The sequence below is a fragment of the Cavia porcellus genome, unplaced genomic scaffold (genome assembly GCF_034190915.1).
Source record: "Cavia porcellus strain 051 isolate PalLab524CR breed Dunkin Hartley unplaced genomic scaffold, mCavPor4.1 scaffold_5, whole genome shotgun sequence".
Classification (NCBI taxonomy): Eukaryota; Metazoa; Chordata; class Mammalia; order Rodentia; family Caviidae; genus Cavia; species Cavia porcellus.
In genome coordinates, this window is record NW_026947488.1 from 22,697,010 (window position 1) to 22,769,098 (window position 72,089).

Below are 72,089 nucleotides of genomic sequence, written 5' to 3' on the forward strand. Positions count from 1 at the left end.
TTATTTCAATTGATTCAGAATTTTTTCTTAAAAAAATACAGATAGTGAAAAGTGCCCCTTCCCTTCTCTCTCTCCTTATTTTCCATCTTCTCACTAATTTTCCTTAAACCTTTCTGATAATCTCCTTAGGAGCTTCTCATGTGCCTTTACCACAAATACAACTCTGTAAAGAAGTTCAGAAATGTGCTTTTATTATCTTCATCCTTGTTTAAAACACAAGATAGAACACTCTATACCTGTTGTACACCTTTTTTGTTATTTGTACACTTTTTTGTTACTCTCTTTAGATTCTTTCACAAAAACTACAGAAATTATTCAGTATTTTAAGGACCCAAGGATAGATAGCCCTCTCCATTTATTTCTTCTTTTTTTCTCTGAAGTTTTATATTCAGCAGCTCCTCCAAATAGACATGTCATTCATTTGCTCATTTGCTCATTCATTTCGTTAGACGGCATTCTATGACATGTTGCTCTCTCCTGAGCCCCATGCTCGGTGCTGGAGTCAGAAATGAATTATCTCAGCCTCTCTTCCTTACGGTTCAGAGGATGAAGCAGCCCCAGCAATCTAACAAGCTTGAGATGAGGAGGGAGTGATCCCTGTCTTGCTTAGTGTCTGTGCCTTGCCTTTTGTACGTCATTGCTCTGAATGAGTTCTTTTCTTTTCTTTTCTTTTCCTTTCTTTGCTGCTTCACAACACTGTGCTTGCCAACCTGCCCATCTGGGTGTCCAGGGACATCAGTTACTCCCATTCAGAGGCAGTAATTTTTCAACTAGCTTGGATCCCTAGTAGGGGAGTGTGTCTAACTTGTAGAAAAGCAAATTCCTCATCAGAATTTCAATGCCTTTTCTGGAAACGAAAATTCCCTTCAATATAAAGAACAACAACAACAACAACAAAAAACCAATACCCACTCAGCTGAGCTTGTTGGCTGGGAAGGAGGCATTAGACAAAGTTAGAGAATTCAGAATGTGCCTGAAATTTTGTGAATGAAGTCACGTAGTTACTTGTGATGTTTGTCATGCACATTGAGGCAAATGGTATATACCTGCTACAAGCACCTAAACATTTACAATTCTCCTGTTACTTCAGATCAAGGCCACGACAGCACCTACACTCTAAAAATGCACTCCCTCTGTTTTGATGCTTCACATCATACTCTGTTCTGGCAACTTTAGGCAGATAATACCCATCATCAGCACTTTATAGATGAGGAAATCGAGGCACAGAAACATTGAGTAAGATGCCTAGGGCAAATGACATAAGTGGATATATCTGTTCTAACTTGTCTCTTGTCACCCTCTTAGAGCCTATTCTCTGAACTCAACATTGTTCCTCAGTAAAACAGGCTTGTAAATCATATCAGATGACTGCTTTGAGGATTTAAAGACAATTCTCGTAAAACATGTAGGATACTGCATAATGAACACACTGCTACTAATATTATCAAAGATTAGTATCAATAATACCATTATACTCAGACTGCCAGGGAGGGATCACTTGGGGACAGGAAAGTGAGGGGTGAGGGACCAGGAGCCAGAGGAAGCTCATTGTCTTAATAAACTCACTTCTGCGTCTCTCCTCCCCCCTTCTCCCTGGAGCTGATCCTTCCTGGGTGTGCCAGGCTCCCTCTGGGCAGTGGAGTCTGTTTTGGTCCCATTTCCATTACACACTCGGCTGAGCAGAGGAGAAGGGGAGCCGTGGGCCAGCAGGCAGTAATTAATTGCCTATTTGGATTCCTGCTGTTCTCTGGATGGGAGGGTGCAGGACAGCTCCGCCTAGACTGGCAGATGCTGGGAGGGGAGAGTCCTTGCTCATCCTGCCACCACTGTGCTCTCTGAATCTGTGCCTAGGCTTGGGACAGACCAGGCACTGGTAGAGTCCATTTTGATAGAGAGACTCTGAGGCTGTCTCCAGTGTTACTGAGGATCCGTTCAGAGGGCCCCCTATCTTAGGATCTCTCAAAGGCTATGAGGGTGTTTCTACTTAATCTCAGAGAAGCAGTTCTTGGACCAGGCTTAAAAATAGCATCCCAAGCTTGGAGTTGCAGAGACTCAAACCCAGTCCTGGTCTTCCCATAAACTGTTGTATGACTGGGTAGGACACGGGTCATCTCAGAGCAACCACTCTCTTCCTCTGTAAATAAATAAGGAATGGACCAGAGGGGCAAGTACAGTAGTCCCCTTAGCTGAGGTGTCTGGGGATTTAGCCACCTGCTCCCAAATGCAATCTGAAAATATTAATATCTATCTTGAATTTTCAAGAGAAAGAGAGATCACATTCATGTAGCTTTTATTATATATTGCTAGAATTGTTGAATTTTAGTAGCTACTGTTGCCAATTTCTCACTTGCCTAACTCATAAGATAAATTTTATCATAATGTGTATATATAGGAAGAACTTACCTTTGTATCTCTAAAGTCTCCCTGCCACCTTTGGTGCCAGGGATTGGACCCAGGACCTTGCGCATTCTAGGCAAGTCTCCCTTTGAATTTATTTTTATTTTAAAATGGAGTCTTGCTAAATTGCCCAGATTAGTTTCAGATTTGGAGTAGCTGGGATTACAGGCGTTCACCACCATATTCACCTTATAATTTATGCTTTTAGAGAATCACCTGCCCCCTCTTGTTTTATGCTAACTTTTTCAGTCTATATAGTGTGGGCGGGGGGTTAACCATGTGAATCCAAGGGACAGAAATGTGACCTCAGTCTACACACCAATGGAGCTTTTGTCTAGCATGACTGAGGAAAAAAAATGCGTATGTTTACTTTCAACTTAAAAAGGCTTGAACAATACAGTTACTGTCTTGTGGATGTAGTGAGAAACTGTAGAGAGAACTGATGACAGTGCTTTGTATGTCTCAAACCACAAGGTTTATCTGTAAACATAATAAAAATCACTGTTGTCACTATAGCCATTATCATCTTTATCTTCTCCATCGTCTGGGCTCAGAGATGTTTTTGGAAATGTAACTGGGTTTCTCAATCATTTAGCAGCAGCTTGCTGAACCCCCCAGTTCTGAAGGTGTGTGTGACCCCAGTGGGAGGATTGTCATGATCACTTAGTGAAATCTGCCCTGGGGGCAGGAGAGAACCATGTACATGCTGTATTTATCCTTCTTGGGATGCAGGTAAATACTTGTGATTAAGTGACATTTTTGCAGTATTATAAGCAGATGTGAGACTTCAAAGTAGATTAATAGGGCCGATTGGATATAGGTGTGAGTTTACCTAGGCAAAGCAAGTGTTTATTGCAGTCTTTTATGCACCAAAGTCTGAGAGGCTAGCCTGGACCTGAGATTTAAGGGCTTAAGAAGCTACTATGATCTTTTAATTAATTAATTAGCTCTAGGAATCGAACTCAGGACCCTGTGCTTGCCAAGCAGTTGTTTGTGCTGCTGAGCTATATCCCCAAACCCTACTTACTATGTTCTTAACATCCAAAGATATACTGGGCAAAACAAGAAGCTGGCAAGAAGCTCAAAGAGGACCACCAGCTGTACTTGGGGGGCTTGCCGTGGAGCCATCGAGCCTCCCAACCCTAGGCACTACACCACTCACACTGCCGCTCATGATGATGACTGTCTGAACTCATATCCTTCATTCTTGCCTTGGAGCTTGTGATTTGGGTCACGAATCTGCCATCCAGAGTTAAGTCCTTTATGCTACTGTCAAGCACTTTGTTACCCCAGCTTGCTCAGCGGGATTCATGACACGACAAAGCCTTCTGTATGGGCTCCCTGCTTTTCCCCTTCTGCAGTCCCCACTGTGCACAGAAGCCACAGTGATACTTTGTAAGGCAGATCCTGTCTTCTGCTCACTGCCTGAGTGGCTCCACCCTCATTCAGAGCAATAGCCAGAGATCTTCCAGTGGCCCCAAGACCCTGTGGGATCTGCCTGCTCTGGTCTGCCATCCCAGCTTGCTGTTGCCTGTCACTCCACTACTCTTTCATTCCATAAAAGGGCACTGACAGTTCCCCCTGCTTGCATCTCTCTTCTCCAGCATCCATGAGGTTCACTCCTCTGCTTCCCTTGGCCTTTAGTTCCACTCCCTGACCCCTTTAAAATTGCAGTAGGCACCTATACTTAGCACTCATGTTGGATTTATTTTTCTCTATTGCACATATCATACATACTACTTGGTCTAACCCATGTTGAACTTATTTATCTTTTTCATTATCAGTCTGCCTGCTAGAATGAAGCTTCATGAGGGCAGAAATTTCTATTTTGTGCTGTGGAAATGCCAACTCCTAGGACAGCTGTATTCCAACTCCAAGTACACAGTCTCCCACATGGTGGGGAGGGGCTTACCAAGTTTTGCCCAATCAATGCATGAATAGAGAATGAACTGAGTTGTAAGGGGAACTGTGCAAGGGGAAGCACAGATCTCTGGAGACATAAAATGGAGACATATAATACAGTTTCTTGGAGGTGGGGCTACCCAAGAAAGTGTCTGGTAAATTAAAAAGCAAAGGTGCTGCCTCAGTTTACCAATTTGTACACCAGGACACTGTCAAGATAAGGCTTTGGTTTCATGGGTGATGTGGGTGTTCGAAACTTAACTGGGACCTGTAAACAATTAAGGCAGTAAAAACAATTCTGCTTCCTACATTTTGGACCCACTGGCCCTTGTCATCTGGGTCATAACTGTTCCTTCCACATAAGAAAGGAGACAAACTGTAGCTTCCAGGAATGAAGAAGCAGTGTGTGTGTAGGTGGCTTTTATGGGAAGGGAGACCAGTGAGGAGTGTGGCACAGCTATTCAGGTGACAGGCAAGGAACTTAGGTCTAGGGCAGTGGCAAAGGGCGTGGGAAGGAAGTATACTTGGTGTTGGCTCTGACAAGGCAGCACTCCATGGCCTAGTCTCTGGCCTCATGGAAGTTTTGATCTAGTGGGGGAGTCAAGTATCCAGTTGAATACACATGCATGCAGATAGAACTGAACCATGGAGCACCCCAAAGAAGAGATTGTAACCATAGTAGCCAATGTGCCTCAGTGCAGGAAGTAATGGGTGTTGCAGTTTATACCTAGATGTCTCCCCAAAGCCTCATGCACTCATAGCTGGGGCTTTTGGGAGGTAACTGGATCATAGGTGTGTGATACGTATCACTGGATTAGTCCACTGATGGGTTTATAGCTGGATGTTATTTTGGGAGATGGAGCCTGAGAAGAGGTGAGTCACTGTGGGTTTGGCCTGGAAGGGTATGTGTCCCTTTTTCTCCCTTGATCTTCTTCTGCTTCTTGCCATCATTTCTATTCCATTTCTCCCTTGCCATGCCATTCTGCCTTGAAACCACCTGACTAGGAACGGAAACCTCTACAAACTGTGAGCCAAAATAAACTTTTTCTCCTTTAAGGTGTGAGTGTTGGATATTTCATCTCAGCAACAAGGAAGTAACTAAGACAAGTTGAGGACAGTCCTTCTAAAGAAAATCTGACATTGTTTCATGGACAGAAAGTACAAAGGATAATTTCTTCCCTAAGCCAATCCCAACTTCCACCTTCAGAAAGTCTCTTCATATACAGGCAGATGCCACCCTCTCTACCTCCCTGGCTTTGTATCATGTAGCACTTTGCTAATGTCACACATCTAGGTGTCTACATGTCCTGACAGACTGGGCCTTTTGACTTGTCTCTGTCCTCCCTTGCTCAACCCCAGTTCCAGGCACTGGCAAACAGTTGGTACCACTAAGTGTTGTGACTTCCCCTTATAGGCTGCAGAGTGGGCACATTTGCCATCATTTTATCTTTGGGTCCATCCAAAGTGAGGATTTGTTGCCAGTCGTCTACCTTTCAAGACATTCCAGGAAACATGGGGAAGGAGTGAGGATGGGAAAGGGAAGAATGGGGGCCACTGAGGAATGGTATGGGTAATGAGGAGTCAGTGCTCTGGGCCACTGTAGGACACTCCGAGAACACTCCCCACCAGTGGCAGGAGAACACAGTACATTTGTGCACTGATTCCCTTTCTTCACCAGTTGAGGCTGCCTCAACCACTGGCTGTCAATAGCTGAGGGTGTTGACTCTCTGGGACTTCAATGTTGCTCTGTGAATTGATGGCATGGCTCTCAGGGCACCAGAAAAGACCAGAAAGAGTGAACCATCTGGGGTGAAGCAGGCCCTGCATTGTCCCCTGAAATTTGAGATGAGCTCAGAAATGAGTGAGGAAATTTGGGACAGGACCACAACACCCTGGTACCACATCCAACTCCAGGGCTCCAGGACACCACTGAGTCACTTCCATTACCATTCTCCTCTTTAGGCGCTAGGGTATCACCATTATTTCTTTTTAGTTCAGACAGCTTCAGAATTCATTCCACCATGGTGCTCCAGGCAGCTACCCATTCACCTGGAGAGGGCATGGTGCATTTGAAATGAAATGCAGTTGCTGCTTTGTGAAGACTCCACAGTGAGACCTGCTTTGTGAAGACCCATGGAAGAGACCTGGAACCCCCACTTCCATTGCTGGAGGAAAGGCTGAAAGGGTGATATGTGTGCCAAGAAGGGCTGGGTACTTGTCAGAGATGGTCACAGAAATGATCCAGGGACAAAGCCTGAATTCTCTGCTCATAAGGGCTGACCTTCAGGCAGCTGGGTCCCTTCAAAGAGGGTCTTTTCTCATGTAGCACATTCCTGCAAAAAACTGCCAAAGCAGATGGTGGAGTTCCCTGAGGGAGGTGGACTGGATTTACCAGAGAATAGCAACATCTGACCAGGCAGACAGGGCTTCCAAACAGTTTGAGCAGAGGAATTTCTCCAGATGGAGCTGGGAGGAGGCCTCCAGACCTTGAACAGCTCGAATTTTGGCAGATTCTGTCCAATCTCTGTGTTGCTTCCCCAAGTCAGGAGTTGAGGCTGTGGCTTTGAAAGGTATGTTTAGGGGGAACTGTTGCTGCCAGGCAGCAGACAACAGGCTGTGGCCTCATAGGCAATTCTTTAGTGACAGAGATGTCTTAGCCCCTTTCTCATTGACACCCACAAGTTATTTTAGCTCACAGTTAGTAGAGGTTTCAGTCAATAGTTAGCAGGCTCCGAGGCAAGGTAACATAGCAGAGGGGCTTGTCAGAATTGAAACAGTCCATGGCAGGGTAGGCAGAATGCAGTAACACTTTCTTCTTTTTTTTCTCTTTTTATTCCATCCAGGCTACAATCATATTGGTTACCACCCACACACAGGGTGGGTCTTCCCTCTTCCATTAGCCCATTATCTATACGGAAGAGTAAAGCAATTAGTGGATTTATCTAGTATCACATCCAGAATGCAGTCATTCCCAAAGCCCCACTTATAAGTACATGTGGCTTTGGCAGACATATATCTATAAGTAATCATAGGAGACTGCTCTTTTTTTAAAAAAAAGTTTTATTAAAGGTAGGAAAAGAAACCAGCTCAGCAGAACAAGTTTAGGCCAAGTAAGTAGGAAAAGAAATAAGCTGTACAGTGTGAGGGCAGGCTACCATGGAAGAGCAAACACAATGGAAACTTCTGAGGGCCAAATTACAGGCACCTCAAAGACCAGAGAAGAAGAAGTTGGGTTGAGAGAACTTCAAGAACTTCCACCATGTACTCTTGGTGAGGAAAGGAGCTAAACATTCCTCCTGCCCTACTTTTTTGTCCCTTTGACCAGCTCTCCCAGAACCCCCAGATTCTACCTGGGGACTTTTGTGGTATATTCCTATCTGTCATAGATTGGGGTCCCTGAGAATCCAATGTTGAGACAACGATGTATATGCCAGTAGGAGGATAAGCCAGTGAGAGGGAAGGAAAAAGAACCACAAAGATGAGAAAGGTGTTGAATAGGTATTTGCTATGGGAACCTGGGATTTCACTGAGGACTTGTGGGAGGCAATGTAACACCTTTCTGAGTGTTTCCTCAGAGGAAAGAGGGAGCTGAGGTTAGTCTTCACTCTCATCCACTGCTGGCTGAGGGCTGCTCTGGGTACTCCTAGGTACCCCCAGGCTAAGAGAGTCCTCAGATGAAGAGCCAGAATGTGAGGCTCAGGAGATGCAGACCGGGCACCAACACCTACATCACCCTTCTACACCTTTTCTCCTCTTCTTCCTATCTTTCTTCTTTTACTTCCTCTTCTTCACCTGTAGCTCCTTGTGGTGTTCATGCTTCAAGAATCTTTTCCTAGATATGAGGATATTTCAAAACTTTCTTTTCTAATAAATGTACTTGGTGTTTTAAAAAAAATAATCTTTTCCTGGTATTTTTTGTTTTGTTTTGTTTTTGGTTCCCACATTTCTTAAAGTGCACTTCCCTTCACTACCTAGGATTCTTGTTAAAAACGTAGACACCGAGGCTGGCTGAGTTTCCACTAAATCAGTCTTTGGCCAAGGGTCTAGGGATGTGCATTTGAACAAACATCTATAGTGGTTTTGATTCATGTAGACATTGCTAGGCTCACCCCACTGCATCTTGGTAGCAGCAAGGGTGTGCAGGTCAATTCCGAAGTCTTCAGACCTTGCCCTTGTTCTCACCTTGCTTCCCTCTGGGGTCTCTCTGTCCTTCAGCTACCAAATTGACAGAGTACAGGGGTTGCCTCTATTCTGGAAAGAGCCTTTTCTGAGGTTTAGGATTTGGACTTCATCCAGCAGTTGAGGAGAAATAGTGGCCCACCAACATCCATGCACATCTGCCACATCTGCTCCATGGCGTAATTCTAATTGACTTGGAAAAGAAACAGAATTAAAGTCCTTCAGATGAGTAGCGCTAACAAGTTATTCTACCAAAACACACAGTGTTCCCTGACTTCACTGTGGAATACATGAACCAACTCACAGAGTCACACAGAGCCATATAATTGTGCAAATTCAGCTAATGGTGTACTTATAAACACATACACACAGTGAGGACATCTCACAGTGAACCACAACAAATACACATAATAATGCACTGTCTCACAATAGTGCACAGGCACACAAATTACCACAGCATGGAAAGGAGCACAATTAGAACAACACATGGTCTGAAGATAGCATAGTCACACACCACACAGTACAGTTGCATAGCAGGACAGTATCATGTACACACACACACACACACACACACACACACACACACACACACACACACAGAGTAACCAGTAACTAAGCCCACACCAACATCCATAGACTCTTACACTTTTCAAAAAGAAACCCATTCTGATCACAGCCCCAAAGTAACACATGATCACAGTCATGGTCACAACATGACAACACGCTGTCTTAAAATATCACACAGTCTTAGGGCCTAGGGTACAGTAACAACCCCGAATCACTGATTTGGCTTTAGGCAGAGCAGGGTAGCAGCGGGGAGTGTGATGGAGTCTGATATGATGGGAAAGGTTGGCTTTATTTGAACAGATGTCTCATATAGGAGCCAGGGAATTATTTAGCTTCTTTGCGGAGCTAATGGATTCCGGTAGCTCAGGAGCCTGGAGAATTCATCAGTGGCCCCAAGAGCAATTGCTTTTCTTTCACACTCTTCCACCCTCAGTGATTTCTCACTTCCTTGCAGCAGCAGCAGCAGCAGCCTCCCTTCTCAACGTGAGTGCCCTGTTTGAACAAGAAAGGCAGAAGCTGAGCAAATATTTGTGTCTTCAGCCTCACTTGGCACTTATTGGGTTGGGAGTTTCCTTCTGGGACTGAGAACAAGCCTTTTCCTGGCAGATTCTTCTTGATTTGATCTGCATGGGAGTCCAGGAGTCAGGCTGAGATTTGTTCTGTTCCCTGTTGTCCAACTGGCATGGTCCTTCTCCACATTTTCCCTGCTAGTGCACCTGTCACCCACACCCCAGCCCGTGGTAATCTGGTTGCTACATACTATTTCTTCAGTCAAGACCTCAGGACTTCTCGTCCTCCTCAATCACTTTGTGGCCTGGACTGCTCATGAACAAATTCTTTCCTTTCACCTCTGACTTACAACATACACCCATTTCCTGCTATTTTTCCTACTGTCTCATGTCTTCCTGAAGCTCTTCTTTGCTGCCACCTTGAAACATTGGTGTTCTTGGGCTGGGGATTTAGCTTAGTGGCATAAGCACCTGCCTTGCAAGCAGGCGGTCGTGAGTTCGATCCCTGGTACCGATAAAAATGAAAAAGACAAAAAAAAAAAAAACAACATTGGTGTTCTCTAGCCCTTGATCACTGGCCCACCCTAAACACCCCAGTGAGGATGTGGGTACTCCCATCTTATCTACTACCCTCCTTCTGCTGGTGGTCAAATATCGGGACTAAGAACAAACATTCTTTGGAGTGCCTTGGTTCAAATCTTTTCCTTTGGCACTTGCTGATGGGTTGCCTTTGGGAAAATTAATTCTATTTTTTTTTGTGTCTCTGTTTTCTTATCTGTAAAGTATGTGTAGGGAGCAAGGACAACTTCTGTCTCCTGGTGTTTCTTTTTTTGTCTTCCGGGTGTTTCTTAAATAGTTAAATGAGTTAATTATACAATCTGACAAAAAAATGTATACACACTTCAAGAAAAGAAAAATAGCATGAAACTTTTCAAGAGATAGTGTTACCCTCACATGGGGGACCCTGAGGGTGTCAGAAATCTCAGAAAACCAACTATGCTGCCAGTCCTTAGAGAAGAAACTGAAAATGTGTGAGCAGCAATCTCAGTGACCAAGGTTCCCCAAGCAGCAGTTCACTAACAAATGTCTGGAAGTTAATGGCCACCACTTTGAGCATCTCTTGTAATTGTAGAAGCCAAAGGTAACTTGTATTAATTTAATGTTGTCTCAATCAATTTAGTATTACAATATTTATACAAGTTTTTCTTTTCCTGAGATGGATATACATTTTGGGGGGAACCTCTGTATATGAAGTGCTAAGGAAAGTGTCCAGCACACTGTAAATGCTGCGTGCAAGTTGGGCCTTATTATTACTCTCAATACAGTGACAAATTGCATACCTGAATTTGTAATAAAAAAGAAATATACTTTACCAGTTAGCCTCATTAAACTGGAACACAAAGAGGAATGAAAAAATAAAGACCAACAATCGACACCTCAAGCATATGACCGAGAAAGCTGCAATTTATAAACAACTTACCCATGACCCAACATGGTCATTTCATTGGTGGGACTGTCACCCACTGTGGCTGTTATGGCTTAGATCTAGAATGCCCCCAAATTCTCATATATATAGGTGGTGGTTAGATCATGGGGTTCCGTTGTACTCATTAGTGGATTTATCTTCTGGTAAACTCAGAAGTAGAATGTGCTATTCGGGGCAGGACCTCATCAGAAGAGGCTGGCCAATGGGGGCCCGGCTACAGGGCTGTATCTCCCTCCCTGCTCTGCCCTTCTCTCACTGCTTCCTGGCTGCTATGGGAAGAGCAGTTATTATCCACTGCCATGCAATTTCTTTCTTAGATCAAGCCAATTATGAACTGAAAATGGGAGCAAAAATAAACCTCTCAGAGCTAAAGATGGTGGATCAGTAAGCAGCAAACTACAGAGCTTCCCTGAGAGAAACAACTCAGATGCCAGAATAAAACATCCTTGAGAGGACCAGACAGAGGGAGATGGATTCTCTTGACCCACGAAGAAACTAAAGGGAAAAGAGCTTGTCAAACATGTGGGCTACCACGAAGAAACTAAAGGGAAAAGAGCTTGTCAAACATGTGGGCTACCATTGAAGCAGCACAGATTCATAGCCATGGCACTCTTGCTGGAGCCACCCAAACTTGTGATCACAGTGTGCTGGCTGCGGGAGCCACAACCACACTGAAGTTGGGGATTTGTGAGCCCAACAGAGAATGAAGCCAGCATGGGTACCTGAACTAACCCATGGTGATTGCTCAGAATCAGTCCCTCCCACAGGAAAGGGGGGGCAACTGGATGACATGTTGGAATTGGGCAGGACGGGCTTGAACTAGAAATGGCAGTGACTTCAGTTGGTTGTTCTCTGCTCAGAGCAGATTGGTGGGATTTACTTTGCCTGGGTCACACCCCTGGCTGGGACCCAGTGAGTTGTCCCAAACTGATTCCGTAGGCATGGCACACACTAACATGATAAAGGCTGCTGAAGGCTGCCTGGAGGGGAGGGACCAGCACATGCAGCACCTGTTTTCACCTCAGTGACCAACAGAAAACTGGAGAGGGAAGAGTTCCCTAGCCAGCGTACTTCAGAAGAACCGGAGCCAATAAGGAAAAGGGCTGGGACCTCCACTATATACCTATATGGAAACCCAAAACATGACAAGAGAAAGAAATAAGAAAAACCTCCAGCCCCCAACCCTGTGAATATTGATTCAGGAGAGGTAAACACAAGAGAGATTGAGGGCAGCAAACATGCAATATCAGACACAGCATCAGTGGACATAAAGAGATACCTTCGTGACTTCCCAGACAAGTTCAAAACTGAAATATTAATTCAAGTAAGGCAAGATATAAGAAGATTAATAAAAAATAAGTACCTCTCAAGTAGACACAGATGGAAGAATGAAGGAACACACAAACAAGAGAGAAATATTCGATGAAGAATATAAAGGAAACCTAGAATACATGAAACAGATTCAAAGAGGTTACCAACAAATTAAAAACTCCATCAAAAGCTGGGAAAATTGCCTGGAAGAAACTAGAGACAGAAAACTTGGAGACAGGTTTGCAATGTCTGATCACAAAAGGAAAGATCTCTTAAAAATAACAAGGAAACAGGCAGTAATAATACAAAGGCTAGAAAATGATAAGAGGATCTATAACTTAAGAATAAAAAATGTGAGTGAAGAGTCAGGGGTATATATAAAGGAAATACAAAGGCTATTCACAGAAATAATTAAGGAAAACTTCCCAAGCATAGAAAAAAGAAATGATATTCAGATGTATGAGGCATACAGAACTCCAGCCACCTACAACCAAAACAGAGCTACACCCAGACATATAATAATCAAGATCCCAGAAATTCATCACAAGAACAAAATATTAAAAGCTGTCAGAGAAAAGAAACAGATCATCTATAAAGGAAAACCCATCAAAATCACAGCAGACTTCTCAACAAAAACCATTAAATCAAGAAGAGCTTAGAGGGCTGGAGGTTTAGCTCAGTGGCATAAGCACCTGCCTTGTAAGCAGGCAGTCATGAGTTTGATCCCTGGTACCGATAAAAAGGAAAAAGACAAAAAAAAAAAAAAAAGATCTTAGAGCAAAATATTCCAAGCCCTGAAAGAAAATAACCTCCAACTCAGATTGATGTACCCTGAAAAACTGTCTCTCAAAATTAATGGAGAAACAAAATGCTTCCATGACAACAAGGGATTATGGGACTTCATGACCACCAAGTCAACCCTACAAAAAATACTGAAGGACATTCTAGAGAGAGAGAAAAAATACTAGGATTTCAGAAACAATGACAGAGAGCCCTCAATGAATGGGGCAATAAAGGAGACAGTGCAATAAAGGAGAAAAGTAGACAACCAACTGAAGAAAAATAGCATAGCAGAAATGAGGCAGAGATGGTTGGCTATAATTTCTAACATAGATGGCCTTGATACACTAACAAAAGAAACACAGGTAAAGTAGATCAGGAGATAGGGTCCATCGAGATGCTCTGTGTAGGAAATATAAATAATTTGAAAGAGGGTTTATGGACCAAAAATCAAATATTAGAAAACAATGCTCTATATGACAGGGAACCAGAGAGAAATAGGGGCAACTCTACCAGCACCTGCAGATAGGTTGGAAAGACATGATGTTTTGTGCAATAGAGAAATACTCAGCTATAATGAAGGAAAACCTTGAGGCTTTTGTAGGTAAAGAAACACAACTTGAGATCAAGTCCAGGAGTGAGAAGTTTGGAACCACTTACGTAAATAGCAGGTTGCTCTCCCCAATCTAAAAACTGAGGTAGTTGATGGGATCCAAAATGTGCAGTGCACCCTGTGGTAGTGAAAGGGGAGGAATTGTCTAAAAAAGGAAGGCAGAGGATATTGTTAATAGTGTATCAGGATTAAAATTAAAATTACTCTCACTGCTCTGTTTAGATGGATTATATTCTGTTTCAGTTTGTCTACATGCACTAGATTTGAGGGCACAGACAGATATCCTGAAAATAGAAGGATATAATCATCCTCAATTTCCTATTAACTTAATTTGGAGCCCTATATAACTCAAACTGTCTTATTATGACTGATCTTATTTGAATCTGATTTGTTAGATTGCTGTTTTGTATTGACTGATTTTATTCGAATGTGTCATGATTGATAGTATCAAATCTGAGAGTATAGGCAACTACACTGAAGATGAAAAGATTCACTGGGATACCCACTCTGGTTTGATTGTTACCTGCTTTTGAAGTCTTATAATGTCTCCAATGTTTCATTTTTATTAATATTGTTATGTACTGCTATATTCAATTATACTATGCTTGGTGATATAGACAATTCTATTGAAGATAACAAGAGACATCATAGTAACCATTGTAGATCACCTTGTATTGCAGTTTTATATGACTTTTCCATTTCATGTTTTTCTAGGAATTCGTTTTGTTTTGTCTGGTTTTATTTTTCCCTCTAATACAGAAAGGATAGATATACATGTAACAACTCATGTATGCATAGAACTTATAAACAATATATGACAATTGATTAAACGCATGATGAGATGAACAACTACTTTGAAGAGCAAGAGATGCTATAGTACCCAGCACTGACTCAGTAGCATCATGATGTGAAATCCAGCAATACTATTACTTTTTGTTCAGAGTGACTTTAGTCTGTTTTGTTTTGTTTAATTTCAACATATATGAAGGTATGGACAACAATTTTGAAGAGAATGAGAGAAACTGTACAGCCATTGTTGACCTTCTTATTGTCTGGTCTTGAAGACCTAAACACCTTCATCATACTGTTCTGACCAGTTTAATACTATGTTGTTTCATATGAATTCACTGTATGTGAAGATATGGATAACTATTTGAAAGAAAACAAGGGACAATATGATCAATAGTGAAGATCTCTGGTTGTCTTGCTTTGAAATTTATGTCTCTTACATTGACTTCTTATGTTCTGTTTTGGTTGTGTTTAATTTTATCCTCTTTAAAAAAACCTCTTAGGGCTGGGGATTTAGCTCAGTGGCATAAGTGCCTGCTTGGTAAGTGCAAGGTCATGAGTTCAATCCCTTGTACCACAAAACAAAACAAAACCCTCTCTGCCTTTAAGTCAAAGATAATAGGTATTGTGTCAAGGGATAAGAAAAGCGACTAAGATCACACCAGTCAGCCTCCGTGATGGCTCCCAGGGATCCTCACCACCTGGGACCCTATTTCTGTATGCTTCCCTTTCACATTCCACAGGCTGCCCTGGATATCCAATGGGATATTGAGGAGGTGATGACATATGTCTCCCAGGCTATGTCATTTTTAAAAATTGTGGTTTTGATCTTGATGTTTCTAGGGAAGCCAGTTACCATGTTTAAGGCACCTGGGCAGCCCTAGGGAAAGATCAGTGAGGGGAGGAATTGAATCACTTTGCCAACAGCCAGATCAGTTTGCTGTCCAGCCACCTGGGAAGTGGACTTCAGATCTACTTAGGCCTTCAAATAGAATATGGTATCTTGACTAAATCCTGACAAAAAACAAAACCAGCAAATAGCCCCAGTAAGCCAGTCTTGAATTCTTTGTGTATGTGTGTGTGTGTGTGTGTGTGTTTGAGACAGGGTCTCGCTATGCAGTTCAGGCTGGTCTTGAGCTCATTTTGTAGCCCAGGCTGATCTCGAACTCACAATGATCCTCCTGCCTCAGCCTCCCGAGTGCTGGGATTACAGGCATGAGCCACCACACTCGGCTCCAGTCTTGAATTCTTGACCCACAGAAACTATCAAAGAGGGTCTTGGGATATAGCTTAGCACCACAACACCTGCCTGGTAAACTCCAGATTATGAGTTTGATTTGCAATACTAAACAATAACAAGGAAAAACTATCAGAGTTAATACATGTTTATTGTTCTTTTCAGTTGCTATTTTGGCATAATTTTTAATTAAATTATATTAAATTAAATTGTTTTACTTTTATTTTGTTAATTGTCCACTGATTTCTTCAGTATAAAGAAACAGGTTTTCTTAGCAGAGGGGGAACTCGAGGTGTAGAATCCCCATCTCACTTCCTTGGCAACGAGTTCAAAGGGAACTTGGAAGCCTGCCTTGAGGCTCCCACCGCAGTAACAGCCATCTCCTGAGCTGACTTGGCCTGAGACGGTCAACAGCCAGCATGCTGAGCTGCTTCTCCACTCAGTAAGGCCAAGGCCACGGGACCTGGGCACGGAGAGTCTGTGTGAAAGGCTGGGGAGACACTTGACTCCAGCTAGTGGGCTCAGGCCACCATGTGGGAGCAATTCATTCATCTTGGACACTGCAGGGATGGTGGCCTCAGAATTGACTACCCAAGAACTACCTGCCTTTAGTCTCCTCAAGCTCAAATACCAACAGTACCCCAAAGCCAGTGGTCCTGGGGTGAGTCTTACTGGGCCCAGGGCTGCTCTGGACGGGTCTCCCCAGATTTGAGCACACAACCTCCAGAGAGCCAAAGCTGTCCTGGGCGGGAGACCCCAGTCATAGCCACTAGGCTTGTAACTACCCTGAAAGACCTAGTGTCCATCCTCCCAGGCCCATCCAGGGCTATAGATCACTTCCCAGGGGGCCCAGATGAAATCTGGCCGCTATGGTCAGTGCGGGTGCTCAGGACACACTGGCTCCCCAAACCTTTCATGCCTGTCTTCCTGGGTGGTGAACCCTACTATGGGCCCTTCTTCTCTGGCACCTCCATGATGCACATCTCTACCTGACAGGCCCTGAGGTTGGGGAGAAACATCGCTATGCCATGTTTGGTGACTTCCAGTTCCTTGTAGGCCTTTGCCATGATGGTCGAGAGGTGTGATGTTTCGAAAATAAACAGTTTTTGCCACAAAAATTGTAGATGACAAAGGAGATCCGTGGACCATGTCACCTCCATGGGAACTAGAAGAAACCTCTGGGTTGCCTGAGCTCAAGAAAGAGTCCCAGCTCTCCATCCACACACATCACCAAGCACCACGGACAGCCTGAAATGCCATGTCCAGCAACTGCCTCCGTCCAGAGGGTCACTGCCCACCTCAGGGAAGAGCTGGTCTGTGCCACTGGCCACACTTTCTGGACCATGTGCTTCATCAGGTGAGCTTGCTGCGCCATCTGCAGAGATCGTGGAGGGACTGGGACCCTGGATGTACAAGTGCACAAACTGTCAACTCCTGGTACATAAGAAGTGCTGCACGCTTGTTACCATCCAGTGTGGGCAGCGTTGCTCCTTGTCATTGGAGCCTGTGATGTCAGGGAATCCACCACCCAGGGTTTCGGAGCCCACACATGCAGGGAGCTCGTGTTACTCTCCCAGTGTACATGGTTCAGAACAGAGCAGTAAACACATGGAGTTCACCAATGCCCAAGAAAATGACCAGGCTTCACCTGCTTTGGACTTGAGGACTTTCATCTGCTGAGGGTGATAGAGGAAGTTACACTAAAGTACTGTTAGCCCAAATTCGAAACACGGGTCACACGTTTGACATGAAAGTAGTAAAGAAAGCCTGCACCCACAGTCACCGGACTGAGACCAAGAGGCGAGTGCTGGAACAGGCAGTGCACCACCCTTTTCTCATTGGCTTGCATGCTTACTTAGAGACCCAAAGCAGAGTCATGCTTGTCCTGGACTACATCAGCAGAGGAGACATCATGTTCCACCTACAGAGAAAGAGAACATTCCCTCAAGCACACGCCAGGGTTTACTATGCTGAGATCACCTTAGCAGCCAACCATTTGCACCAGCATGGCATCCTCTTCAGAAACCTAAAACTTGACAACATACTGCTGGACTCCCATGGGCACATCAAACTCACAGATTATTGCGTGAGTAAGGAAGGACTGGGGCCCAGAGACCTGACCAGCACCTTCTGTGGCACTGCTAATTACCTGGCTTCTGAGATCATCCAAGGAGAAGATTATGGATTGGCTGTGGACTGGTGGGCCTTTGGAGTGCTGGCTTTCAAGATGTTGGTGGGAGAGTTGCCCTTTGTAATTCCAGAGCACCCTGAGGCCTCACCTCCTGCAGCTGATAGTGGAAAGCAACATTTACATACTGTGCTGTCTGTCTGTGGAAGCTGCAAGCATTCTGCATAGTTTTTTCAACAAGGACCTCAAGTAGGCCTCCAGTCTCCTATTAGCATACCTAGTGGTTGAAGAAAAGTCTATGTAGCTGAGACAGGGGATATGATCTTGGATAAAGACTTAGGATCAATTCACTATTCTACAGCAATGGAGCAAAAAAGGTGAATTGAAACAAGAGAAAACACTAAAAAAATCATTTTAATCACAAGAAGAGAAGCAATGAAAAGAGAAAGGTGTGACATGTGAGCTCAGCAGCTGGGCCAAAAAAGAAATGGGGGCCTAAGCTCAGAAAAGGGGTGGGAAATATAAAATAAAAGGGAGGAAAGACAGAATATCAAAGGGAAATAGAATGTAACATATCTGACTGAGAAGTCAGGCTGAGCTGAGCCCTAAGCTGAGCCCTGGGTCTGTTCCATATTTTCCTCAGTGGTTTGAGATGTATTTATCTCACTGGAGTCTCACGTCACTTGGCACACCAGATTGTCACACATTAGTAACCCGAGTTCCTAAAGAAACTGAGGCTGGATGGGAAAGTGACTTGTTCATGACCCCTAAATCACTCATTAAGGTGGGGCCAGATGAAGACCTAGAACCTATGTGTCCTGGCTTAGCCTGCATCAGTGCTGGGGCATAGAGAGGAAAGGAGTGCACAGCAGGGATGGCAGCGGGAGAGCTGAGCCAGAAGCAGCAGGTGTCAGCCCCACACTAGGGCCCAAGTTGGAGACCAGCAGCTTTGCTGCATGGGGATGTGAGCAGGGGAAACTCCTCCCTCCCCACCCTCTTGGTCCCTTAATAGCCTAATTGTAGAATGAAATTGTTAATGCTGATTCCATAGCCTGGATGAACCATTCAGGTGAGGGTCTGCCTGCCCCATAGCACTCTCCCTCAGCAGACTTTTTGGGGCAGGGAGGTGGAAAGGAAACTGCTTCTCTGTTATCATCTATAACATCTATACTCGGGATTAATTCCAGTGAACAGAAAACAGAAGATTGGATGCATAATGGGGGGCCATGCATCTCTGAGTGACAGGAGGGAGCTCTAGGGACCTCCTGGGAGGGGAGGGTCTTGGCAAGGTCTAACAGATCAAACTTCAGCTTCTCTGCTTTGCTTAGGAGGCTCTGTGCAGGACCTTCCCTAGCAAAGGGATTGCGCATTGTCCCCTTATCTCTTAGAGCCAGTGACAGCCTGTCTTCTAAGGCCACTGATCACATGGTGCAGTTATCACCCTCTGCCTGTCATCAGCCAGGGCTGTGGGGATGTTGATTTCTGATGAACACCACCTGAGTGCCAGAGGGAGTCTGTTCTTGCCCTTATCTCTGCCCTATGTATCCTGCTAGGGTTCCCCATCTGGTCCCAGTGGGGCCATCACTGAGCCCATAGGAGGCCCCAGGCATTCCAGATAAGGAAGTAACTATGTGTGCCTCAGGTCTCAGAAGTCAAACATTGAGGGGAAGGGCAGTGACTAGGCTGGTATCTCTAAGCCATGCCAGCATCTGTGGAGCATAGCAGCAGCTCTGGCCTATGATAAGGCCAGGGATTAGTTTGGGGATTGTCCCTAGATTTCAACATTCAGCTGCTTGGTATTGTTCATTTGTATAGACAACTCTCTCTCCAGCTGAACAAGCCAGAAAAAAGGATCAGCACCAGGGACAGTGCCTGGCAAAACTGAAAAGAGGTTGGGGAGACAAATACAGGTAGAGAGGAGAGTTCTGGCAGAGAGAAAGGTTGGAGATTTTCTGTTCAGACCAAATAGTGGTAAAAGAAAAGTCTATCTAGCTGAGACAGGGTATGTGATCTTGGAGAAAGACTTGGTATCATTTAGCTATTCTACAGAAATTGAGCCAAAAAAATGAATTGAAGCAAGGGACAACACTAAATAAAGCACTTAGTGTGCCATATCCTGTTATTTTCCTTCTAAGGAACAGTTCATTTAACCCACTCACTGACCTTGTGATGTAGGTGCTATCCTAACCCTTATACCACAAATGAGGAAACAGAGCATGATGAAGGTTTACTGACTACCCTGAGGTTCTATTCACCTGATGACAATGGCCATGACCTTGAAAAGAAGAAGATCTATGCTTAGCTGCACCTCTGTCCCACCATTTCCCTGCCCTCTTCATCTCCTTTGAGCATACCACATCTTTTTGAACTTTTAGTATAGAGTTGGTTTCACCTCTAACTTACAAGCTCATATATGCCTGTGTTTACAAAAGGAGAGTGCTGGCTTCTTTGAGCTCAAAAAGCTCTCCTGCATTTCTCTGGGCTTGATTCAGCCTCTACATGGTTTGATTCCAAGAGGAAGAAAAAATCCTGTTCAGGGAAGGCCCCAATGTTTGACTGCTGCCCAGGGCCATACTGGGGGCTGATTCCCAAGAATGGTGCCAGAATCAAATGCATGTAAATAGCCAATTGAAATTCCAGGTATAAGGTTAGCTCAGAAAATATCCACATGTATTTTGCCATCCCAAGGTACAGAGAATAAGTCAGAGACTGCTGTGCTACCCTCAAGGTCAAGCCTTGTGGTCTCAATGACTAGTGGGCACATTGGTACACACTTACAATCTCAGCTACTTGAGAGGCTGAGGCAGAAGGACTGAAAGTTAAAGGCCAGTCTGGGAAACTTTCTAAGATCCTGTCACAAAATAAAAAAGAAAAAGAGCAGAGAGGACTACTCAGGGGTACAGTATCCCTAGGCTCAATTCATGGTACTAAAAATCAAAAGAAAACAATAACAAAGCACACACAGAATCTCTCAACTACTCTGGAAATTCCCTCTTCTCTTTGGACCACAGAATACAATAAGAAATACCCCATGATGTCAAACAGGCAGACAATTGGCACCTAGCATTGAGTATGTCTGAGATTTCCCCCCTGATTTTCTTTGGAAAGCCAAGGAAGTCTCACTCCTCTGTAGCATGGTCCCTCTGAGTGCCTGTGTCTGTGTTCCACACTGATGATGATACTAGAAAAGGAAATGATAACAGAGCATCTGCTTCTGTGTAGCCCAACACTAGGCCAGAAGACGGTGAGTGCACATGGAGGGAGGTTTGGGCGGCCTTTAAACATGAGTTGCCACATACTCTAACTCCTTGGGGGAGTTTAGAGATCTTTCCTAATTTCCTCCCCTGCCACACGGGAGTCTCAGGGATACAGAAGAGGGACTGAAACCCTGGATGGAAGGAGATGTTGCTGTGGCTGTCTCTGATGAGACCTCTCTGGAGCTCCCTTCCGATCTATGGATACTTTCTTTCTGGGCATATCATAATGGTGGTACGCAGGGCCTCTTTAGCTTGAGGGAGAGGAGTTAGCATGACTTAGGAAGCACATGGCCATCCAGGGGTGAGGGATATCTGGTCCATAAGGCTTATAGTTTCAGCCAGAGTATGCACAGGGATATTGCAAAGAGAGGATCAATTATTAGATGCCCTGTGCCTAAGAAAGTAGACTTAGAGAAAAAGACACTCAGATTCAAATTCAGGCTAAATGACTTCTGAAGTGTTTGATCTTAGCAAATTGCTTTAGTTATTTCATAATTTTGAGAAAACAATGTCTTTAGCTTCCCATTGGCGGCTGAAATCAGTCATTGGATGTTTAAGGCTGGACCTCAGAAGAGAGGGTGGGGCTGCAAAAAGAAACCCAGGGCTACTGTCTAGAGATAAAAGCATAAGCGCCCCATGGATGGATGTGCTTCCTGGGCAGGGGCAGGGAAGTGAGAGAGAGATCTTACTTTGGACAATTTGCTTAATCTGTGCCTCATCCACACAATAAAGATCATGACACTCTCCTTTACTGTCTGAAGATTAGACTGAGATCTCTCCTATTTGGACACTTGGGGTACAGAAAGTGCTCCACAATGAAGGGGAGTATTTACTCCTCATGTAGTGCTTCAAGGTAAGTGCAGTCATCCCCGTTGTGGAGAGGAGATAGTGGCTCCTTGTCTAAGGGAACAGGTCTGGTAAGGAGCACATCGTGGTCTACAAAGTCCATGTTACACTGCCCCTATCTTTATGGAACATGACACAGACACATTTTGTATGCTAGTGAGGACTGAACGCAGGGTCTTTGCACACAACTTGGCACAGAAGCCCCATGCCACTTAAAAAAAGAAACTTAAAATTTTGAGACAGGTCTCACTAAATTCCCAAGATGCACTTGGTGGTCTTGAACTTTCAACTCTCCTGCCTCAAATTCTCAAAATGCTGGGATTACAAACATGTGTCCAAGTAGCTTAAATTTTTAAAAAAATTTTTTTTAAAAAATTCAGCTGGAGAGCTGTATAAGTCTGGCTAGAAGAAACAAGGCTGATTCTCCAAATGACAGTGATAAGAAAGAAACTCTCGATTCAGAAGTCAGGATGGGGTGGAAACCACTAGCCCAAGATCCTACACTGTATTTGGAGCACACTCAGTTCCCCATTTCATGCATTTGAGTGCCTTTTAGATGCTTAATGTTTTCAGTGACTCCAGCTCCTCCCAGCTCAAAAAGCCAGTGAAGCAACTTCTGGGCAAGGCATGGCTTAAAGCAGCTCCATTTGCCTCCTCAGATGAGCCAGTGAGGCAGAAAATGTAGAAAATAAAGAAAGTTAATGACAGGCCTCCCGGCTGCCTGAGCCAGCCCTTGGGGAGAAGTCAGGGCACTCCTGTGCTGGATTCTGGGCTCCATCTTCTGGCACCTGTACAGCCCCGGTTCCTGCCTAGCTGGCTGCCTCATACATTGATTTCAGATGCATGCGGCTAGATGAGCTCCCACAGACTTCAGGTGTCTCTAAATTAGTGGCAATTTGGTTCTCTTGACAAAGTTCACAGCTTCACCAGCTTCCCCCAAAAGACACTTCCTCAGGAACCTCATGGAGGTGATACACATACGAGGATCCCTTTTGGAAGTCATGGTAAATAACACCACTGACAGTTCTAATGCTGAGGGGCACTATAATGTGTCAAGCAGGATACCAAGTGAATTACATGTAGTGCCTGATTTGTCCTTAGAACAGCCTTTCAGTGACAGCATCACCAACGTTTCTATTTTAGAGTTGAGGTGACTGAACTCACAGAAGTGAGAGTATTTTCTGGGGCCACACCACATCGATATGGTACATTTGGGACCCAAATTCAGGTCACTATTACTCCAAAGTCCAGGTTGAATGACTTTCCTCCTTGTCCTTTGTCATATAAGACACTCAGCAGTTCCATATGTGTTTTGAGAAGCATCACATCTGGCAGAGAAATGCTCACTGCACTGGGTGTCCATTGCATCTTTAGTTGGGAGCACAATGACTTTACCAATGAAAACTTGGGTTTTGCATTCTCTTCAGAGTAGCTGAATTACATAAGTGACATTTTTGTGTTTACAGTCAATGAGAGTGTTCAAATCTCTTTCATGTGAACTGGTGTCAAATCACAGTATTGGGTGTGATCTGGATTCACACAAAGCATAATGTTCCAAGAAGTTTATTTTCATGGGGCCCTCGTATCCTCCTTCAAGTAGTCCAAAGAGGGACATTGCATTTAAAGTGGATTCCATTTTTCTACTTTTACTTTTTTTATGAACACGGATTTTACATTGAGCTACATTCATAGTCCTTTCATTTTTTATTTTTGGGACACGTTTTTTCTCAGTTACTAAGTTGCTCAGGCTCAGCTTGAATTTGTGATCTTCCTGTCTCGCCTCTCAGATTGTTGGGATTACAGACATGTGTCACCATGCCTGGCTCTCATTTACTTTTTCATCAAGATATAGTTAACACAGTTGAGTATACTAATCTTAATTATGTATCCAGCTGTATTAATTTTCAGGTAGATCAAAATAGGGAACACCTTTCCTTTGCATCCCCAGGCAATCCCTGTTACTCAAAAGATACCACTCTGCCCAGAAGGTTACCACTTTGGATCTTATTCTTAGACTTTCAAGATTTACTCTTAAAATTCTCAAATTTTACAAAATGACAGTTAAATTATATCCTGACAGTTAAAATTGTACAACTTTGCCTTTTAAAATTTGTTCCTAAACTTAGAAAGTTCTTTTTTCCTTAAGAGATTTGTTAATTATCGACATCTATATTTTATGAATTTTTTTACTTAAGAGATTTGACAACTACCAGATTTATGTTTACTGATTTTAAAGCTATGTTATATATTTAATTTATTTATAGGTAAGTAACTTATTTGGTAATTTTTGATATCTTCTCTGGTGTGAAAATCACAGTTTACTTGTTGCTCATGGATTTTCTTTATATCATTTAATAGCTAACCATTCCCCACTGAATTGGTCTTTGAAGGGTCCTTTTATACATTAAATTCTCACACATAACACACTCCTATTTGTAAGTTGGGAGGCTAAATGATGCTCATCTCACAGAAGTAGTCTAGGCACAAGTAAAGTACCAGCACATAGTGGGTTCTTAATAAGTGTTAATTCCATCCAGCTCCACCCACCCAATAGACCCTCCTGAGGCATCTCCAGGGTTCCTTAACAGAGGGAAGAACTTCCTAACAACAATGTAAGACAGGCAGGCACTGGAGCTCGGATGTGCAGCCAGAAGTCAGGTGACTCTGAGAAGCAGCTTTGCAGACAGATTCTACTTCATTTCTGCGTGTCTGGACCAAGGATTCCTAAATACCCATTTTGAAATAGATGCCAGTGCATGGTGACTTTTTCTATGATTTTCTGTGAAATGAGGAAAAGAAAGGCAAAGACATGAGTTCCTATGAAAGATTTTTAAATAACTTCATTATTCTTAGATTATGGTCATCTTACTCTTTAAAGTTCAAAATGTCCTTTGCTTCTATTAATAAATGGAACAAGCAAAAGAAAGTTTTTACAGTATTATTAAATGCTCTTACTTTGTATCATCCTTGATTGATTCAATTTTAAACAGTCACAATCCAGGTTCACAAAATCCTAAAATATGATATTAGGATAAATTCTGAGGTTTACTGAAACATCACAAGAACAAGATTCAATAATTCTAGAGGACATTTTTCAGGTTTTAAGACCACCACGCACTCTTGTACATAGCAGACCATCACTGACTTTTGTGAACTGACTGAATAAAAGACATGGGAATGGGTCACTGACCAGAAACAAACCCATAAAGGAAGCCAAATTTGATTGAACTGAGCATCAGGCATGAACCTCTGGGCACTGTGGATACTTTCTAATGCTCTTGCTGCCTGCCCATCAGCACCTCTGACAGCTCAAAGGCAATTAACAGAGACTCAGAGGGACCCTAACTAAACAGAGAGGCATTTTTACATTATCTTTTCTCCATTTCATTATTTAAACAAGCACCCCCTTTTCATACACAAGCCTTTCCCTTTGTAGTCTTAAACCTCCCTTTCAGAATGTTTGCTTCGTACTGTGCAATTCCCCAGCACACTTGCTAGCTACAATCCGCTTCACAAATGCCAATTTTAATTAAAAGTGCAATTTTCAAATCCACCCAAAGCCCAGATAGGATATGGTACACTGCTGCCCTGTGATCTTTCTGGTTGCTTTGTTGATTAAAATGGGTGCGTCTCTAAGTGCTTTAACAAATCATCAATAGAAAAAGAGAGAATTTGACAGTTACACCTTTATACAGCAGGAAAGTGCTGTATTAGACTCACCCCTTTGCTACAAAGTCTTGATTGTGGATTAAGGGACGCATCAGAACAAAGAATTCCTAGCATTAGCTCTGTTTCAATGCTTCCAGCCTTGAAAGATGTTTCTCTGTTGGTGTGGTGGTGGGTGTGGAAGTCCATATACTATTTTTCCCATTGACTTTCCCACACTCATACTCCTTTTGAACCTAAGCAAGGGTTTTCAGCTTCTAGGGAAATACTTCTCTAGTTTTAAGAAAAAAATGTAAAAGCTCTCTTCAAATGAAGGTTCCTTGGTTCCAAGGACTCAAAAAATTTAGGATGTGGCCCCATGATTTAAATTTTTCTAAAGGACCAAGAGATCTTTACATTAGACTCTGAGACAATTTGAGTAGTTCCCAGAAAATGAACTGGAAGGATCTGGGCTAGGAAGCAACCATGGTGAATCCTGTGCTGGGTTCTAAAAGCCTCATCCTGTCCAACTACCACTTGCATTCTGGTATCTTTGGGATAATCACTACTCTGTGGTACCAATTCTCTATCACTATACATAACAGATCATGCGATAGACAGCAAATGATTGCTGTTAATATGCAGTAATTTTGCCAGATGTGGTAGAACACCTCTGTAATCCTGGCACTCAGGTGGCTGAGGCAGGAGGATTGCTGTGAGTTTGAGGCCTGTGTGGGTTACATAGTGAGTTAAAGACCTGAACTACATAGTGAGACCCTGTCTAAAAAAAGCAATGATTTTCAGCAAACCAATAATAAAAATTGAGAACACACCTGATGCAAAGTTAGATAAGTAACATGAATGAGCATTTCTCAGCAAAGAAAATGCCAACAATGAACAAATGTTTGAGGAGATAACTGACCTTGAGAGTGACCAGATAAGTGAAAATTAAAATGACAATAAAACTAGAGATGTTTATTTGTGTTATTTGTTTGTATTCCTAGTTTTTTTCTCTGATATTTGCTCATCATGGCGGGGCAAGGGTACACTATGAATGGATAACAGCCAGCAAAGAAAGGGTGTAAATAAATTAGAATTCTCTGAACCATCAAAGCATGTGTGAATGACTAGCATATAATTTCTGTCTTTCTTTCTGTCTGTCTTTCATTTGTTCTGAAGCAGATGGGAATACTAAGAGTCTAAGCTTCAGAGACTAAGCTGTCAGAATTATTTAAATGAAAAGAGTATTGTTTCACTCACTTTTTTATTTTAAGTAATTTTCAATTATGTCCCTATAAATAATATTGTATAGTTGAAGGAACTGCAAAAAATGAAAATTACTTAAAATTCTATGACAAGGGACTGGATGAATAAATTCTGCCACATCCAATCTGAGGAATATTCCAGAGCAACTGAAAAAGATCTATTAGATCTGGAAGGGCTGATCTTGAAGGATGTTCATGATATATTAAAATGTGAAAATGTCAAATCACAAAGTAATGAGTACAATGTGATTCCAGTTTGAAACAGGAGGAGAAGAGAGCTCTGGGGTTTGTTTGTATTATGTGTGTGAGCTTGCTATGATGTGTGGAAGAAAATATACCAGACTATTAATATTAGTTTCCATGCCAGATGAGATAAGGATGATGAGAAATGATGTTACCCTCTGGATCCAATTGTGCAGTGTATGGCTTACTCCAAAAGAATGTGTTACTTTTGTGAGAGAACAATTATAAAGTTAATAGACCTAATCAAGAGCCAAAATTATTGAGGTCTGAATTTAAGTTAAGGGGTTATTTAGGTCCCTTACAACTCCAGACATTTTGGGATGCTCATTTTCTTCCTCCATCCTGCATCAAGGGTCACTTAAGCCAAAGATTCAGGATCCCCCAGAACCAAGCCAGAGCCCTATGGCAATGTCCATTCCAGTGCATGCACTGCAGACTCCATGTAGGAGAGGTCCCAGCCCCTGAAGCTGATTTTTGGGACCCCATTGCACCTCCATATGCTAATCCACCTTGGACACTTGCAGGTGAGCAGGCAAAGCAATGACCTAGTTCTGCCCAGGGTCTCTGTTAGGCTTCTTTGACTCCTTTTTAGTTCTATGGAACTCACAGTGAGAGCCAGCTAGGATTTTCTGGGGAGTAAATTATGCTTTATCACATGGAGGTGATTTAAAGGAAAGACTTCAGGTCCAACGAAGCCTCTATAACTGAGAGTTCTACCTCCATATCTACCTCAGAAAGAGAAAGAAAGAAAGAGGCAAGCAAGGTGTGGTGATGAACACACCTGTGATCCTAGCACACAAAAGAGGCTAAGGCAGAAGGATCATCATGAGTTTGAGGCCAGCCTGGGCTACATGGTGAGTCTGAGACCAGCTTGAACTGCATAGGTGAGAAACAGACAGACAGACAGACTGGCAGGCAGGCAGACAGACAGGCAAAAATTAAGAAAGAAAGAAGAAGAAAATTTAAAAAAAATTAAGGATTATCACATACACAATTCATTTAACAATCACAAAGTAAATCCCCACTTAATTTCCCCTCAAAACAATAAGTAAAACATTTCCCAGATTTCCCCAAGTAATCCTTCCCAAGCGTCCTCCTTTTTTTAGACAGAAATCAGTATTCTACCTTTCTTAGTCAACTATTCCCTCATTTTCTTTGATAGCTTTAACATCTTTATGTGCATGCCCCAATAGTGTGCTAGTTTTGCTTGCCTTGAATTTAGTATAAATGGATTTATGCAGTTGGTATTTGGGTCAAGACAAGGAAGACCTACCCATGTTGCTGTGGGTTGCTGACTCACTCATTTTCCCTGTGCTTTCATACTCTATTGTGTAGTTAAGTCACATTGTGTCTTTCTACCTCTGATAAGTATTTGGATTATTTCCACTTATTGGCTATGACAAAGAATATTGATATGATCATTGCGCCTATGGTTCTTTATACCAAACTATTTCTAGAAACAATGGAATTTCTGGCTTGCATATATCCCACTTTACTGGCTAATGTCCAATTCCTTTCCAAAATGGCTTACAGCAGTTTACAACCCCACAAGCAGTAAATGGGAATTCTTGATATTCCAAAGTTTATCAAAATTTTGTGTATGATATTTTTCTCTCTTGTAGTCTTTAAAAATATTGGTCTTTCCTAAAATATACCCTTTCCCCAATTTTGTATTTATCTTGCTAGCTGAAGATTATTAGTATGGCTTCTTCCTCCTGGAACCCTTCTGTGAATCTTGTAGCCTGAATTATTTGTGCCTCTCGACTCCTGTAGCTTGCTGTACTGTCCCCTACATAGCAAAGGGCACACGGTATTCTTACTACCTATTTACTTCCATATCTTTCAGCTCCTAGATTGGGGGCTCCCTGAAGGAAGGGAGTGTGCTTAGTGTGGTGTCTTGGACACAATATGTGCTCAATCCATCACTGTAGATTAAAGAGGTAAAATCCATGTTTCTCTTGAAACTTTGGTACTCCCAACCTTTGGGGGCCAAATGAGTATTAAGGCTTTTCAGAGAATTGTTGCCAAAACAACAAATAATAACTCTTAGGAAATTAATTGTCAGATCTCGCTCTTTCATTAGTAGCTCATCAGAGGACTGTGACCACCTGGGAGGACTCTTAAAAACTAGTAACCAATCAGCATGAAGGAAGGGCATCCTTTTCCCAGAGCCCCCACCAACAAGGAAAACAAAGAGCAGACGCACCTCCTGCGAGTTCCTGGGCCTGGCTATTTAACACAGTTATTACCAATTCCCACTTAGTGAATTATGGGCAAGAGCCTCCAGAGAGCTTTCAAAGCCCTTCAGATGGCTGTTTAAAAGCCTGCAGTTCCTCAGATGCGCTCAGCTAATGGCATTTATTACTTAGAGAATAGGGTATTTACATAAAGCTAGAGTTTTTATTATAATGGTCAGGTGGTTCCTGAGAGGGAGGGTGGAGGGAGGAGAAAGAGAGTAAAGGCATAAGCCTTCTTCTACTCACTTGTCTTTTTTTTCCTGGTGCTGGCAATCGAACTCACAACCTCAAGCGTGGCAGGCAGATACCGTGTCACTGATCTATATCCCCGGCCTATTCACTTTTACTAGGTGTCGGTTCTCACCATAGAGCTGGTTCTCTCTGATGCCAGTATATTACCAAAGCCTAGGGCAGGGTTAGTGTGAGTATGGGACAGGAAGATTTAAGCACACAGGAGGACACTGGATCTCTCTCTGAAACAGAATGTTCAGGACCACGGACAGCTCACAACGCTTGCTGCAGCTCTGCGGCTTGGCCCACTCAGACAATTCTTCCTCCTAGGGTGTTTCCATCATGGCTGCAGGGGAACTATAGCCTGGAACAGAGTTAAGCAAGTGCATTGACTCTGTTCTGTCCTCGATGGTTCTCGGGGTCTCTGTGTACACCTCTGCACCACAAAGAGCAAGCGGAAGATGAATTGAAGCCTGGTGTTACTTGTATTCTGCTACATAACAAAATATATATGAAATTTAAGAGTTTTTTTTTCCTTTTTGTACCAGGGATTGAACTGACAACCTCATTCTTCTGAACACACGCTTGTGCCACTGACCTAAATCCTTAGCCCAAAATTTCAGACTTTAAAACAATGACTTACTATTTCTCAAAATTCTACAGATGGACTGGATGATTCCTTTAGTCTTTCCTAAATGACTCATGAAACTAAATTTGGGGCTGGAGGGTTAGGTAGTAAATAAAAATTTAATAGCAGAATGAAAGGGATGAACCTAGAAGTTGAGTGTGTGTTTTTTGGGTGGGCATCATGGAAAAGAACATTTTAGGAAGAAAAAGCAGTGACAGTAAAGATATCAAACAATAAAGGGCTATAAAATAAGCCATGAGGATTGGCAGGTGGCTCTGAAAACCACACCATGGAAGAGCTCCACTGTGATGAGGGATGAATTCAGATGACTCTAGGGGAGAATAGGAGGACACTGGTTACCAAGAAGGAGAGTTGGCATTAGCCTGTAAGTGTTGAAGACTTGGTGTGATAAGTATATTTAAGTGAGTATTTACTACATACCAGGCCTTGCAAGCAGGCAGTCATGAGTTTGATCCCTGGTACTGATAAAAACGAAAAAGACAAAAAAAAAAAAAAAGATCTCTAGTAATAAGAGCAAACCCAGTGAAAGAGTTTTGGCCCAGACAGGACACTGTAGCTCGTAAAGCCAAGGGGCTCTATCTCCTCCACCCCTAGGAATCTACCTCTGGTGCCAAACTAGTGCCAATGGGCTCACTTGTGCATCCCTAATGCCCCCTCAGGCACCATCCTTAATCTAAGCTACATATAGGCCCCTACTTCACGTGTTCCACGAAGAGATCGCTGATCCTGGGGTGGAGATGCCATGCCCCAGAGGATCGGGGTGTCTCTCCCTGCATTCTCAAAATAAAAGTCATTTATATTTCATACTTCATATCTTTTCAGCCGCCGCTGGTCCCCCACAGTTCTATCACCCAGTCCTAGTGCTTACTGCATTGTAATACTACTAGTCGAGGTGCGACCCATGTTCTACCTTCACAACAAACTGCTAAGAAGAGCACTGTTAGCCTCACTTCCCAGAAGAGAAAACTGAAGCCCAGACAGCTTAAGCCTAAGGTCACACAGGATGTGTGTCAGTGCACACACATGTGTGCATGGCAGAAGTGAATTTGAACCCAGGCATTGGACCTTGTGGCCTTGAACACTGCTCTCCTGCACCTCCAGTGTTTGTGCTTGCATTTGTAAGTGACAAACTAGACTCAATATTTGCAGCACAGCAGGTAAATCCTCTCTCTTAATTAATCCTCATTGCTTTATAGTAAAAAATCTTCTGATGATGAGAATGTTGAATGTCGGCAGGGAAGGTCTTATCTTCACTCAGCTCACATGACTACAAATGACCAAGTTGTTGTGGGCAAGAAAAAGGTGCAAGGATTGATGTGCTGAGACCAGAAGATCCCTGAGCTCAGAGTCTAGAGGACTCAGGCATCAACCCCACCTGGGCTCCTGATTGGCATAGTCTGGCCTTGCACAGTTCCCAGCACAGACACAACACTCCTTATTACTCTCATTACTCAGGGTGCAGGGACTGTATGAGGCATTTTACCTGGACTGAAACAAGCCTGGGAAGCTTAGATTATCACCTTCTCTTGTGTGAAGGAGAAACTGATGCTTAAAAATGTGAAGCTGCTGCCTGGGAGGGTGGGCAGAGGGTGGTTCCCATTCCCTAGGAGGGAGGCCAACTCTGCTTCCTCCCTAAATGGGGAGGGGAGGTGGAGGCTTCTTAGCCTGGTCTGTGTCTTTCACAACAGTGAATAGTTAAAAGGCAATTACAATGCTAATTTGCAGCACAAATGGCTCCTGCAGTGGAGTAGGGGGAGCTGAAAGGCACTGCCACTCAGGGGTGAATCACACCAGAGATTTTTGGCTCCTTGTACCCAAAATGAAGGCCAACATTGCCAGATCCTTTCTCATGAAAAAGAAAGAATAACGAGGGGTACAAAAGGACTCAGGGCAATGTTTTATTTGTCCTGCCCTCGTTGAACAAAAATAGAAAACAGCAGTAACAACAACGTGGAAATGTGCTTTCTGTATTGGAGACAGGTCACCTGGAGCACAGCAACCACTTGGCTTTGGGCAGTGTATTTTGTTTCCTGTGCCTTGGGCCCTTCCTCTGCAGAACAGGATGAAAACAATAGTACCTATCTCAATGCGCCTATGTTATGGTCAGGACTAAATGACACCTTGCCAGGAAAGCCCTTGGCATGATGCTTGTCACGTGTTCAGTGCTCAGTCAGGCAAGCTGCGCTAGTGCTGATGACAATGGCCAGGGTTTAGGATGTCATACTCCAATGTACAAGGTCCCGGGACTAAGCAAAGAGAGCACAGCATGAGTTCCCCTTCCTTGAGGAAGGCTGCATGGACTCTGGAGCAGCTGCTTAGCATCAGAGAAGAAGTGGCAGGTTGGCTGGCCCAGGAGGGTTAGGAATTCCCAGACAAAGCCTGGGCTGAGAGGTGGGCTGCTTCCAGGGGGTTCAGCTCATAACTTCCATTCCACCAGCTGTGTGTCTCTCAGAAGCTACAACACTAGGATTTGAGGTCCTACTTGATCCAGCTGCTCCACTTCCAGGTATTATCCCAGAGAAACTAAAAACATCATACCACAATGATATTATCTACACCCATGTTTACAGCAGCACATTTTGTAGCAGCTAGATCTTGGAAATAACCCAACTGTCCATCAACCAAGGAATGGATTAAAAAAGCTGTGGTCTTTTGTCCAATGGAGTATTTTGCTCAGCCATAAAGAACAATAAACTGGAGACTTTTATAGGGAAATGGATGCAACTCGAGACAGATCTAAATGTATAAAAATTGTATCGTCTCAGTAGAGTGAAAAACTGAACAAGTAAATAGAATCCAAAATGTAGAACAGATATTGTGAATTGAGAAGAAACTTTTCAAAAGAAAATACAAACTGGCAGAGCAAATGAAGGGAAAAAGAAAAAATGTGTATATAAATATGTTAAGATAGCTGTACAGCAAGCTTCTCTCTGTTCCTTAGAAAGTATGTTTTGTGCTAAGAGTGTTTAGACAAGGTAGCACGCCTATGTTCTGTACTCTGCACTACTACCAAGACAACAATATGTGATGTGTCAACTATTGTAACTGAAAGGATTTCCCTAGATATGATATTATGGTAGTGGGAAGCGGGACCAAGGGATGTTTACCTAGAGGTCACTTCCCCCTTCCCCTATGACAACTTACCTGTGGCTTGAAAAAAGTCCCAATCAGCTGCTCACACATCAACAATGCCGCCCTAAGCACCGCCCCAGTGGGAAACTATATGTATATCTCCCAGCCCACATTTCCAGCAGAGAAAGCCAGGCCCGGTGGTCATGGAGGTCTCTCTGTGACCTTAGAATAAAGGCCATTTTAAATTTTATATTCTCTCTCTCTCTCTCTTTTTTTTTGATCTTTTTTGAGATGGGGTCTCGCTGTGCAGTTCAGGGTGGCCTTGAGCTCACTTTGTAGCTCATGCTGGTCTTGAACACACAACGATCCTCCCACCTCAGCCTCCCTGAGTGCTGGGATTACAGGTGTCAGCCACCATGCCTGGCGCTTATATTTTCTCTTTTACAGCGCCAAAAATCCCTATCAGTAACTGTCCTCTAACCTGTCTTATAACTCAGTTTTATTTATCTTTTTTTCCATAAAATAAAATAAGAAGAAAGGAAGACATCTGGGCTGGGGCTAACCTGTGGAAGTGTCCTTGTAATGTTGTGATCCCTGGCAAAGGAGTCCTCATGTGAGAGAGGGACGGGGACAGACCTTACTATCAGGGGGACTGAAAGGCCCAAAGCAATGGGCAGCCGTGCTGCCTCCAGGAGTTGCCCTCATGGGTCTCCTGGAAAGACAGGACTTAGGGGGCAGACCCCTAGGCAGGGTACTTACTGGATGCCTCTGCATCATACCAGGACCCTTCATGATTCCATCCCCCTATCACCCTAGGTCAGGGGTTCTCCAACTTGACTGTGCATCAAAACTTTCTGAACGATTTGGTAAAATGCAGATGCTGGTCCCCTCTCAGGGTCCCTGGTTCAAATTTCTGATGTGGACTAAAAATTTGCACATCTAATAGGTTGTCAAGTTGCTGATGCTGCTGGCCTGGGAACCACACTTCAGGGACCCAGTTCTCCAGGCTCCTCTTCTCCCATTCCCTCTCACAAGCACTTCAAGTCTTTGTTCCTGCTGATCCTTTTACCAACAGTTCCAAGCCCCTCCTTCCCTCTCCTTATCTGCCTGGCAGATTCCTACTCCTCCTTTGAAATCCTATCTTGATGCCACTCTTTGCAAGAAGCCTTTTCTGACCCTTCTAAGCAGCTATTTACATCCCTATTTCCTAAAAGTGGACCTAAAACTTTGCTTATTTGAGTCAAGCTTCTCAAACTTGCATTTATGAGGCAACTTTTTAAAGTGCCAGGGCTGACTGAGTTTGTCTGGGCGAACCTGAAATTATTTCTGGCCAGCTCCTATGTGATGCCAAAGCTGTGTCCTCAGATTATACTTTCCAGGGCAGTTGTTAGAGCATTTCTTGGCCAGGCTGGTCTCTAGCTGGGGATGTGACTGCCTCAGGTGGCATGGAATGCTGGTACCACTCCTCTAGCCAAAGAGAGTTAATTGTGTCTCCGTCCCAACTGTGTGTTCCGTGAGACTAGGTTGGTGGCTTGAAACTGGTCATGAACAAAGTGTTGGGCATGAGTGACAATGCTGACAGAAATCAGCAAGTGCTGCAGATCAGACTTCTTCGCTTAGGAAAATTCGAAACCATTCACCAGCACAAGACTCCTCCCTGCTCACCTCTACCTCTAGCTGGACTCTTTGGAGAACCAAACATGCCTTTTCCACTGTGTATCTCCAGGCATTGGGCTGCTGATTTCTCACCCCTGCTTGCCGATTAGAATCCCCTGGGGATCTGTGAACCACTGCTGCCCAAATTCCATCCTAGACCAATTACATTGCATCCAGGCTGAGCCAAACATCAACATTCACACAAAAAGTCAGGTGAAAGCCTGACCCTGGATCACAATGAGACAAAGGGTTTCTAAACCACATTGACTAGAACAACATGAAACTGAGCTGAAGCACTCAGACTGTCCTGCTAGTACTGCCCTAACTCCAAATCACAAACCAGGAGCACAGGCCTGGGTCCTTTTTGCCCAGCCAAGCATGCCCAGACAGGTCCGTGCCCGAGGCCAAAGACAGAGGGTTTATAGGCACACATCAGCACAGTTGCATCTGTTGCCCACTCAAGCTCCCAAGCATGTTTCCTCAGTCCACCCATCTTCACCCTGGAGCCTAGGATTCTCCCCAGTGTGGTCCAGGCATTGATATCCTCATATACACAGCTAGGACCTGAATTTGAAACTGCATGGTCAGGAAGTGAGACTGCCCTGCCCACTTCCTTGATCACTGTTTTAATTACAAATGGCTCATATTTTATTGACTATTCCTGTCTCTGAGCTCTTGATATCACCGTCCTGCCTGTGTTATCTCCTGATATGCCAGGTCCCCAGCACTTTGGGCATCAGTTTTCTGGAGTGGCATTTGGTTAGGTGCTTAGAACAGAGTCTGCCATAGGTCAGGTGACTAAACTGTATTTGCTGTTACTTGAGCTTCTAGGATCAGAAAAGGAAGCTCTCCTGGTGGCCTGGTAATATACAGTGCTGCACAGATAAGTGCTCTAAAGCTCATAGGCTTAAAGAGAGAGTAGTCTAAGGCTGGGGTATGCGAAGTGCACAGCACTGCTACAGGCTGTGAGATTATTGACATCACTGCAGACACACAGAGAGAGACAGACAGAGGCACAGAGAGACAGAGATCCTGAGAGAAAGAGAGAGAGAGAGAGAGAGAGAGAGAGAGACAGACAGACAGACAGACAGACAGATAGAGACAGAGACAGAGACACACAGAGAGTTATTTGCTGAGGATTTTGTGGGTCAAGGGTTTGGTCCAGTCATGCAGGACACTTTTGCTGCTTCATATGGCATCACATGGCCTTGCTTGGAAGGCTGGTAAAGGGTACAGATCAGGCAGGATACCTGTGTGCTGTGTCACCTCCTCATGGTCATGGCATTTGGGTTCTAAGAAGGAACACTTCGAAAGTCAAAGACAGATGCTTCTGATGTCTATAAGCCTCATCTCACAACCTGAGTTATGATGTTACTACTGTCACATTCTACTGACCATAGAGACCGTAGAACCAGCCCCAAATAAGAGGAAGGGAAATAGGTTCCCTGTCTCCATGGCAGGAATGACAGATTGGCACCAAAGCTGGGCAATTTAGCGTTATGGCACCCAGTTGTTGCTCAACAACCACTGTATTTCTCAGTCAGTTCAAATGCCAGGACAGGTAGAGGCTCTTCACCTTTGTGCCTGGAAACCCTGAACTCACCGCATCCTCTGTGAGGCTGACCCTATACCATGTGGCAGTAGTCAGATGACTGGTAGACTCTTCTCAGCCTGGCGTGAGAGAGCAGAAGGAGGGAGCCACACTTGCGGGTCAGGGAGTCTGGGCTGCCCCAGGCCCATTTCCATCTCATTGATGGAGAGTTGGAGAAAAGGCTGATTTTTTTTCTTTTTAAGCACTGGAGACAGAGAGCAATCTGGGTTGCTATGCAACCAGAGCCTGTGCCCAGCTGATAACACCAGAGGAATTAACTGTCCTTGTCCTGCTCAGGCTCTGAAGGAGGGGCTGATGCCACTTCCCAGGCCTCCACATCAGCCTCCCTTAGGCCATTATGGAGGGGGCAGCCTGGAGCCAGGTCCCAACCCCCTCTTCTGGCTTCACAAAGAACAACTAAAGGAACCCTCTCCTCTCCTGCATGGGTGACACCTTGCTATAGGGTGAAGAGGGTCTCCCAGAGGGTCCTCACTGGGACCCAGGGTATCTCCATCCTTTTGGATCTGCAAATGAGCTGTGAATGACAAACAGCCCTGGACGAGAGGGTGGCTGTCAGGAGGGCCAGGCTGGGAGGGGACAAGATGGGCAGAATGAGGCCAAACCCCGGGGCAACAGAGAAGCAGGAGTACAGCACTTGCCAGGGCCCAGCCAGCCCTGGCCCAGCACTGAGGCCCAGGGAGAAGCAGAGGAGGCGAGGACAGGATGTCCTGGTGGGCAAGGCGGGCAGGCTGAGGATGTTGGCACGGATCTTAATGAATGGTGCTGGAAGGTGGCAGGCAGGTTTAAAGATGACTATTTGTGTTTTAGAAATTAAATCCTCTTTTAGGTTGTATTTTCTATAATACAGGCAACTTCAACATTACGCAGTTTTGACTTTAAAATTGGGTAGCTTTGCTTATGCCTAAACATAACATGAGGACATTTTGGTTTCTTTTACAATAATGTGCTAATGTGTTTGTTTTCTTTTTACAATAATGTATTAAATATTTTTCTGAAACTTCAAAATTTTAAAACTGTAACTTATTTTAGAATTTAGTAACTTTATTCTAAAATTAATGTAAGAATGGAGTGTTGGTTTACAAAATGAAAGTTTTCGTGTTCAAGCCACAAGTGTCACTGCCTTTGTTTAACAATGACTTGTATGACCAACAAAACTAAGAAATGAAAGCATGGAAGCTGTGTCTCATTTTGATTTAGAGATAAATTAACTCAGCATGTGTTTTTCAATAGAAACGTTTGAATATGAATGTTGATGCTGGGTATGTTGTAGAATCATTTTGAAACCAATTATTCAGGGGATTTTTAAAAGAAAGATATTAAATATTGTAAATGCAGATGTGATGTTCATTAAAGGAAAAAAGAAATTTCAAGGTATAAATGAAAAAAAAGAAATGGGAAGAGTAAGATCACATATATTCTACAGTGTTGTAGGAGATGAAAGAAACAGTGTATCAGGTCGAACCATAGTAAAGTAAGGTTTCTGTGGGTGAAAACTGGTCACATATTGGTTCTTGCATTTGATTCAACCTAAAATGTCAAGCCCTGGTGTTTTGGTTGCTTTTCTCTTGTTGGTGAGACAAAATACCTGATGTTCAAAATTAGGGAAGGAAAGGTCTATTTCTTACAGTTCATGGAGGTTTCAGTCCACTCAGCTGGCTCCAATGCAGGGCTGCACAGTAGGGCCACTGTTCATGGCTGCAGCAAGGCACCAACTGTCAAGAGAGAGAGAGATTCACCTTCTTCCAGTAGTTACACTGCATACCGACTCCACCCCTAGACGGGTGTAGCGCTCACACCACCAATCCCAGCGCTAGACCATGAACCAATCACAAGTGCTGGATTAGAGGTGTCCATGATTATATTAGGCTTGAGGAGGAGCCACAGGAATGCAAACCATAGCTCCAGTACATATAGTCCGGTGGGCACATAGGATGCACCCAGTAATTAGAAGCAATGCTGACCAGGCACATGTCAGTGAATTAGTGCATGAGAGAAATCAGAATGAAGGCTGACTCGGGTCAAACTGCAGGTGGCCACTCCCAGGGCCTTGGCTACAATGACAAGTGATGAGAGAGGCACCCATAGCCCCAGTGCCCAAGTTTACCACCTCCACCTGTATGCTCTGCATGACAAGGAACAGCCCTGTTCCCCTGTACCATATGTTCTCCGTGGGGTGTTTTTTATTTCCTTTTTGTTTTTGTGTTTTTAAGACCGGTTCATTATGCAGTGTGGGTTGGCCTTGAACTCACTTTGTAGCCCCAGGAAGGTCTTGAGCTCACACATTGATCTTCCTGCCTCAGCCTCCCGAGCACTGAGATTACAGGAGTGCCCCATCACACTTAGTTTACCATCTGTGTTTATTTGCCTGTTTCAGCCTGCTTAGTGAGCACATCTTGTTTTCGAGGTTGCCACAGCTACTATTTATTTGTGCTTACACTGTGCCCTGGCTCCAAGCTAAGCACTTTGCAGGCATTAATTCATTTATCCAAAGGACAAACTAACTTCAGGCTTCCTTTCTAACCCTTTGACTTAGATGCTCCAATTTTTATATCACGGAGTTACAATTTACAAACAATAAAATGCACCTATTTTCAATGTGTAGTTCCATGAGTTCTGGCAGATGCACACATCTGTGTGACCATTGCTCTAATCAATATGCAAATCATTGTCCCATACATCCTCTTGCCCCACAGGGCAAGAAGCACAGGTTTTTCTGTCATGTACATTCATGTTGACTTTTTCAGCATTTCAAACAAATGGGTGGCTATATCTTTGCTTCTCTTGCTAATCATTGGCTTGCTCCTTGTCATTGCTGAGTACTTCGGACTGAACTGTGTGCCCCAAAACTTGTAGCATAAAGCCCTAACTCCAACATGACCGTATTTAGAGACAGGGCCTTCAAGGATGTAATTAAGGTTAAATTTGTCACAGAAGTGGGTTCCTACTCCATAGGACTGAGCTCCTTATAAGAAGAGACAGTAGAGCTGCTCAGTCACAGAGGAAAAGGCATGTCCACCAGCATACATGCCAGCATGTAGAAGGGCCTGGGTTCCATTCCCAACAACACAGCAAGAAGCACACACTCATACAGACAGTCACAGACACACAGAGAGAGAGAGAGAGAGAGAGAGAGAGACAGAGACAGAGAATGTGGCCATCTGAAAGATAAGCAGAATAAGCAGAGAGACCTGAGAAACCAGGACACTCCTAGCATCTTGATGTTGGACTTCTGGACTCCAGAATTACGTGGAAATACATTTCTTTCCCTCGTATCCTCTTCTCCCCTTTTTCGTGAAACAAGCCTTGCCTTGTGCCTGGACCTTGAACTTGCAGGCCTGCTGCTTCAGCCTCCTTGAGAGCCAAGATTACAGGTAGGTACACTGCACCTGGCTTAGAAATAACTGTCTGTTATTTAAGCCACCTGGGCTGCAGTACCACACTGTGACAGTCCCAGCTGATGAACACTATAAAAGAGAGCACAGTTTATGTTTTCATCACAGGCAACAGTTTTATGACAAATGAGACTTAGAGATGACTAACAACTCTCTGTAGATCAGCTCAGTACTAACCTGGGCCTGTCGGCCTGTGCCCAGTGCAAAGCTACAGGAAAGCACACAGAGGGAGCACTTCCTTGCTGGAAGCCCTGCCTGCTAGAAGGAAGCAGGCGCTGTTAATAATATTAGTCTCAATGACTTGGGAAGCTCTTTGACCTGGGCCCCCAAATCCTGTCTTTGACCAGAACCTGCAAGTCCTGCAAGGTCGCCCTGGAGGTACAGGTGAAGAAGTCAAGCTGGGTCAAGGCTAAGTTTTATCGCTCATAGGAGCTTTGGTTCAACGTCCTCTGTGGAAACCTAGACCAGCCTCCCAACTCCTGTCTAAGTCTCCTTCAGCCAAGGGACTGGCAGAGATGGGGGAGCAGGGGCAGCACAGGGTCCTACAAACATCACTCTAGGGTGTGGAGGGCAGAGGCACTGGCAGCCTGGCCCTCAGGGTTATAGTATGGTGTCCACTAAATGAACAATCCTACAAGGACTATCAGCAATTATTTCCTTAGGCTAGAAATCCACAGCAACTCGGTAGCAGAATCTGAATGAATATTGCTATACTGTTCCTCAAATGTGGTGAGATTTCAGTGGAAATAAAAAGTGATGGAGTAAAAGCAGAGGTGAAGGTCTCTGTCGAGGAAAATCGTCCCCTCTTCCCCTTTAGCAGTTGTGGAGCCCAGAAGAAGTGTTTGTTTTTAAGAATAAGTAAACTATTATAGACTGTCAATATTGGGTAGAGACAAACATCGTCCACCAAGAGTGGAAAACTTATGAACCCTACTGACCAAGCTTGAAAGTAAGTGCAGAAAAGAGAATTGGAGAAGGAGAAAAAACAAGCACAAGGTGCTTTGAGCTGCAGTTTTGAAGATGAAGGATCCCAAACAGATTATCCGGGACATGGAGAACTTGGATGAAATGGAGTTGAACCCAGTGCAACGGCTGCACTTAAATGAGAAAGTAGGGAAAGATAAACGTAAAAAGCTTCATGAACCCTTTGAATGTATCCTACGACTTTATGAAAAAGAGAATCCAATTATCTAGAATGAATTGCAAAAGCTACAAGAACAATACAAATAGAAAAGGCCTCAACTTAGCCAATATTTTGATGCTGTCAAGAATCTCAGCATGTAGAAGTAGACAGTATCCTTATGCTGGAGATGCTGCATGCTGCTTCCAACATCTTAATCCAGGACTTTCCACTTCCTGGCACCCGGCCACCCTGCATCCTTAAGAAGCCATCAGCCTAGGGACCTCCATCTCGAGCAGTTTCTATCCTTCTTCTTCTGGGACATGCTGTTCCATGTCTGCCCCCTGGCAGGAAACCTCCAGGTCCTCCACCTGGTCCGCCTCCTCCCTAAGTCTTGCAGATGTATGGCCAGAAAGTGGGCTTTGCTCTTGATCTTCCTCCTCGCAGGTGAGGGGAAGCCATGCTGCACAGTTCTGATCTTGCACAACGTGGTCAGGACGATGGTGTTTCCAGCACCCATGAAGATGATGGCTGCCCTGAGGTCGTGAGTCAAGAGGAGCCTGATGACAGTACTGATGACAGTGACACAGACAGGTGAGATGGAGAAGGTGAGGGGGATGAGTGTGTGTACTGTGTTGATAATGAGCAAAACAGCACTGAGGAGAAGAAAGCAGGTCTGCATGGAGGTTTGCAGATATGCCTGGAAAATCAAGAAAGAAAAAGAAGAACATGTAGGAGCTGACTCCTCTTTAAGCCATGGTCCTGCGAATGGCAGGTCAGGAAATCCCTCAAGAGGGATGAGAAGGAGCGGAAATTTGAGAGGATGATGATGAAGATGGTTCTGATGATTCTGAAGCAGAAAAGCAATCACAGAAACAGCAGAAAGAAAATTCTCATTCTGAGGGCCCATCCACTGCTTCTTCCCAGCAGGGGGCGCCCCTATAGTCTGTTCCTTCTCAGATTCAGGCACCTCTGAGGTCAGGACCACTTCTTCTTGGACCACCACCCACCCACTTTTAAGGCCGCCTGGACAGCTTACAGGCCTTCTTCCCTGACCACCGCGAGGGGCCCCTCCATTCCTGAGACCACATGGGATGCCAGCACTCGGAGGGCCTTTGCCAAATCTTTTACCTCCAGGACCTCTGCCAGGCTGGACCCCTGGTCCTCTGCTCCACCGCAGACCACCTCAAGGGCTGCCTCCTGGCCCTCCTTCTTGGGAGACCCCCACCCAAGCTACCTGCCCCAGCAACTCCCAGTATCCCTCTACCATGTCCTGGCATGATGTGCCCACCTCTGGTGCCTCCACTTAGACCTGCCCCACTTGGGCTTTTCCCACCAGTCCCTTGCCCAACCCAGGGGTGTTGAGTGCCCATACATCTGAATGCAGCAACCCAAGGCAGATGCCATGAGAGCAGCCTCTACTGAGAAGAAAGCCACAGCAACCATCAGTGCCAAGCCACACATCACTAATTCCAAAGCAGAGAATACTTGATTTGTGTCCACTGTGCTAAGGGTACATCGGGAGAATATAGGGGCCACTGCTGCTCCCCAAAGAAAGCCAGAGGATGATTCTGCTGTGCCTCTTTCCAAAGCAGCCCCCAAGCTGGTCTTCCTGTTCCTGTCTCAGTACAAACTAAAGATGATGGTTATGAAGCTTTCCTGAAAGAGATGGAAGGGCTGTGGGGACAGCTTTTGATGCAGAAACAGGCTTCTGTCCACAGCCGCAGTTCATGGAGCAAGACACTCATTAAAACTTAGGGGAAGAGCTGCTTCCACTGTCGGGGGGTTTTCGAATCTCACTTCAGGGAATATCCCAGAACTCGGCCGTGTTTGGAATTTCCTGCCCACGAGAGAGGGTATTTCAGCCTGAAGATTGTTTACCGAAGCAGTGCTGCTGACATCCACTCTCTTCCCACCACTGTTTTCATCCAGTTCTTCCTGGCTCCAAGTTAAGGGAAATGTGTGGCCAGGCGCATCTGAACTATTGATTTTGTCTCTCTTCTTGTGTGCTTTTGGGCCCTGGGATAGAGATTTCTCAAAAACAAATCAGTTTGTTTTGTCTTTTAGTGTTTGAATTATTTGTAATATTTTCATGTAACTATTTTGTGATATTTTACTCATAGGGAAATGGATTGCAGTGTCATTTCCCTAATTCAAAGCAGAATAATGGGGAGAAGAATATACAATTCTTTGATTAATATTATTTCCTAAACTTTGTTTCATGGAAAAAAAATAAAGGAATGGTCTACATCAAGAAAAAAAATTACTGGAAGCTGGCAAAGATATGGAAAACAATAAAGAAATTCTTGGCAGAGAAATTCTGCCAAATTCTTGGTTTACTGGACTTGCTGGAGAAGCCCCGTAGATGCAGCATGAGTGAAGTCACCTCTAACACCACAGCACTGAAGTGATTCTCAGAAGCACTAACGGTTCTCCTCTTCCTTTTCTGGCAACTTGTCCTTTTGACTAAGACCCAATCCTGGAGCACTGACTGCTGTGCCCAGTGGCAGTGAGGCTGATAGCTCTGCAGGGCCCTGGGACAATCATTGCACAAATGTGAGGTGACAGTGGTGTCCATGGTAGAGGCTGATGTGATGCCTGAGTCTCCCTCAGCGCTCCAGGAACCAACATCAAGCTGGGATGGATGAGGTATGGAGAACCTGGCCAAGAGTCTCTATTGTCCATATCAGGAACCTGAGGTCAAGAATCTCGATACTCACTATTGGGAATCTGGCCAAGAATTCTGATTATCTGTCTCTAGAATGCCGTGAGAAAAATAAAAGGGGGGGGGGAACAGAGACAAATGTCGTACTCCAACAATGACTAGGAAGTCAAAGTCTCTGGATCTGATGAGCCCCCTACTCCCAAAGGAGCCACTACTTATTAGCATTATCGTCATAGGTGGGGCAAGCAAAAGGATTAAAATTCATCCAAAGACCCTACTCCAGAGGGTTTAGATAATCTTATGTTGGAAGTATCTTGACCCAGTATAATCCAGTGATGATTTAAGAAGACATAGATGATCTTATCCTTAGAAGCATCTTGTCCTTGGGTATAATCCTCAGAAGATTTAAAACATAGGTGATCTTATGCCTGGAAAATTCAAAGGGAAATCCCGGATGGCTGGTATCAACAATCCCAATCCTTCCTTTCATCCTACAGTGAAATATGCAAAACCATTCGCTATAAATTTGTGATCCCCAACAACGAGGAAAGCATGGGAGGGGGCATACAGGTTGGTTTAAGGGGCCACATCTGTGCACTGATTGCCTCAGGCCCCTGCAGAGCTACCAGCCTGTACTTCCTTCCCCCAAAATATTCTCCAGCAAAGCTCATTGCCACTGGGCACAGCAGGCCTGGGTCTTGGCAGAAAGGAAAAGCTACAGCTGGGCGCCCTGGCACAGGCCTGTGACCCCAGTACTCTAGGAGGCTGAGGGAGGAGGATCTCAAATTCAAGCTTGGGCTGGGCAATTTAGGAACCCTGTCTCAAAAGAAAAATCTTAAGAGAGAGAGAGAGAAAAAAAAAAAAAAAAGACTTGAAGATATAGCTCAGGATGAATGCTCTGGGTTCAATCACTATTTCCAGAAAGGGAAAAAAAATTTTTTTAAAAAGCTCAGTACCTCACAGCTGAGGCAGGAGCTCTGCACTCACTTCTGCCTCCACCTGTGGGGAGGCAGGGTGACAGGGGAGCTGACCAAGTCCCAGGCCTCTTCTCAGGACCCATGTTTCCTTGGGGTGTGTTATGCTCTGTGTTGGGAATTCTGGGTTTGTGACACAATTGACAGGATACCTGCTTTCTTATGCTCAGGTCCATTCTTGAAAATCTGGTTGGAAACCATGAAAATCATTAGCAGGAGGACTGGGGGCTTTTCCAAAAAGGAAATATAAGAAATTCATCATTTGGCGCTGGGGATTTAGCTCAGTGGCATAAGCACCTGCCTTGCAAGCAGGCGGTCATGAGTTCAATCCCCGGTACCGATAAAAATGAAAAAGACAAAAAAAAAAAAAAAAAAAAAAAGAAATTCATCATTTGAGGAATTTAGGTCCAGGTGGGTTCAGCCTTAGCTAATTTCAAAGTTGCTTTTGTGCCAGGAGGAGTGGGTGAAGGGTGCAGGGGAAAACTGGCCTGGGGCCTGGTGTGGGGGCATCGAGGCTCAGAGGGACTGCTTGGCTGCCCACATCTGTGACAGCAGACCAAGCCTCTGGCCTGGGGCTGGACAAAGCTTGCAAAAGACAGAGAACCAGCCTCCTTAACTGTTTCACTTTTGAGTTCTCACAGGACACAAAACAAGGCCCCAGACATGTGGCCATAGAGTATGGGGTTCTGTGAGGGGAAAACATTCAGAGTTTTGAGAGGTTTTGTTGCTATGCAATAAAGAAAAAAACAGTCTCACCAGGGAGCAAAGTGGGGCCTTGGCTAATCACTGTTTCCCTGCATTTCCTACTCATGGCACCCATTCAGAGCCTGGTTATCATCAGCAGCTGCCCCCAACCCCTCCTCCTCCATTCTCCCTCTATACTGTACTTTCTCTCCCACCCCTGACTCACAGTCCTCTGATCCATCACTGCCCATTGTTCTCCTCCTCCTCAGTCCAAAGCTCTTGATGGATTTGGTAATTGGGGTAATTACGGTAATTTTACCTTCAAAACAGGCAGCTGCAGATTCCCTATTGGCCCCCTCCCCTGGGCCTCCTGCCAATCATTTTAGGGACAAAGGAAGTGGCTCCCCTTCTCCTTCTTCTGAATGCAAAGTGGCTGCCTTGGGGGTGGGGAATACGCAATAGGAGGCATCTTCCTTTGGGCCTCTGGTCAGCAGGGAAAATTTGCCAGGAATCATTTTCCTTCCCACCACCCAGCTTCTGGTTTAGGGATTTGCATCATGCAGCAGCAGCATTCACCCCTTCTCCATCTAGGCCTGAAAACCAGGACACAGGACTCCCTAGTCTGTGGGTGAAGCCCCTTAGAGGTCCACAGAAGCAACAGCTGCATATATTCTGTGCTCAGCAGGTGTGAGGAATGGGCAAGAATGACAGAGCCTTGGGAGTCACCTGCGCACAGCCTGGCACCAGGCAGCACACTACCGCTGTCACTGGAACCAGCATCTGGACACTGCTGCCCTCAGGGGCTGCCCAAGGCTGCACTGAAGCTAGAGCAAGGAGCTGCCCAAGGCTTAGTGGTGGAGTGGCCTCTGGTTTTCAGTCTAGAAGGCTGTCAAAGGGAAAACATCCATGACGACCTGACGAATACCGGAGATGCACCAGAGTGCCTGAAGCAGTGAGAGTCCAGCAAGCCAGACTCGACCAGCCCTGCAAGGAAGTTAGGGATTGTGTTCAGGGGAAGCTGGGGCCCAAACTGGGGCAGGTGCAGAATTCCAGGTTGGTGGCTTCCGGTTTGCTCCAGACCTGCTCCAGATCTGTGTCCTATGTGTTTGAGATCCCTATCCTTCTTCCCTTTCACCAATGATAATTTCTGTATAAGAGCCACTTAACACCTGTCTTCCTTCACTGCATCACAAATTCCAAAAGACTGGTCTGTGCTGAGTCAGTGTCTCATTCCCTTTGCCGTTGCCTTCAGCTCACTAGAAGTTTCTGTTGAGAGCACGGCACAAGTCCTGTCGCTGAGCGACTATGGAGTGCTCACTACCTTCTCCAGCACTAGAGAAGGGCAGTAGTGGTCACAGAATCCCTCAGCCTGCCCGGCTCCACTGTACCTTCCCTGGTGGGCACCTCCTCTCTGTCCCTCCTATCTCCCGCAAGGGCCAATGAATGTTCCAGACCTCCTGTGATTGGGCATTCAAAGGTCCCGCCTCCTCGCTAGGCCAGCCAATCACTGGCTCCAGTGAAGGTGTGTGGGAAGGTGTGTGGGAAGGGTGGAGTGGGAGGATCTGATAGGACTGGAAAGCTGTGGAAATGCCGGTTCCAGTTCCCAGCCGAGGCGACCTCTCTGACCTCTGTGATGCAGGCCGCAGCTTTGGCTGGGGCCCCTCTACATGCATATCTCTTTTTTCCAGCTTTCCCATGGCTGGTTCCTGCACCTTGTTTTAGTGCCAAGTGTCACCTTGTCCGGGAGCTCACATCTGTCCCACCCACGCCTCCTGGCCTCTGTCATGCCACTGGCTTTCTATGGCCAGCACCTGGCTGTCACAGGAGGGTGCTCAGCCTGAGTGAAGGTGGCTGGAAGTGCTGGGGGTTAGCACCCTGGGAGAGGCCTGGATCAGCCACGGGAGGGCGCTGGTGGATGGTTCTCTGACCTCTGCTTTCTCTGCTCCTCTGAGCAAAGAAGTCCTGCTGCATTTTATACTATTTCCCAGAATGCCCCGCAGAACCCAGCCTTGTTGCCCACACCTGTAACCCGGCTGCCCCCTCTTCCCAGGCTCCTTCTCTCTGTCTCACTTCCCCACCCCTCACCTGGGGCTCCTTGGAGTCACCTCCCTCACAAACTTGCCCTCCAGTGCTTGATGCAGGCCTACTTTGGAGGGTGCCAAGACACTTTGCATCCTTTCCTTTGCTTTTTATTTTCTCACAGAACGAAGTCTTCTCCCGTCTAGGTTGGTGAGCCTGTGAGCTACATGAGGGCTGGACCCTAACTTGACTTCTTTGTCACTCTTGCTCTGGCCTGGCCTGTTGCTGGCAGGGTGCACAGTGGTCACTTAATATAACTGTTGAGTGACTGTAGAGTCCCTCATGCCATCCTTATCAGCTTCTTTGCATACTGATCTCCAGGAGCACAAAGAGTTGGTAAAGCTGCCCACAGCCTCAGAGAGTTGATGGAGCCCAGGACTGCTGTCCAATCCCCTGTGGCCTCTGCTAAACGCTGCCTGTGCCCAGGAAGCACCCACGTGAACACCAGATGAGACACATCCTCTACGCTCGAGCCAGTTTTGCCTTTGTCCAAGAATGTGCTTCCATCTGAGGACATCTTTGCAAATCCCATCCTTCCTCCTCTCAGAAGCTGGAGCCAGCAAGAGCCTCCTATTCATTCCTGAGACTCTTGGAAAACACAGCACACATTGGATTCCTCAAACAGCAGAAATTTACTTTTGCACAGTGGAATCTAGAAGTACCAGGTCTAGATGCCGGAAAATCTTGTTTCCAGTGCTGTTTGTCTCCCTGGCTTGAGAGGGCTGCCTCTTGGCTGTGCCCTCGTGTGGTCTTTCCTCTGTGATCTGGGTGGAGGGGAAGAGTCACTGAGTCTCTTCCCATTCTCAAAAGGACACTAGTCCTATAAGATTGCAGTCCTATTCTTTATGACCTCTTTTAACCTTGATTACCTCAATAAAGGCCCTGTCCAAATACAGTCACCTTGGGGCTTAGGGCTTCAACACAGGAATTGGGAGAGGGTGCAGTTTACTTCCTCATTAGCTCCTTGAAGCAAACACATCCCAGCCCAACCCAAGCCAGACTGCCAAAAGCAAAAAGCTGGGCATCCACTGTGAGCTGTGTTAAGCCAGCAGTGTGGCGGCTGCAGGATCATCAATCACCACGATGCCACAGGATGGAAAAAGATGAGCTTCAGATAGCACCAAAGATGAATGGGGAAACTGACATGTGATTAAAGTAGGATCTTTCACTGGTAGCCAGAGCCATGCTGAATGTGGCGTTAGCTCAGCTAGACTTAGGCTCCCAGAACTCTCTGGGGCACCTGCCTGTCCTCCTGCCGAAATGAAAGGACTTTCCCTCAAATGACACAGCCCTGGTCACCCCAGCCTTGGGAGTGAGGCAGGGAGGGAGCAGGTATTGGGAACTATTGGGAGAAATATCATCAGTTACCATTTCAAGCTTCTTGGGCCTTGTTAATTAATCATGATGAGAGCACTGTAAGCACTTGCTACAGGTCCTTCTGATGTGTTTTCCCATTTGCATCTATCAAGCAGGGAGAGAAGAGAGCAACAGTTTCTGGAGCAAATAAGCAAAAGAACAGAGAGGGAATCGTGTTTCATTCATTCACCCAACCAATCCTGAGCACCTATTAGTACCACCACATCCACCAAAGGGAGAAACATCTCATGTGGTCTCTGCCTTCATGGTGCTACCTCTCAGGGACTCTTACATAAGATAGTTTCAGGAAGTGATAAAAGCTGGGCAGAAAAGTAAGTGAAGTGATGCAATCAACTTCAGATGCATTGGTCAGAGAAGGCCTTGAAGGACAGGGGACCTCCGAGTCGAGACCCTGAGGTAGAAGCAGCTGGCTGTGGGAGTGGGGGAATGGGGCTCCAGGCAGAGGAAACTGCAGATGCAAAGTCCCCAAAACCAATGAATGTGGGATGGTTGAGGAATAGGAAGGAGGCTGGTGTGGCTGACTACAGCAAGCGTAAGTGAGGGGAAGGAGGTGTCAGGAACAGGGGACATTGCACTGGCCTCACTTGGATACTGATTTGAGGCATGTGGCATTCCTCTGAAAGCTTTTTGGTAGGAGAGCATGCAGTAGGATTGAATGCATATTTTAAGAGGCTCCTGGTGGCTTCTGTATGGATAGGAGGGCAAGAAGGGAGAGCTGGGAAAAGTGTCAGGAACATGGAGACTTGGTGCCATCAGCTAGCATTATTGTCATGAATCCCATCAACACTGCTAAATGAATTACTTGAGGCCTGTGGAGGCCTTCATCTTGAATTACTGTGTTATGAACAGCAACTCTAGAGAGGCCAGAATCTCCTGGATTGGGTCAACTCTGGGGAACTTGTTAGAAAGGTGCGTTCTCAGGGCAGGGCCCTGCATCCTGCAGGGGACTCTGATGTGCCACTAGAGTTGGAGGCTCTGAGGTACATGTTTGTCTGCAGAATTCCTAAAGGAATTCATGGTTCATGGACCCATGAGGAGGCCACCTAAAGAGGGTGTCCTGGAGACCTCAGTTTCACAGGTGGGACTGACTTCCTTCTCTTTGAAATACAGTCTGTCCTCTTTCCAAACCCAAGGCCAATTGCAAAACTGTACATGGCAGGATGGATTCCCATGGCAGACAAGGCTGACCATGCACCTACCAGGATTCACTGAAGACAGAGAACCAGAGGAAGGTGAATCCCCAAGTGGACTCTGACCTCCCTAGAGGGCACCAAGGGAGCTTCAAGGTCATGGAACTTCCAGGAACTTTGGATCTGGGCCATTTCTCACAGGGAAACTTGCTGGTACTCCCACCAACTTCATGGAGGAGGAAGTTGGCTGACTCCCTGGACTTGCTGCAAGACAGAAGGAAAAAACCAAAACTGTTGGCCTCATCTGGATGCAGCAAAACCAACAGCTGCTTGTGGAGGCCAGGCCTGGGAGGGCGGTCTCCACTGATACTGGATCCCAGGTGGGAGGAGAGGTTAAGGACCTGCCTGAGAGAGCTGGAGCCATGAGAGGCGTCTAGCACTCAGAGGTGGGTGGGTGGCCTGTGGTGAGGGCCAGCATGGGCACTCCCTGCCACAGATTACATCCTGCTGCGCACCACAATAGAGGTCTCAAGGACAGTAAAATAAGAGGTGACAGATGGGGACAGAAGCGTGCTGTGAGGGACAGACTTTGAATCAAGATGGAGTATGGATATTGTACCATTATGTGTGATAATTATAATGATCATGTAAGAATCATATAATTATCATAAGGTAATTATAACTGTCCTCAGCTCATTTCCAGGATCTGCTCCTGTTCATTGTGCAGCTCTGGAGAAACTCCTTCCCTTCTCTGGGCTTAAGTTTTGAGATCTATAGAAGGAACTGACCTAGCACCTGCTAAGCATTGGCAACCTGGGAATCTCCGTGCCAGGAAGGAAGCTTCTGGCGCTCGGGCTTGCTTCTTGCATCTGGGAAAACTATCACATATCAGCCCCACTGAGCTTCTTTCAGCTCTTTGGCCACGCTGTGCACATGCAGTTTCCTGTGCCTGGAAACTTCCAAGAATTACACCACGTACCTTATTGTACGTACCCATTGTTTCCTGTATTTCCTACAGAACCTAATACAGTTTGTAACTTGGTGTTTATTTTTCTGGCTGCCTGATTTGTGTGTATCTCTTCCACATGGCTGTAAACTGATAAAGCCAAGGCCTCTGTCATGGTTTATGTCTGTGGCCCCCAGGCCTCATGCATTTGTATTATGCACTGTGATTGGTTCATTGTCTAGAGTTTGGATTGATGATGTCAGTGCTATACCCACATAGGGGTGGAGCCAGCATGCAATGTAATGGCAGGAAGAAGGTGTGTCTCACTCTCTTTTGCCAGTTTCTGCCTTGCTGTTTCCACCGGCCATGAACTGCGGCCCTGCCCTGCCACCCTGCTTTGGACCAACTGCATATGGATTGAAACCTCCAAAAACTGTGAGAAATAAACCTTTCCTTTCCCACCTTTGCGTTTCAGGTATTTTGTCTCAGCAGTGAGTAAAAAGTAATTAAGACAGCCTTTGTCTGTTCTTTTCCCCACTATTCTAGCATTCCACCCCAGTCCTGGCCTACAGCAGGCATTCAGAAAATACCTCGAAAATGAAATAATGAACTAATGCCACTGTCATTGTCATTTGAAGCCACGAAAGTTTTTGGAAAAAACTTTCACACCCACATGTGACCACCGCATTAAAGGAAAGCTGAGGGGCACACCAAAAAAACCCATGGAACCCTCCCCCCATGGCCTTCAGCTCTGGGCACTGATACCTTGCCGCACAGGCCTCTGAGAGGTGGCCTGACTCTGGGTGTGACCTGCCAGGGTTTTCAACCTCTGAACCAGGGCCAAGGCACTCTGTGAGCTGCCTGAGCCCTGAGGTCACTTTAGTGTTGGGAGTCAAAGGCACCAGCAGGGAGGCCATCCTAGGCCAGGCCACCTGGATCACTGCCACTTTGAGAGTCTGGAAAGTCATGTACCCAGGTGCACTAGTGTATGCCTGGCATTCAGACAGGTGTGTGCAAATGCACAGGTGCACTGACACCAATACTCACGCCAAAAAAGCCACAGGATGTGCATGGCACCCTACTGATTACTCATACATAATTCTGGCTTGTGCACACAACACAACCAGCTCGTGCCCACACAGGAGTCAGGATTACACGTGGTGTGCCCACAGAGGCCCAGCCAGAGGTTTATATAAAGAGGTCCACCACAGGCACGTGTGCAATGCAGACCTCATCGCGGCAACCGCTGGGTCTGGGGCTTCCCCAGGGAACCAAGCTCAGGACTCCTCCCCGACCACGCGTCATTCTCTGAAGGCCCTGCCTTTCTGCTAGCCTTCTCCCCGGCCACCCCGCACCCCACCAAGCGACCCCCTCCTTCCCAACTCTCGCCCAGCACACGGAGGGGGAGGCAGAAGGGGAGAGATGGTTTCCAGAGCAGTCCCCTCACTGCACCAGCCTTCCCTACACAGGGCTGTCTTCCTTCCTTCCCGAGACTCCGCCTCCTGCGCTCTGAGAAGGCGCCGGGGCGCCACCTAGTGGTTTCAGTCTGGCATTGCTGCGGCAGGAAGTTGAAGGGGTCAGGCTTTTCTCAGTCGCTAGGGGCGGTCCTCTCTGGTCCCTGACTGCTTGTATCCTCAGCAGTGAGACCTCTAGGTGCCCTTTGCACAGCTGGAAGTCAGAGCGGGCCTCCACTGTCATTCTGTTTTCTTGCCTGGTTGATGGAGAAAGGAACGACCAGGCCAAAAAGACCCACGTCTCAGCTGGGGCTGCAGGCTGCGGGCTGCGGGAGCCTTTCCAGGGCCTGCGTGGCCTCTTCCTGTCTTTCCTTGCAGGCCTGGAAGACTTATTTGTTGAATTTAGGACTGGATTTGGATCACTGGTTTGGTGGAGCAGGGGTGCTATCCAGTCCCTAAAGGGTATTTGGAGTGGGTAACTGAGAATGGAGCCATTTGGGGTTTCTCGGGGCGCCTTGTGGACAGGGGCACACTGGGCACAGGCAGGGGCGCTCCCTCTACCCCAGGGCTACTCCATGGCCTTGGGCATCTGGGAGTTCCTGAGAAGCCCTACAGACAGTCGGACCCGAGGCTCCAGGGCCTCACCACAGCCGGCTGTTCCCTGGGGTCTGACAGCGCTGCTAAACTCTGCAGAACAAGATGACATGTGGAAGGCGAGGGCTGTGGGGACTTCTCCCTATTTTTTACACATGTGCTGTCTGAAAAATTTATTTTAAAAGTATAGCATTTAAGTAAGTGTGGTAACACTACCTATAATCCAGCACCCAGGGAGACTGAGGCAGGAGGACTACGGTGAATGAGAGGGCAGTTTGAGTTACATAGTGAGTTCAAGGCCAGTGTGAACTACATAGGTAGACCCTGTCTCAAATATATATAAATAGCATTTATATACACTTTATAGTTTAAACATAAACTACAATACAAAATTATAATATGAGTTTCAGTAACAACAGCACCTTACAGGACTCAGTACAAAGAAAGTCAGATTATTGGGATGCAAAGAAGTAGGGGGTGTGGACAGCAGAGCTGATGTTGGAGCCAGATCTGGAAGAATGAGAAGAGGGCCCCACACCCTGCCTTCCAAAGCAAGGAAGGGGAACGCCAGGAGAGGGAAGGTCACAAGCAACAACTCAGAGGTGAGAAACATTTGGAGAAGCAGCTGGTACTTAGCATGTTTAGAACACAGAGTTGGGGTGTGATTACCCCATCACAAGCATCAGTGTCTTGGGGGGCCTAGAATAAGTAATCTAATGACCTTGTGGATGCAGGGAGGAATAAGAGGGAGGCTGGATGGATGGATGGACCGGTCAGTGGGTGAAGGGGTGGGTGAATCCATGGATGAGAAGGTGAGTGATGGATGGGTGGATTAATGTTACACAGGTAAAGAATGATGGATGAATGGTGTGGGGGGAGGTGGATGGGTATGTGAGTGGGTCAATGCATAAGAGACTCAAAGTTCTGATAAATAGGGAGATGGAAGAGGATAAACATCTCTAAGTGGGGAAGTGACCTGAGCAGCCACTCTGGATGGTGCAGCCTCATATTTATAGAATTTTGGGTGCTGGAGGGTTCTCAGGGCTCTGGCCCCACCTTTGGCTTTCAGTATGGTGTGAGTGTCTCTTGTTGCTCTTGCTCCTTTCCCTGTTATTCCTGGATACTTCAGGCCCAGGTGACCACAGGGACAGAGGGTAGCTCTGTTGTGTGGCTCTCACTTTGGTCCTGAACAGACTCTAAGTTCCCAAGCCCTCTGCATCATGAGACCTGTGATGTGAAAGCATTCTTTATGGGAACCTGGGGAGACCATATGGCTGCAGGAAGGCTAAGAGATGAGGTCCTGGGCACAGAAAGTGCAGCCACTGACTAGACCTCAGAGGAAGGTAGGAAGGAAAGATGGTCCCATCTATGCATCCTAACAAGGGCGTTCAAGAGGCATCCTGGGCTTCAACATGATGGTACTGAGGGCCCTGGATGGCGATGGCAGCAGGCAGCTCACCCAGAGGAGGAGGGCTACAGTGCTCTCTGCACTGACATGCTGACCCTCTCTCAGCTCACTGCAGGCCTGGAAACACCTGCCAGTGTAGCTCCTGATGGTGCACGCTATCCACATCTATTCACTGTCCCCTCTGCCAGGTGGTTCTCATCCTTGGAGAGCCTGACACGGACACCCTTGACAGGAGAAGGGATTGGGGGTCTCCTCTGTGGAAATATACCACCTTGATGCTCTCCCTTTGCCACCACCTAGGGAAGCACACAGTCCTGCTCTCAAACCCCAGCACACCCTGGTGCCTCCCAGCTTCCCCCACAACAGCCCGACACATAATGTGGCTCACTGAGCAGGAGCCAGGAGCTGAGAGGGCAGGAGCAGGGTGTCAGCTGCAGCTTTGCCACCAGCTCAGTCCATGACCTCTCACCGTCTCAGTTTCCTGTTCTGCAAAATGAGGCTCTTTCCCTTCCCTGGTTTCTCTGGCAGCGATGAGAATGAGAATCTAGATCAGGCTAGAGACACAGGTCTTTTCTCTATGAGCTCCACGACAGCTCCTCTTTCCTGGGGTCTGGACCCACCCCAAAAGCAAAGGAAATAAATGGGAAGCAGAGACATTGGGAAAAGGGAAGAGAAATTATCATAGCTACCATGTACTGGGTCTTCATTGTATCCCTGGCCTGAAGTGAGCCCCTCACACGGATTTACGTCTCATTGAGTCCTCACAGCTACTCCACAGAGTGGATTTTACCATTGTGCCTGTGTCCTAGAGAAGGAAACTGGGCATGAGAATGTGCCCAAGGGCCACATGGGCATGATGACAAAAAGAGGAAGGATGAATGGAAGGAAGGAAGATAGATGGCTGGCTGGCTGGATAAAAGAAGAAACGTAGTAAGTACAGAACAGCAAGTATGGTAGATGAAAGGAAGAAAAGGAGAAAGGGAAGGAAGGGAGGAAGGAAGGAAGGAGGGGAGGAAACTCACGTATTGAGCACCTGCAAAGAACTACATCTTCTGCTCCATGAGCTTCATGTGTTAAGTGTTGTATTTCCCCCAAAGTACAATCATGTAAAGTACTTTATTATCCTGTTACTGAAAAGGAAGCAGAAACTTCAAGAGGAAGCTCCAGGCTGCCTTGGAGTCTCATCTGCAGGTGAATCTGACCCAGCATAGCCAGGAGGGTGGGTGCAGAGAGCTAAGGCCCAGCCCCACGCATCTGTTTCCACAAGGTACAGAGCCATTTCCCAGACGGGGTCTCCCCACCACACCTGTGCCACGCAGAGTCTGAGTTGGCAAAGTCCAGCCTCACATGGAGAGTCCCAAGGCCTTAGCCTATTGGAGAGTCTGGGAAATCCTCTGGAAAGAATCAAGGAAACTTGTTCCATCACTTCTGCATTCAGCTAGCTTATTTGTAATTGGAGACCCCACCTTGGAATACCTGTCACTACCTTGTGGCATCTGGGTCGTGCCCTGACCACTCTGGAAGCACTGCCTGTGACACCTCCTTTGCTCCATATAGGAAGCCTCAGGAAAGGCCTGCGCTGGTGGCCACTGCACCTCACCTCTGTGAAGGTTGTTGAATGAATGAGTGAACACCATTGGAGCCGTTGCTCTGTTTATGTGCTGAGGCAGTGGAGATAACTGACTTTCAGGGTGTTTCAGTTGGGTTCTGGGAGCAGGATGCGCAGGTGAGGCACCTGTGGAAGAGGGAGAGCCTCAGTCTCCAGGATCTCAGGGCTGCTCCCTCCTAAGGCTGCAGAAATTCAGAGTGGGAAAGTCCAGCAATCCTGATATCACAGGGCTGCGCACTCCTCCCTGGCTAATGTGGACGCAGACAGCTGGATCAGTACTGGTCTAGAGGTTCACTGTGCCTACTCTGTAAATGAAAAGCAAATACAAACAAGTGCACACACATACTTACACACACAGCTGTGGGTCCAAACACACCCAGGTCCACCATCTGAGAGTCGTGGCCCATGGTCAGATGCTGCTGTAGCTCACCTGTTTTGGACAGAAGCTCTGATGGAATCCTTCATGTTTAAAGGGTTGTGAAGGAAAAGCCATGTCATACCTGGGGTCAAGGTCTGCATGAGGAAGGGGGTGTAAGTTACAGAATGCAAAGAAAGAGCTCTCCAGAGCCAGGCGGGACCACTGGCTGAGAGCTGGCTGACACTGAATGGATACACAGGGGACAAAGAGGCTGGGAGCCAGGGCCCTGTGCCTGTGAACCTGCGAGGCATAAAAAAGCAAGCAAATAATTTCTGTACACAGGGATCTGTACTATTACCTGAAGGAGTTATAGCATTAACAGTAGGTACCATGACAGCTTTCAATATAAGGTGAATGTTTAAATTTTTAAAAAGTACTGTCTCTAGTTGAGCTTTTGTGGCTGCCTAGATATCCTGAATTGATTCAAAACCTTTACTGTTCATGGTCAATTTTATTTTGAGGAAGACACCCAGTCACATGGTCGTAGGCTGGTGACTAAGGTGGATGAGGAAACACAATCATGTTTTCACTTGACAGAAATTGCTGTAAATGCCTTGAATCAATTCAGGACAATGAGACAGCTAGAAAAAGACACTGATGTAAGAAGACTTTCAGAACTGTTTCAGAAAGTGGCAAGAGTAATGTGATGAGTGTGCTCAGAGAGGAGGAGAGTAATGGGAATGTGTCTTTTACTGTAATACATTTTAAAATGTTACATTTAAGCATTCACCACATTGCTGAGGGTGGGCAATGGGGAAGGACAAGTCCCGTTTGGGCCTCTCTGCGGCACTGACACTCTGAGATTCTAAGTGGCCAGAAGCAGTGAAATAGTGTGTGTATGAGAGAGAAGTGAGATTCAAGCTGGTGTGTTTGTCCCCAGTGAAAAGCACACAGACTTTTTTCCTTTCAAAATAGTAACAAAGCTTTCTTGAGAAAAACTTAAGGTGTAGCAGGGAGTGGTGGTGCATGCCTCCAATCCCTCCAGGCACTCAGGAAGCTGAGGCAGAAGGATCTCTGTGACTTTGAGGCCAGCCTGGGCTGCACAGTGGTTCAAGTTCAGCCTGAACTACATGGCAAGACCCTGTCTCAAAAACAAAACAGCAACAAGTTTGCAGGTATGGCAATAGTGGCTGTGTTTTGTCATAGGTAAAAGCACAAACTTTCATATAAATGTGAGTGAACAGCGAATTTATTGACTCTCTACAACACATATCTAGGAAGAAAAGAAGTATGGTGGTTAAAATTGTTTTTAAAGAATTTTAACAGTTATGCTAAAGGATGCTGCTGTTCCAAGTTCTTTATTCTTCCTGTATGTACACTTCTCCTGAATTTGTCATTCCCCCCACTAGGGAAGCAGACCATACTTGTGACTGCTTGCTCTGGGCTTGGCCACGTGAAGAGCTGCTGATGCTGACCTACACGATGCAGGCAGGGGCTCAGAGTGCATGGGGTGACAGCACTTCCCCTCTGTGCTCTGCCACCACCAGGAGAGCACCCTCCCCATTGTCCCTGTGGTCCCCACAGGATGAGAGAGCCATGAAGCAGATCTAGAGCCAGTCAATAGCCTGGAGCACAGCCCAGCCTAGATCGCCATGCAACCCCAGCTCACCCACACACATAGGCACAGCAGCCAAAGAGGGATTAGTGATGAGTTTGGGGGTTGTTATGCAGCACCACTGTGACAATAGCTGATTGGTACAGTGACTTAGAACTGACTCTAATTCTTTACCATCACGTGGGGGGAAAGATTTCCCCACACATGTGCACAAGGAAGGTAGGACACTAGAAGGTAATGGTGCCTATATCTGAATTACATTTTTGCTGGTGGTTGTACTCTGTTTCCTTTGAGTGTAGATTAGACTGAGCAGAAATTGTTTCCACAGGCAGAATAAAAATAGTTGCAAAACCAAGAGCTGAGTGTGCTTTGGTGTGGAGCGCAGGCAGCAGCCTTCATGAGGAAGCCGCAGGGCCCCCTTGCTGGGGCTGCTGGCCTGCTGCTCTCCCCCATCCACCTTGCTCCTCTGGGTCACAGAACAGGTCACAGAGGCTGGTCAGTGCATAAGGGCCACAGAAGGGATCGCGTTCGGGTCCTTGAAGACAGGTCTCCTGTTCCCTTCACACCAAGACTGTAAAGAGAAGTGAAGGCAGTGTGTGTCCCAGTGTCTGATCTGCTGAGTTCCATCCCTGCTGGTGTTTAGCAGGAGGAAGAGCTTTCTGGATGAGAGCTGGCCAGGAGTCCACACCAGGCTTGCACGCAAACTCTGCCTCTTGCAACCTGGTGGCATTCAGAACCTTGATTTTCCCACTTGTAATCAGAAGCACTCCTCACCTCAGAGGCATCTGTGTGTGTAAATTCGCTTCTGGGTAGAAAGAACATTGGTGGGTTTTTCCTCATCTGCCAGCTCCCTTTGGCGCCGAACAGCGCCCCCTTGTGTTCATTTCGCAAACCCACTAGTAAGGCCTGCTTTTCGCGCATGTGCAAAGGCTCCAATGAACTGTCAAAACCTCATTCCAATTGCCCCTTTAGCTCCGCCCCTTTTAAATTCCAAATAAAAACCCCGCGGTTATTCCAAGCTTCTGAAGGGTGCCTGTGTCTCTTCAGAAGCCCTCCTGTGCCCTGAATGAGGCTCCTTTTCCTTCCTTCTGGTATCTCTCTTTTCTCAATTACCCCGTGAGAAACCAGACAGCTGGTGCCCTGTTAGACTGGAGTGGACAGGGCCCTTGCTCCTGGGGGTTCTATCCCCGGTGCCAGCTCCCTGACCAGGCCACCCTCTCTTTCTCTCTTCTTTTTTTATCTTCCAGAGAATCCCTACCACTGCCTTTACCCCAACACCGGCCTTATCTCTCCAGATTCTCCCAACTGAGCCAACCCTCACCCAGGGTCCTGTTTCTCAAGTCACAGCCCGTGCTGGGACCCTCCCGTGCTCCTCTCCCAGGACTTCATTTCCCCTTTTGTCTCTTCTGGTGACCACTAGTGGACACAGCTGTTGGGGCCTCTACCCAAACGCAGCCCTGAGGTCGGTAATGACCCAGTACAGATCCGGGACCCTGTTTTTGTCGGTCTTGGCCCCAACTTCTTAACTTAGCTTTGACTAAACTTAGGGCTTTTCCCTGAGCACCTGACATTTTAAACCCATTGAAGCTCATGTATGGGCGACCCTTCCTGTTACACATTCTTCCTCTTCCCCAGAGTCCCCTCCTCTGCAGATCGTATTCTAACGTTTTCATTTATTCCACACCTGTTACGTCAGCATGCTGACCTTTGTCTCCCTCAACCTTCAGGTGGAACATCTGCAGACCCTCCTATGTCTCCAGGAGACTTAATTTATCTCAAATGCCCTAAGCCCTCAGGTACAGGACTCTAAACTAACTAAAGTGGACAGATGCTATCTGGTCTACTTTGCAACCTCAATTACTGTCAAGGTCTTTGGACTACCTTCTGCCTCCATATCCCCCACACAAAAAGATATCGTCCATTGTCTGGTACCTTCAAACCGAAACGCACAGAGTGGTCCTCTCTTTCCCTGTGGCCCCCTCACCTCTGCCTCACTAAAGATCAGCAGCTACAAACACCCACTTGACACATGCTTTGCTACTCATGCTGGGTTTTGCCTCTGTACAGCCTTGTAGTTCTTTTTGCCATAGTAGCCCTTCCAGCAGTCTTTCCGGAGGACTCTAAGGTTGCCTTCACAGGGTTCTTCCCATTCATAATCGGGCTCTTCCCTGCTCTGTGTTGTCTCAGCAAACACGATGATCTTGCAAATCTGGATACAACTACTAATTCCCCATTCTCAACCACAGCTTCCCCTCCTTTCAACCCACAGCTTCTGTGTTACCAAACATGGATGAGTAGCTGGTACACCCACCCCACTACTGCTCAGGCCAATGGGCCTTGAGGATCCTTAGTGCTTAACATGTTTTGCAGTATCCTGGCTACCACAGGTACCCATACGGGACAACTTGTATATGCAGTCACTGCTCCCCGATTTTACCTCTGCCCTTAAAATCCTAACTAAGTAAGTGCCATGTTTTGCCTATTCTAGTTTTCATTACCCCTACTGGAGATGTGAATCCATAGGATGTAGTAATCTTCCATTTTGGGCAAATCATGAGGATTATATTTACATAAGCATAACCGCCATATGTTCATATTGGACGTGGGTCTGACATGTTCACGTAAAGACCCAGAAACTTTCCCACTACTTCCATGCTGTTGAATTTGGGGATTTCAAATATATACTGCCTTCTCTCAAAAACGTTTTATAACACTTCACTAACAGCTTCTCTATACCATATGGCCTATCACAGACACTCTCTTCTCTTCCTCTTCACCCTCCAGACTCACTTCTGTACCTCTAGCCAGGCCTCACCTTCTCAGCAACACTTACCAGCTTCTAAGATCAGCACTCCAGCTGTCAGAGGATGATGCTCATCTCTCTGACTGTTGGCTACGTCTGTCCTTACCACAAGATCTACATATATCGTTTACCTGGTCCCAATGGGCCAATGCACCTTTCAAACACATCCACTGGCCACAATCACTGGACCCCTCCCGTTAGATGCTGGACAACTCTGGCCTGGAAATCTGATCTCTGAACACCATGACAATGACTCTAAGGCCACTTCACATAAAGGTACTTTATCTTCCTGCACTCACTCACAAAATGTGTCTCATAAGTCATCAGCAATATGTTCAGCCCCTGAGCAATTCTTTGTCTGTGGGAGTAGAACATACACCTGCCTCCTGTCTGTCTGGTAGGACTTTTGTCCAGTAGAAGTATTGGCTCCACAAGTAACACTCCATACAAAAACGCAAATCATACAGGAACAGCAAACTTCTCCCTCACTATCCCTTACACACTTACACGCAGAGCTACAATAGCTCCTATCTTGACAGGAATGGGCATCTTTTCAGCTACAGGAATGGGGGCAGGGGGAACTGGAATGAATGTCCATTTTTACAGTCAGTTCTCATATGATGTAAGACTCTTTATTGATGCAGTCTCTAAGTGTGTTAACTCTCATCTGGACCAAATCGATTCATTGGCTGCAGTCGTGCTTCAGCAGCGACATGGGCTTGATGTACTTACAGCTCAAAAGAGGACGAGGGTGGGGGTCTCGTGTTGTGTGATGTTGCAGGAAGAATGTCGCTGTTTTGTAAACCAATCAGGTGTTGTAAAAGGACAGGTAAAGAGGCTCAGAGAACTTGCAGCAAAACTGGGAAAGGGATACACAGCCTCCAATTCCACTCTCTGTTCTTCTTGGTGGCCTGTATTAGATTCATGGGCCTGTATCCTATTTGCCAACTTAAGTTCCCTGCCATCACCATTATCTTTTTCTTGTTCATAGCTCCTTGTGTCTTTAAATTTCTTTTGAGGTTCATTCAATCTAAGATCCATGTGTTCACTGCCAAAGAATTCCTCGTCCTGTGACATCACCACGCAAGCTCATGTGAGACCTAATTGTCATCCTGTCATGCTCTGAATCCCAAATATGATGTCCCTGTTCAGCAGGAAGTAATTAGAACGACATGGCATCCCTTAACTATCAAGAGCACAGAATTACAGGTTTTTCATACACCAACTCCTTTTTGATCCTGGACAGCACCCCCTTGTGTTCTTTTCACAAACCCTCAAGTCAAACCTCTGGTTCTTCAGGCATCCACAAAGGCTCCTCCTCTCAGCTGTCACAGGTCATTCCACCAGTCCCGTTAGCTCTGCCCCTGTTAAGTTCGAAATAAAAAGCCTGTGGATTTTACTGACGCTTCTGCAGGGTGCCTGTGTCTCTTTAGCAGCCCTTCTGTGCTCTGAATAAAGGCCTGTTTTCCTTCCTCTAGTTATCTCTCTCACTTTTCTCTCTCATCCTAAGGGAAACCAATCAATAACCCCAAGCACACAGCAAAGCCCCAGTAAGTGGAAGTTGTTTTTCCTGCCTGCAATACAGCCAGGGGACCTGGAGGATAGGAGTCTTCATCTCATAGCTTCTCTTTTTGTTCTTTGCTCCTGTCTCATCCTATCTACCCCCATCCTTGGCCAAGCTACCCATGGCTCCAGTGTGCCTATTTTAAAAAAAATTTATTTTAACAATGTGCTTCTTTTTTGCTCTGCATAACAGAGAAAAGTAGTCATTGAAAAACAAATGATGCACAACCCTGCCACCTAGAGGCCGTGTTTGGGATCTGCAGGCAGCTCCAGGAATTCTGCAGCCAAACTGAAAACAAGATGGACAGATGTGTTCAGTGTTACCTGGAGGATTGACCAGATTATCCGCCAGTGCCGTGAGCACCCAGAGGGACTGGAAACGGTCTATGTTTGTAGTTAATAATCCAGTGGCTAAAATGTTGCCTTGTGTTTGGTGCAAAGACTATAGAGTCACACTTCCAGACTTCAAAACCTGAGTCTACCTGTGAGTTTAGGCAGACAATTTGTACCTGTTGTCAGTTTTCTCATCTGTAAAATAAGTAAGATCTCCCGAATGGAAACTGGAATACTTCTACTGTAGATTAGGTATCAAATGTCGCTGTAAGTTCCTCATGTTATAAAGGCTAGGGCCCTGGGTGGGTGCTGTTGGGAGTGGTGGGAGAGCCTTAGGTCACTGGGATGTGCATACCAGCCACTTCCTGTTTCTTTTGAGTGATTTTTTCTGACTTGTTAAAGCAATGAGATCACCTGATCTCATCCTGAACTTCAGAAGCATAAGTCAAAATAACCTTTTTCTCCTTATAAGTTACTGTCTCAGGTAAAATTTCATTATAGTGGTAGAAAGTTGACAATACAATTTCACCAGACTATTGAGAAAGGGAATTTGATGAAGTGTCTTACAACAGAATGCCTGGCACGTATCAGTGTAAACTCCATATTTATCAGTGTAGTTGTTAGCTGAATGTCAACTTGAGTGGGTTCACCCAGCTGAATTGAGTCAGCATGTTTGTGGGTGTGGAAGATCCACTTGAAGGAGGATTGTTGTCAGGATGGTATGAAAGGGAGAACGAGAGGGGATGATTTCAGTTCATTTGTTTTGGAAGAGCTTCAATGTTTACAATTTTCCTCAGAGGAGCTTCTGGTCTCTTTAGGGGAGCTTCAGTGTCTCCCTTTATGTTGGGCATCATCTCCTGGCTTTCAGTGCAGATTCTTTAGCTTTCATCACTGGGCGTTTGACTGTTGGAGCAGATTCTTTAGCTTCTTGAGCTAATACTTTGATCTCTTAAGTTTAGACCCCTAAGTCTCCTATGGTAGATTCTTCTGCCTCCTGATTTGGACTACAAAGGGACATTTCCTTGGGTTCCAGGTTACAGCCTGGATCCTTCAGATCTCCAGGGCAAAAAATCTTTTACCCTCTTCTAAATGTGACTCTGTGGGAAGCCATTGTAGGTCAATCTTGTAAATTTCTATGCCCTGCATTCAATCTGATTCAGACCATGTTGAGTCTTTTGAGGAGCTTTGCCCTGGCCCTGCAAGCTCTTGTAGTGCTAATACAATGACCTATACCTACTTTTTGTTTATTCACACAATTATCACCAAATAAATTATAACCAAATGAAATTAAATCATGTTCATAGAATATTAGTAGACTACTTGACCATGGCTAGGGATTTAGTTCAGTGGTGTAAGCGTCTGTCTGGCAAATGTGAGGTTGTGAGTTCGATCCCTGGTAACAAAAAAAAAATAGTTGACTATGGTGAGAGGTTAATGTGTGATGTGATTAGCATGGTTAATTATCAGGGTGAGTGTTTAATGGGAGAAAATGAAAGACGACAAGGTACTGTTGAGCACTAATTATCTCTTTTCAGGAATAGGGACTCATTATTTTACAGTTGTGTCTGAAGTTCTATGATTCTGGAAGGACATTGTCACTGGGAGAAACTAAGTGAACACTGCGTGACACAGGAACTCCATGGTGTTATCTATGTAAGTTCTTATGGATCTCAAAATTTCACAATAGGTAATCTCACAGGAATCTGGCTTTTCAGATATTGAGTTTGCCATTTCTCCAAATCTCCCTCGTATACCTCCTGTCTTCATGTAATCTCTCCTCTCTGCTTTTGGATAGGTCTTCTTGGTCTTGGATGCTGCATCCTCTTCCACAAGCCCTGGATGCCCATGACCTGGCCACAAGCCCTTGGTGCACTAGAAACCATCTTAAAATGTGAACGGAAGGAGGGAGCATCCTCATGTCCTCTACAGGAGGGCAGGTCGAAGGACATCACAGTGGGGGAGTGGAACACCAGGGGTTTCCCTGCCATTGCTCAAGTGGACATTGCAGTTACCTGCTCCAGGTCCTCACCCCCCCCCTCCCTATAGTGTACCAGCAATGGTCTTTACTTCACATTCTTGTCTGGGGAGAAGGTCAACCACCACCCCACTCCCCTTTTGAGTTGTTTTATATGTGTTTCTTTGTGGCATTTTTCCATGTACACTGATTTTGAGGTGGTTTGCATTTGTCAGAATCACAAGTCCTTTGACAACAAGGATTCTAGTGTTGGTTACTTTGCACCTATCCGCAGAGATCAGAAGAGGAGAGTCCTGGAAGCAGACTTACCCGAGCAAAGAGTCTGAAATTTTTTTTTTTGTCTTTTTCCTTTTTATCGGTACTGGGGATTGAACTCATGACTGCCTGCTTGCAAGGCAGGCGCTTATGCTGCTGAGCTAAACCTCCAGCCCCTAAGAGTCTGACATATTGACTTCATGTCAACTTTCTCTTGAAAAAGGATCATTCTCGTGGATTTTGCTTATATCTTTTGTGTTCACTTTGGTCCAGGGCCTGCCTGGCCTCCCTGTTGGGGGCTCTTGTGCCCTGGAGTCCATAATGCTGGAATTTTGCCATTTGCTTGAGGCAGCCTCACTGGTGTTGCTACCTGCCCCCATTTCTGAAGGCACGGTCCAGGACCCAGAGTGAGCTGCATGTGTGACTGCTGCAGTCACTCAGAGCCCATGGTGAAAAGGGTGTCACGCTTGGCTTGCTGCTCTGCTGTTACCATCTTGAAATTCTTAATGAATTTTGAATAAAGCCAGCAGTGATCTTCTTGCTCACAGCCTGTCTTGCCAGCATCACATCCACAGCTCTGGCCATGCCTCTTCGAACTCCTCTCTCATGCACTGAGATCAAACGTGAGCTACAAACAATTCCATTCAGAAATGTATTCAAATGTGGAAAGCAAAGAAGTCTCTAGTCTGTTAGTGCCCCAAGGAAGAGACACTTCAGGCAGCCTGTGTCCTGCCAATAGTTTGACCATTTTCATCATCTGGCTTTCCTAGAAGCTTGCTCATAATAGACCTCTTTATCATGGTGTGCCCAGTGCCTGTCCAAACAGAGGTGCTCAAGAAACACGTAGTGGATGAACAAATGGACAAAATAAGTATGAGCACCATCACTAGCTGCCTACCTGGGAAAAGCATAGAAGAGCAGAGAAATGTCTCTGCCTCATACTTGGCATTAGGCCTCAGAAGCTCACATTCTCAACGATAATATGAGTTTGGACCATAGTGCCTCAGCATCTCCCTGTGTGGCTGTCTCTGAGTACAAGGATGATATGAGTTTCTACAATAGGGTGTTAACATATTCTTGTGTGGCTGTCTCTGAGTATAAAGCCTGAGACCTTGCTTCCATTGCAGGGATGGAGGTGAAGAGGCTCCACGATGGCTCTTTGACTTTCCTTGGACATCTGGTTGGGGATTTGAAACTGACACCATTTGATTTTAAAAAATCAGTGATGATTCTGACTTGCAGATTATGTTCATTTAACTTCTTTTTCCTGGTCTTGACAGAATCTCTTTCAAGTTCTTGCATCTGACAATCTGTGTAATCTTAGAACCAGAATCTCCAAGAAGTCAAGAGTGCAGGAGCTTCCCTAGAAAATGTCCAATGCACAGCCGTGGCTAAGGGAGAAATACTGTGGATGCTAAGGCAGACATCCTGGGTCCTGTCCAGGGCTGGCCCATCCCAAGATTACCCAAGGCCCTTACACCTAGGCATCCTCCTTCAATGACTCTCCAAGTATCTCTTCCAGCTCACTCCAGGGAGGGACTGCAGCTTGCACTCCCCCAGGGTGAGTGGTTACTATCAGGTAGTGTCATGCACAGGTCTGCATGCCCACTGACATGGGTCTGTGCCTTTGTATGGGTACACTGTGTGAGAGAATGCCCATGCATCTGAGTGTCCTGTTTGGGTATATCTCTGTGTGTGCATATGTAGTTTAGCCTGAGTACATGTTTGTGTGTCTCTGTATGTCATCAGATATTTTTGTGCCACCCATCTCAAAAGAATTTGGAATGTAGTAATTCAAACTAATTCTGAAGCCAAGCACCTGAGTTCTGAATGACATCTCCATTTTTTAGCAGTGTGACCCTTGGTTAGTCTCAGGATTTTGTGTGTGTAAAATGGGGTTCACAGGATGATGAGATAACACTGTGTTTCTTGTGCTCAGTATTGTGCCTGATGTGTAGTAAATACTCACTTAAATATACTTACTACACCAAGTGTCCAACACTAACAAACTAGTGCCAACTCCGCTTCTTGGTAACAAGCACCCTGCTTATCTCCTCCAGAGTCATCTGAATTTGCCCCCCCCATCACTGCCCAGCTCTTCCATGGTACAGTTGTTAAACCAATTGCCAATCTTATGGCTTGTTATTTCATATCTTTACTGTCACTGCTGGTTCTTCCTAAAAGGTTATTTTCAGTGATTCGCAACTGAAAAATATACATTCAGTTTCTAAATTCAGCCCTTTCATTCTGCTATTAAATTTTTATTTGCTACCTAACCCTTCAGCCCCACATCTATTTTCATGAGTCATCTAGGAAAGAGTAGAAATTGTCCAGTCCATCTATAGAATCATGAGAAACAATAAATAATTGTTTCAAGCTCTTAAATTTCATATATGTTTCATTATGTAGCACAATACAAATAACACCAGGCTACTACCCATCTTCCTTTTGCTGTTTGACGTGCAGAGGTGTACAGGCGCTGAGAACCATTGATGAGGACAGAACAGAGTCAATGCACTTGCTCAACTCCGTTCCAGTCTACAGTTTCCCTGCAGCCATCATGGAAACACCCAAGGAGGAAGAATTGTCTGAGTGGCCAAGCAGCAGAGCGGAGCTGTCCGTGGTCCTGAAATTCTGTGTCAGAGAAATCCAGGGTCCTCCTGTGTGCCTAAATCCTCCTGTCCCATGTTCACACTAACCCTACCCTAGGCTTTGGTAATATGCTGGCATTAGAGAGAACCAGCTCTGTAGTCAGAACCAACACCTAGCAAAAGTGAATCGGCCGGGGATATAGATCAGTGACACGGCATCTGCCTGCCACGCTTGAGGTTGTAAGTTCGATTGCCAGCACCAGTAAAAAAAAGAGAAGTGAATAGAAGAAGGCTTATGCCTTTACTCTCTTCCTTGCCCTTCCACCCTCCCTCTCAGGAGCCACCTGACCATTATAATAAAAACTCTAGCTTTATGTAAATACTCTGTTTTCAAGCAATAAATGCCATTTGCTGAGCACATCTGAGGAGCCGCAGGCTTTTAAACAGCCATCTGAAGGGCTCTGAAAGCTCTCTGGAGGCTCTTGCCCATAATTCACTAAGTGGAACTTGGGAATAACTGTGTTAAATAGCCAGGCCTAGGGACTCGCAGGAGGTGTGTCTGTTCTGTGTTCGTTGTTGGTGGGAGTTCTGGGAAGAGGATGCCCCTCCTTCATGCTGATCCATTACTCATAAGAGTCCTCCCAGGTGGTCACAGTCCTCTGATGAGCTACTAATGAAAGAGCAAGATCTGACAATTAATTTCCCAAGCATTATTAATTGTTGTTTTGGCAACAATCTTCTGAAAAGCCTTAATACTCATCTGGCCTCTCAATGATGGAGGGGCTCTAAGGTTTCAAGAGAAAAATGGATTTTACCTGTTTAATCTACAGTGACGGATTGAGCACAAATTGTGTCCAAGACACCACACTAGCTACACTCCCTTCCCTCAAGGTGCTCCCAATCTAGGAGGTGCAAGATATGGAAGTAAATAGGTGGTAAGAATACTGTGTGTCCTTTGCTATGTAGGGGACAGTACAGCAGGCTACAGGAGTCGAGGGGCACAAATAGTTCAGGCTACAAGATCCACGAAGGGTTCCAGGAGGAAGAATCCTTAATGATGATCTTCAACTAGCAAGATAAATACAGAATTGAGGGGATATAATTTAGGAAGAAAGATCAGTATTTTTGAAGACCATGAGACAGAAAAATCACCCATAATAATTTGATGAACTTTGGAATATAACTATTCTCATTTACTTCTGGTGAGGTTGTAAACTGTGGTAGCCATTTTGGAAAGGAGTTGGAGATTATGTAGTAAAGTGGGATATACACAAGCTCTGTGACCCAGAAATTCCATTGCTTCTAGAGGCAGTTTGGTATAAATTAGGAACCATAGGCACAATGATAGTATCAACATTCTTTGTCATAGCCAATAAGTGGAAACAATCCAAATACTTATCAGAGGTAGAAAGACAATGTGGCACAACCACACAATAGAGTACTAAAGCTCAGGGAAAATGCGTGAATCAGCAACACACAGCAACATGGGTAGGCCTTCCTTGTCTTGACACAAATACCAGCCGCATAAGTGTGTTTATGTTAAATTCAAGACAAGCAAAACTAACACACTACTGTGTTAGTAACGTAAAGATGTTAAACCTATAAAAGAAAGTGAGGAAATAGTTGCCCAAGGAAGGTAGGATACTGATTTCTTTTTAAAGAAGAAGGACATATTTGGGAAGGATCATTTGGGGAAATCTGGGCAATGTTTAATTAAGTGGGGATTTACTTTGTCATTGTTAAATGAATTGTGCATGTGATAACCCTTAATTTTGTTTTCAAATTTTCTTTCTTCTTTCTTTCTTAATCTCTTCTTGCTTGCCTGCCTCTGTGCCTGCGTGCCTGCCTACCTGTCTGTCTGCTTTTCAGTACAGAGTCTCACCTATGCATTCAAGCTGGTCTTGAACTCACCATGGAACCCAGGCTGGCCTCAAATTCATGATGATACTTCTGCCTCAGCCTCTCGTCTGTGCATCACCACACCTGGCTTGCCTCTCTCTCTCTCTCTCTCTCTCTCTCTCTCTCTCTCTCTCTCCTTTTCTCTCTAGCATTGCTCTGAAGAAGATGGGGAGGTACAACTTTTACAATGGTAGAAGCTGCGTTGGACCTGAAATATTTCCTTTAAATCACCTCCATGTGATAAAACATAACTTACCAGAGAATCCTAGATGGCTCTCAGTGTGAGTTCCATAGACTAAAAAGGAGTCAAGTAAGGCTAACAGAGACCCTGGTTGAGAACTAGGTCATTGCTTTGCCTACTGACCTGCAAGTGTCCAAGGTGATTAGCATGTGGAGGTGCAATGGGGTCCCAAACTTCAACTTCAGAGGCCTGGGCCTCTCCTACATGAAGTCTGCAGTGAGTGCCTTGGAGTGGACATTGCCATAGGCTCTGGCTTGGTTCTGGGGGGCCCTGGATCTTTGGTTAAGTGACCCTTGATGGAGGATGGAGGAAAAAAATGAGTATCCCAAAATGTCTGAAGTTGGAAGGGACCTAAATAATCCCTTAACTTAAAATCAGACCTTAATAATTTTGGCTCTTGATTAGGTCTATTAACTTTATAATTATTCTCTGACAAGAGTAATACATTCTTTTGGAGTAAGCCATACACTGCACAATTGGATCCAGAAGGTAACATCATTTATCATCATTCTTATCTCATCTGGCGTGGAAACTAATATTAATAGTCTGGTATATTTTCTTCCACACATCATAGCAAGCTCACACACATAATACAAACAAACCCCAGAGCTCTCTTCTCCTCCTGTTTCAAACTGGAATCACGTTGTACTCATTACTTTGTGATTTGACATTTTCACATTTTAATATATCATGAACATCTAATAGGTTTTTTTCTGTTGCTCTGGAACATTCCTCAGTTTGGATGTAGCAGAATTGATTCATCTAGTCTCTTGTAGAATTTTAAGTAATTTCCAATATTTGAAGTTCATTGGATTTTTATGGAATATTATTTGTAGGTGCAAAATGGAAAATTATTTAAAATAAAAAAGTACTGAGTCAAACAATGCACTTTGCATTTCAGTAAATATGACAAATTAATCCCGGAAATCATTCCATTCATTTGCACAGTTATTAATGATACAGAGAATTTCACTTTATCCACATCCTTTCTACACTTCGTGTTTTCCATACACAAGGTACCCTTTCCCAATATGATGAACAAAAAAGCAGAAAAATTGGAATAAAATAAAATAATACAAATAAACACCCTCAATTTTATTGTTACTGTACTTTTCACTTATCTGTTGACTACCAAGGTCAGTGATCGCCTCAAACATTGGTTCACTGTTGGCATTTTGTGCCCTGAGAAGTGCTCATTCATCTTACTTATCTAACTTTGCATCAGGTGTGTTCTCAATTTTATTATAAGTTTGGCAAAAAACATTACATTTTTTGAGACAGGGTCTCACTATGTCATTCAAGTCTTGAACTCACTATGTAGCCCACATGGGACTCAAACACACAGCAATCCTCCTGCCACAGCCACCTGAGTGCCAGGATTACAAGTTGTTCTAGCTGATCCCGGGCAACTTAGCAATTTAGCAATAATATGACTCAAAATAAAAAAATAAAAGGACCATGAATGCAGCTCAGTATAAAAGCCTTGAGTTCATAGAAAAAAGTAAGGGTAGCAAAAATGAAATCAATTTTAAAAGCAATGCCCCTTTTTGGGACTACCTAAAGAAGGATACAAAGGCCCTATAACAATATATCTATTTGAAAAAGTATTGTAATTTACTCCAGCTCACATGAAAGAGACCTGAGCATTCTAAATAACTACAAACTCAAAACTGTCACCCATGTGACTCAGCTACTATGAAGAGAACGTAAATCCCAAGGTTTCATTGGTAAAGTCATGGTACTCCCACCTAAAGACGCAAAGGACACCAAGTGTAGTGAGCATTTTCCTGCCAGATGTGATGCTTCTCAAAAGATATACGGGGCTTCTGAGTGTCTTATATGACAAAGGATAAGGAAGAAATTCATTCAACCTGGACTTTGGATTAATAGTGATCTGGGTTTGAGTCCCAAATGTACCAAGTCACGTGCTCTTTACCAGACCTGTTCCCTTAGACACTCTGAGCCACTGTCTCCTCTCCGCAATGGGGAGGACAGCACTTACCTTGATGCACTACATGAGGAGTAAATGCTCTGCTCCATTGTGGAGCACTTTTTGTGCCCCTTGTATCTAAATTCCAGTGATCTCAGTCTACTATTCAGACAATGTGGTAGAGAGTGTCATTGTCTTTATTGTGTGGATGAAGCACAGGTTAAGAAACTTGTTCAAAGTAACCTCTGCCTCTCTCTAACTTCCCTCCCCCTGCCCAGGAAGCACGGCCATCCCTGGGGCTTATGCTTTCATCTCTAGACAGTGGCCCTGGGTTTCTTTTCCCAGCCCCACCCTGTCTTCTAAGGTCCAGCTTCATACATCCAATGGCTGATTTGAGCTGTCAATGGGAAGCTAAAGACATTGTTTTCTCAACCAGATGAAGTGAGTGAAGCAATTTGCCTAAGAACAAGCACCTCAGCAGTT

At 45.3% G+C, this 72,089-nt stretch overlaps 1 pseudogene; it reads left to right on the forward strand.

Annotated features, from left to right (window-relative positions):
- Positions 1-17,646: 17,646 nt before the first annotated feature.
- On the forward strand, positions 17,647-42,881 carry LOC100715587 (WW domain-binding protein 11-like; annotated as a pseudogene).
- Positions 42,882-72,089: the final 29,208 nt, after the last annotated feature.